The 58,134-nt window shown below is 42.8% G+C and overlaps 5 protein-coding genes across 8 annotated transcripts in view; 3 read left to right on the forward strand and 2 right to left on the reverse strand.

Moving 5' to 3' along the window:
* Positions 1 to 18,163: 18,163 nt before the first annotated feature.
* LOC143334232 (prostaglandin E2 receptor EP1 subtype-like) lies at positions 18,164 to 22,719 on the forward strand. Its single transcript, XM_076752908.1, has 3 exons — positions 18,164 to 18,415; positions 19,719 to 20,626; positions 21,683 to 22,719. The coding sequence occupies exons 2-3, from the start codon at positions 19,766 to 19,768 to the stop codon at positions 21,956 to 21,958; spliced, it is 1,137 nt and encodes a 378-aa protein (XP_076609023.1). The 5' UTR covers positions 18,164 to 18,415; positions 19,719 to 19,765; the 3' UTR covers positions 21,959 to 22,719.
* Positions 22,720 to 23,459: 740 nt separating this feature from the next.
* Positions 23,460 to 36,045, forward strand: ilf3b (interleukin enhancer binding factor 3b). 3 transcript variants are annotated; one of them, XM_076751871.1, is made up of 18 exons: positions 23,460 to 23,525; positions 24,901 to 24,991; positions 25,859 to 26,082; positions 26,211 to 26,385; positions 26,613 to 26,757; positions 28,177 to 28,268; positions 29,398 to 29,493; positions 29,876 to 29,987; positions 30,113 to 30,210; positions 30,295 to 30,406; positions 30,519 to 30,632; positions 30,787 to 30,992; positions 31,119 to 31,298; positions 31,389 to 31,670; positions 32,598 to 32,730; positions 32,849 to 32,896; positions 34,526 to 34,945; positions 35,312 to 36,045. In XM_076751871.1, the coding sequence occupies exons 2-18, from the start codon at positions 24,989 to 24,991 to the stop codon at positions 35,449 to 35,451; spliced, it is 2,580 nt and encodes an 859-aa protein (XP_076607986.1). In that variant the 5' UTR covers positions 23,460 to 23,525; positions 24,901 to 24,988; the 3' UTR covers positions 35,452 to 36,045. The 3 variants fall into 3 exon arrangements, with proteins under 3 accessions (XP_076607986.1, XP_076607988.1, XP_076607987.1); XM_076751873.1 differs by lacking the exon at positions 28,177 to 28,268 and having other exon boundaries at positions 23,469 to 23,525; XM_076751872.1 differs by lacking the exons at positions 34,526 to 34,945; positions 35,312 to 36,045 and adding an exon at positions 33,529 to 34,374 and having other exon boundaries at positions 23,469 to 23,525.
* Positions 36,046 to 37,932: 1,887 nt separating this feature from the next.
* On the forward strand, positions 37,933 to 44,520 carry farsa (phenylalanyl-tRNA synthetase subunit alpha). Its single transcript, XM_076753668.1, has 13 exons — positions 37,933 to 38,106; positions 38,350 to 38,487; positions 39,106 to 39,204; positions 39,301 to 39,419; positions 40,339 to 40,431; positions 41,283 to 41,411; positions 41,501 to 41,616; positions 41,702 to 41,786; positions 41,873 to 41,972; positions 42,309 to 42,477; positions 42,736 to 42,813; positions 43,316 to 43,430; positions 44,021 to 44,520. Exons 1-13 carry the CDS (start codon positions 37,960 to 37,962, stop codon positions 44,124 to 44,126), a joined length of 1,494 nt encoding a protein of 497 aa, XP_076609783.1. The 5' UTR covers positions 37,933 to 37,959; the 3' UTR covers positions 44,127 to 44,520.
* A 1,839-nt stretch (positions 44,521 to 46,359) lies between these two features.
* Positions 46,360 to 49,042, reverse strand: LOC143334314 (uncharacterized). 2 transcript variants are annotated; one of them, XM_076753061.1, is made up of 3 exons: positions 48,904 to 49,042; positions 48,447 to 48,807; positions 46,360 to 47,174 (listed from the first exon to the last, which is right to left on the reverse strand). In XM_076753061.1, exons 2-3 carry the CDS (start codon positions 48,673 to 48,675, stop codon positions 46,867 to 46,869), a joined length of 537 nt encoding a protein of 178 aa, XP_076609176.1. In that variant the 5' UTR covers positions 48,676 to 48,807; positions 48,904 to 49,042; the 3' UTR covers positions 46,360 to 46,866. The 2 variants fall into 2 exon arrangements, with proteins under 2 accessions (XP_076609176.1, XP_076609177.1); XM_076753062.1 differs by lacking the exon at positions 48,904 to 49,042 and having other exon boundaries at positions 48,447 to 48,890.
* Positions 49,043 to 52,761: 3,719 nt separating this feature from the next.
* Positions 52,762 to 58,134, reverse strand: part of LOC143334651 (glutaryl-CoA dehydrogenase, mitochondrial-like) — a 5,796-nt gene continuing 423 nt past the window's right edge. The window contains exons 2-12 of the mRNA XM_076753532.1: positions 57,724 to 57,839; positions 57,000 to 57,032; positions 56,768 to 56,908; positions 56,453 to 56,515; positions 55,948 to 56,118; positions 55,682 to 55,811; positions 54,807 to 55,023; positions 54,531 to 54,634; positions 54,229 to 54,354; positions 53,652 to 53,812; positions 52,762 to 53,503 (exon numbers count right to left, since the gene is read on the reverse strand). Coding sequence (XP_076609647.1) covers positions 53,430 to 53,503; positions 53,652 to 53,812; positions 54,229 to 54,354; positions 54,531 to 54,634; positions 54,807 to 55,023; positions 55,682 to 55,811; positions 55,948 to 56,118; positions 56,453 to 56,515; positions 56,768 to 56,908; positions 57,000 to 57,032; positions 57,724 to 57,826 — 1,323 coding nt within the window. The 5' untranslated portion in view covers positions 57,827 to 57,839 and the 3' untranslated portion in view covers positions 52,762 to 53,429. The remainder of the gene's footprint in view (positions 53,504 to 53,651; positions 53,813 to 54,228; positions 54,355 to 54,530; positions 54,635 to 54,806; positions 55,024 to 55,681; positions 55,812 to 55,947; positions 56,119 to 56,452; positions 56,516 to 56,767; positions 56,909 to 56,999; positions 57,033 to 57,723; positions 57,840 to 58,134) is intronic.

Consider the following 58,134-nt stretch of genomic DNA (forward strand, 5'->3'; position numbering starts at 1 on the left):
GTTAGTATATTTAGCCTAAGCCAGTGGCTTAGATGTCTTGTTTGTCAAAGTGTGTAAGCTAAACAGGGATATGTTAGAGTGGAATGACAGTATGGTGAGGTTTTTCTTCATTATAATGGGAGGACTAGCAAACCTGGTGATCAGCTGGTGAGGATTCTGACCTTTAGCCTGGGACATGCAGCTTTAGCCTCAATCTTATATCATGTACATAGCAATTAAATTAACAGTATCAACAGTAACAAAGGGGGGTGTCAGAGATGCAGCAGAGATGCTCCGCTTTCATCCGAGCATCTTTGCCGCATCCGCCGATTGATTGTCTGAAAGTCGAAAGCTTGTGGTATCTCATCAAAGGGCTGAATGGGAGATACATGGAAGTTTGAAATTAAAATCTACTCAGTATTTGTACACAAACCAACCTGTTTATCTCTGTAAGGTAACGTTATGGAGCATTAAAGCAGGAGACCAGAGAGATCTTTCCACCACCAAACATGGCCTGATTTATCCCTCCAAAAAAATGCCCTGCTGGCGTCTCATCAGGGAAAGTCTTGGACAGACTGACTTTGATTTCTTGCCCAGTTGTGTGCCGTCCACTGCTTTCCTGTTTATCGTACTCCAGCTCATGAGAACCCATTTTTTTTTCTGCGATTAGGCGTCAATCTGTAGATTGTCTTTCAAATGTACCGTAACTGAGGTTTATTTACTCTATTCTGTTTTAATTGTGCCAAATGAGATTTTAGCAGCTATAGGGTTGCTGAGTGCATTTTAAGTATTTCTTTCTAGTCACTGCTCTCTCTGTGGTTTATTTTGTATATATTCTTCCCTGAACTGTTACTATAGTTACCTTTAAGTGCAATTCAACACAATGTCTAATGACTGTGCTCGCTAAAATGTGTCATCCTCTGTTTGAAAGCAGCAGCACTCAGTGTAGGAACAAGAAGGAAATATGATTCTAATAAATTCCCTCCTGCGTTCCTCGCCTCTCACTCACAGGCTCCATTTCTTTTACTGCCTATTGATTTTCACATGTTAACTCTTATTTATGTATTTATTTTTAAGTCATCAATGGCCGGTTACAGGAAAAAATGTCTGCGTGCCACGTGAAAGCACAGGTGTCGGTAAATAACATGGCGGCTGGTTTGCCATCCAGCTCGGTTAAACATTGTTTGAAAAGAATTATATTCTGACTTTACGTTCATGTCAGCGTCTGAGGTTTCTGGTATGTGTTGTGCTGGTATGCGTCCTGTTTAATGCTGTGATCTTTAATTGTTTGATTGCAGCACAGTCAAATCTGCTGGAGCAACGAGCAGCGCAACATGTTTTTCACTCCTCGGCCAACACATCTCTGATCAATAAAAGCACTGAGGGAGTGATGCCGGAGTGTGCTGGGCTGCTGAGTCATCACGCTGGAATCATTTGTGATTTGTGTGCGCGAACGTTTTCTTTCTCCTCATTTTCTTTTCCAAATTCCACGCCGTAAATTATGAGAAAGGCATCATCATCCTCATCAAGATGTTATCAGACAGTTGACATCATGTCTGATTGAGGGCTATTTTTTTCAAACTTTATTTAGATGCGATTCCAGCTTCCAGATGTTTGTGTGTTTTGTCAGTGAGAGTAGTGAGTCATGCTCTCAGGGTTTCTGAACTCCCCTTCCCGCACTGCAGCTCCCTCCAGACCCCTTCAAAGATTGGCGAGCTGTTAGGCCTCTTTAGGAAGTCGTCTTTTAGGCACTCCTTACACCTCCGCTAACCTTTCAGTAGGAAGGGAGGATATAACCAGTCCTTCCTTAAACAAAAGGATGTTTAATTTTAATCACAATTGGAGTCTGGGGCAATTTTGATACACGTTATGGTGACAAAATGTCCTGAGATGTGAAGAAAATTAAACATCCTATCCTCATATGGCAGACTCAGAATAAGAATTAGCTTTTTTAAGAATTTAATGATGAGTTTAAAGCCAGTATTTTCAGAATGCGCTGCGTTTAGCCTGTCTGCTATCCTTGCTTGACCTGCACTTTTTTCCTCTCAGAGCGGAAGGGATGAACAGAGGCAAGATTGTGAAGATTGCTGGGAATAACAAATTACATAAACTAATGGCTCCGTAATGGGTCCTTTCTACGTTGCAGTGAGAGACATAGCGGATGCCATAGATGTGATTTTGAACAGGACTGTTCACTTTTAAACACCGAGGGAGGCAAAGAGTAAAAATAACAGCAGCTGAAGTGGGGATGCTGCAAGTGTCAGACTATATTTTGGGGTTGTTTATATTTTTTGCAGCTGTATAATGCCACAAACATCTATCACACCCACTCTCTGTTCTTCGAAACTGTTACTTAATATCAGGGAATCAGAACTTTCTAAATGATAAATCAAGGGGCTCATCAAACGTTTATGACCAACAGCAACGCAATAGGGCTGAAATAATGTAGCAAAAAGCATCACATAGAGAACTACTGTAGGGATTATTGTGCAGTTTATTTTCCAGGCTTTTTATTCTGACTGATGAGATCTGAAAGGCAGATATTGTCCATTTGCTGGTAATTTATCAGAGCTGTATGATAATGAATAGTTCACTGAATTTGTGGACAGTGCTTAGTCTTGACTGGTTTGGTTTTCACCGTGTGTAAGTGTGTGTGTGTGTGTCATCATGGTAAAATGTGATCCTGGAACCACCTATTGTAGCAGCAAATACCACAGCAAGATACAGCCATGAAACTGTCCAGGTGTGTAGTTCAGATCAAAATGAAGCCTGAGTTTGAAGATGGGTGGTGCCCGCCCCATGAGTACTGAGTACTCATGTGATAATGTAGTGAGTACTGAGTACTAAACCAAACCTACCTGCAGTCTACCCGACCAGTTGTTGAGCAGTATGAGAAACATGGCAAGGTGCGCACTGTAGACGCCTCTCGTTCTATTGATGAGGTGTTTGCTGATGTGAAAGCCATCCCAGACAAAGAGGGTTGAGTTTCCCAGCTGCCTAGTTACTCTACATTTAAAGGTCGGTCCATTCCCAGGGGTGATGAAAAATGAGAGTAATCCAGGGCTGAGAGAGGCCATGAACATGCAAGGACTTATTATTATAATATTGTGTGCAAACCAGCGTCTGCTCTTGCGTCAAACTGATGCAGCTATTGTTAGCCTACATCAGTTACTTACACCTTATCTTTATTATTTCCTAAAGCTCCCTCTAAATGTTGCACTCATGATTCATGATGTATATTACACATGATGCAGAGAGAAAGTCAGGGGTCATTTGGCATCATCTTGTCTTGTACAAATACACAGGTGTGTACTTCTGTAGCTTAACAAAAAGACTTAAATGCTCAGTTTTTACGTTCAGATGGTCATTACTTTTCATTATCCTGTTATCTCTGACCCAGATCTTGCCTAAACTGTTATGGTGTGGTGAAAAGATACCCTCCAAAAAAGGGCAAAACAGGAAATATGTGACGCCAAGATCCAGTAATTGGCCTCTATCCTCGTTCCACCAAACCCTTTGTCCTTCACTCCATGACAGTTTTGATGTAGTAGAAGGAGGAGAAGAGGGGGCAGTCTTCAGTGAGGCTCCACAGCTGTGTGGATTAACACGAGGGCCGCAGCCTGACCACAAAAGGAAAAATACAGCACAGACTCACACAGTCACACAGTAAATTCAAGAGAGTGAGAGGGGAGATTATCACAGCTGAATGAAGTCAGGCCTCTATAATCAACACTGCAGCTGCATATGATCTGTACAACCAGTCACAGTTATACAAGGGCTGCAGGAATCATATCCTCATCACGTTTCATTCACACATGCTCCTCACACCAGGCTCAGGTGCATCACTTCACAGAACGTCTTTCCTCACATGCTCTCAGTTTGACTCATCATTGAAGAAAAAAGGGATGTTTAGCCACATCTTACCACAGAAAGCCATCATTGGGTTATTAAACATCTCTGCTAGTTTGGACTGACCAATGACCAATGAGTCGAATGAGAGAACTGATTTTCCTCCAAGCCTCACCACCTTGGTTATTAATGCTCCTGTCTAACTTTGTGTTCCCTGTGGAGTTTATAATGATAACAGTGCCAGGTGCAGCACTCCATATTAATTATTTTTGATGCAGTGGGGTCAGACAGATTTAGGCAAAAGCAGACTTCTGTCTGAAATGGCATCTGTCCCTGTCTGATTTAATTTAGGGTTATTTATTAATGCAACCCTTCTGCCGACCCTAATGTTAGTTGAGTTGGTTGAAAAAGCGGTGTCCATCTGACTTTTTTACTGTTTCAGGCTGACTGCGTGTAAAAGGAGATTCTTACGTAAGAGTCTTAAGTATGCATATGCTCCATACAGTACAGGATGGCGGACTGAAAGCTAAGCTAAATGTCCCAGGCAAAAAGTCAGCACAGCATCCTCACCAACGGATGATTCATGTGAAAGATACGGAAATAAATAAACAGCTTTCTTCTTTTATTCCAGTGTACAGCTAGTAAAAGTAACAACATCAATTCCGACTGCTATCTTTTGAAGTTTCTTTCAAACAGTATATTTTCACTTTTAACACTACGAGAGAAAAGGCTTTTAGGATAAGGGCCAACAAGCGTGTGTCAAATGTCACAGTGTCTCAGGTAGTGAACACTGAGTTCTGGAGTGAACTTGGTGCTCACTTGGCTGTAACTGGCCTGTCTTGAAACACGTACACCACGCTCTCATGCACACCCTGAGCCCGCTGAAGCAGCAGCCCACCAGGATTTGTCCCAGAATGTCAGATGAAGCAATGCTTGGTCACAGCTGTAAGTATTAAGCTAGTTAGCCGGACATGCCTGCAGCTTATGTTCGAGCAGATACATGTATCTGCATAATCAGTCCCTGACACTGCTTTAAATAGATAATCCTCATTGTATTGTAGCCTCATTTTTCCCCTTCAAATTCCTCTCTTTGCACACGTCTAACCTCACTGTGATGCTTGGCCTGAGGCTGTGGAGCATGCATCCCTCATCTGGCTCCACAGTGGCCGAAGAAAATAGGTGTCGAGTGACAGCTCAGACCCTCCCTTGTTTATCTCTGTGCATATCTGGGAGTGAGGCTCCCACTAGAAGTCCTGTTATGAAGTCTGAGCTATTGTGCTGCAAAAAGAAAAAGAAAACCATGAAGTGAGCTGGCAACGCAAGCACAGCATGGAGTTCGCTGTTGATCTGAAGTGTTTATTGTCCTCACATAATGAAGCATAAATCTGCCTCTGTTATCTGCTTCCTCTGGCTTTATAAAATGTGGTTATACAACTTAAGAATGTACAGCGCGTCCTTGATGTAACATGCAACATTTCTACATTTAAATGTCTAAAAACAACCTGACCTATGTTATATATTTGGTTGAGTTGTGCACATTTACATTATCCCAACTGTTTCCAACTAGCGTTCAGACAGATATGTAGCTTTGTTCCAGGTAACGGCGCATTTCATTTGGTCACCTTTACTCCTCCTGCTTGCTATAACTTATGGAAATATGGGAAACACCATTTGTTACGTCAGAACGTGAAGAAGCAAGTCGGCGAACGGGACCAAACGTAGTGTGAATAAAAATTTCGAGCTGTTGAAATCAGAATAGCTCAAAGCAACTGGAGCAGCGAGACTCACCCTCTACTCAGAATCATGACAGAACAAGACGCCTGGCTAAAAAAAAAAGAGATCAGTACGACTGAACATGAAAAAAAGAGCCATATTTCAAGCTTTCGGCTCAGCGTAATCCTGCTCAGCATTTGCCTTTGTTTAGATTCCAATGTGTAAAGAGCAGGATGGATGGAAACCTCCCCTCCACAGCCCCCGAGTGTGAGGGATTCCTCTGGAGTGTCTTTTACAAGTCAAGTCATGTTTATGCTTCCAGTTGAACTGTGATTTAGAGATTTGTTGTGTGTTATTTTTCCTCCAGGTTACACTCCTTCACACTTCTCTCTGTCTGGCTTCTAGACAAGAGCTCACTGTTTAGGAAAACATCCTGCTGTCATTAACTGAAAATAATTTCTCACATTTGACCCTGAGCTCTTTTTCTTCCGATCTTTTGCATTATCGCAGCAGTCCTCTCTGAAAAACCATTTGCTTGATCGATAGATCATGATTCCCTCTGGTGTGTAATGATGTGGCAGGTTGAATCGGTTAGCATTACCTCATCTGAAAGACATTGGGCAAAGTACCTCATTCACACCCTGATAGCCTCTGCCAGCTGGTAAACAAGTGGATGTGCTCATTTGCCAGTAAACACCCAAATATCTGAAGGCTTCTTCTCCGCTGGGACTGGAAGCAGCTCATACCATGACATGTGTTTTTCAGATTGAGTTTGTCGCGGTTCACTGAAAGTCCACATTTCCAACTGAAAGTGAATGACATAACATGTTTTTACTCTGGGAGCCAGTTTCACCGGCATCTGGAAGCCTCAATCTGAGTGTCTCAAAAGAGGTAGATTTTAAAAGGGCTCATGTTTTAGCCATGCTAGCTGCACGGCTCTGTGGACGGCAGTGTTAGTCAGTCCACCGCATTCCCTCCAACTGAGATATATCAACAACTATTGGTTGTATTGCCATGGATCTTTGTCCACTCATGGTCACCAGAGGATGACCGTTATCAGAAATCAAGTCATGTCACCAGCAGCTGAAATGTCTCAATGGCTGTGGATTGGATGGATTGACATCAAATTCGGAGTTCAAACCTATAGCTTAGCAAAAGGGAAACAAACAGGGAAGCTTATCAGTGGGTGGAACGTGATTACGCTCCATCATATTTGCCAGTTAACAGATGATGATGTACTGTTTCATCTCTTTCAAGTCCAACCATTTGCTTTCGACCTTACACACATCACGCTGCCCGGTGTTGTCATTCACATCTGTGCTGCAGGGTTCAAAAGCTTCAGACATGATGAGTGACAAATCAAGCCCCTGCAGCTGCTGACGACCTTGTTTTCAGCAGCATCCTAAACTGGAACTCAGTCTGTGAGTGTCGAAGCTGTGGGCTCCTCGTGATGCTGCCTTATCAACAGATGTGAACACATCGACAGCACTGTCTGTCTTCTTCTTGTCCATCTTCTTCACATCATTTTAAAAGGGTTTTCAGTGTGTACGTGTCATTTATGCTCCTCCATGGTGTTACTGTACACAAGTAAGTGTGTTCTTGGTCTTCTGTGAATAAACTATGCAAATAGGACATCCTGGAAGTGTCCCAATTTGTTGAGTGGACCATTGTGCTTCAGTACTACAGCACTCAGGGCCCATTATATTTGGAGGTCAAGAGGAAATTGCAGCAGGTGATTGGTTGAATGCTACAGAAATGGGAATGATTGCAAATCAAACTGTTTGACATTTCAAGGAAGGTGAGATGAACAAGTATAGTGAAAGATAGTATCTTTCAATAGTGTCATTGTTTTATTTTTCTGTCTGGAGGGGCTCTGTGCCAGATATGCACAAAGACTGACCTCACATTCCAGGAGACTGCAGCTATATGTCATGTGCGTTTCTGCATTAACTGGCCTTCATAATTCACCCAATGTCAAACATTTAATAAATGTGAGAAATTACTGCCATAATTCTTAAAATAAATCATTTCTTATGTACAAATATATGCACTGCAGCTTATATAGTCTATGATTTATGAGCGCAGGCCTGTGTTGGCATATTTGCTGTGCAGTGCATTACTTATTGTGGTTTAAGATTTGTGGTCAACTCATGCAGGAGGCTGAGGAGAAGTTGAATCCTTCAAAAAAATATTTCAGTATATCTGTTACTGTTATTACCAGCTGCAAGGTAAGGTTTGTTGATGGGATTGACACAGTGAGATCACACCCTACCTGAAAATATGGGTCAAAAATGTTCAAAATAACTTGCCACGACAGGCCCGTCAGGCTTTGGATTTCTGCACGTTGAACATAATATGAAAAATGTTCCATATAATTAATGTGGAAGCTGGTGGGGTTTTTTTTAGCTTTACCAAAACCAAAAACACAAGAGCAAATGTGTAGTGTTTGTCCTCTCTGATGTAAGCTGCAAAAGTTAGCATGTCCAGCTAACTGACTTATCATCTACAGTAGTAATTTAACCCAGCGTCCCCTCCGAGGCCGAGAGGCTGTTATGCTACCTATGTTGTGGAGTAAAACAATATCACACATTGTGTTACATTCACCAAACACACACTGATAATCATAAAGTAAAATGCTGTCTTGCTTGTCCAAGTAGCTTTGTACACTAAGCAAACAGTCAGCAGCTGATAAAAGCTGTAATTTGAACAAAATCAAAGATCCTCCTCCTTCTATATTTAGCTGAAATCAAGTAACCATTGTTTTGAAAATGACTTAAAATTTCAAGTGTGTGTGATTGCTGTGCAATCCGAGTGTACTCCTGGTGACTACAACAGGGAGTAACAGGAGAGATAGCAGGAGGTGTTTGGCTGATGTGCTGCAGCATCTGGTCTCAATTGAGGAGGCCACAGGCAGGAGAGGCCATTACGCCTTGGCTGGCACTTTGTGAATGAGGCCTTTATGAGAGGTTTGGACACGACTCTGTGAACCAAAAACAGCCAGTTCAAACCACACTGACTTTTAAATTAGGTCCTGGCCATGAGCATGTCAGGCTGCCACACATACACAAACATTTAGGTAGGTGAGTGAGTGCGGCTCACAAGACAACATTCCAGTACATATTTAATGAAGAGGCTGCCATTCTTGCCTCACAGGGATAATCTCTGTAAAATGAACATGGTCTCACCAGTAAACATGGAGAGTCAGCCCAGGATGTTACTGTTTTGCTTTAAAATGTAGCATAAAAACACGTTTCTTTTGAGCAGAGTGGCACTAAATCCCTCCTGAACGATGCGTGATTATACAGTCTTTGAGTATGAGCCTTCCTGTTTTCTTCTCACACCCCCTGCTGTTTCAGCTCAGACTGCTGGCTGAATGTGAACTTTTCCTACGACCTCGCTGTCTGACGGTGCGTGCAAAAATATTTATGTTGAAGACGATCCCTTTCTAAATCACAGCTGTGAGATGATTGAAAATGACCATGTTGTACTGACATAATTATGAAATCATTTGAAAGGTTGCTTATTTTAGGTCGTAATTACAAGAAATTAAGTCAAACTTTTGACTCTGAGGTCATACTTATGAGAAACTAAGTAAAGAAATTTGAGCTATTTGGAGTTATTTAACACTATGTCATAATTAGGACTTTTTAGGTTATAATTATGAGAAATTAAGTCAAACCTTTTAATTCACAGAGTTGAGTTATTTATTTATAATACTATTATGACGCAGTAATTCTGAATTTTGACTTTGTAGGTCAGGATCATGCTATACTTATGGATGATAATTCACAATGTTGGCTTGTTGAAGTCATAGGTATGGGGAATTATGTCAAAACTTTAAGTTATAAGGTTAAAATTATTTAATTCTAAGTCATAATAATGAGATAAACGGTTCACAATTTTTAGTTTTTAGTTCATTCATCATAGTTCATTAGTTTCTAATTTGGATATTTTGGGGTCATAAAGTTGAAGTCAGCATTATGATTTATTTACTAATTCATCCATTGTGATGTATGTTGTCATGATTGTGTCTGAAAAGTTTTTGACTTATCTCATGATTTTGACTTTGATGATTTCTCACAATGTGACTCATTAGTAATGTTTCTATTTCTGTCATTCCACACATTTCATCTTTTCTTATCTTTTCCAGGCAGAGCTGGCACATGGTGCTATCATTTCAATGAGAAATTCTCTCTCACTCTGGTTGTTTGAGAAGTCTGATCAGCAGCTTTTGTCCCAGGAAAGCCTGCATATCCTGCTTTGTGAGACTGACCCAAAGTTCAGGGGAAAAGCTGCTCCCTGAGTTACTGCATTTTCCTTCAGGATAAACAGTTCACAGAGACGTGATTGGTTGAAAACTACTTTATCGTTTCAATGAAGACACCAACACCTCACAATATCCATGTAAAATGAAAGCACTGGGTTTGACACTGTGGTGCCTGAGGTGTGCCTGACAGTCACAGGATATTCCACATGTAATGGCAGGACAGCAAAAACAAGCTAATAACATGGAATTTATAGACTAACTGTCAAGTAAGTGATCACACAGAATTGACTAATTGACATTAGCTTGATCTATGGTGTGGACAAAGGGCGGTATTGGAGAAATGAACAGTCCTTTGCTGCAGTGAGATGTTTGAGCTGTACCCTGCCAGCACAGGAAAACTGGAGGTGAACAGGGATCATCTTCCTTCCTGTTCATCCTTCTCTTGTTCCCTTGTTGTCTTCTCTCAAGTCTTCTAGTTCATCCAGATCAAACCAACATGTGGCTCAGATGGTGCTGGACATGAGCTGGAATAAGTGGGCGGGAAGATGGATTGATTCTAAATATTTTAGTTTCCTTCCTACAAATCACTTATATAAATTACGTTACTGTTACTGTTGTACAAATAATGCTGCACATTTTTGAACCGTGTTTCTCCTGACTTCCAGGAAGCAATTGCGGTATGAAAATCAACTTGAAAATCCAAAGGTTCACTTTTATAGCATGCTCAAGTGAACAGAAACCAAGGACAACCTAGAAGGCATAGCAGGAAGCTTTTTCAAATATCCAAAACAGTGATATGTTTGGAAAATGGTTGGCAGGGTTGTTAACTATATGTGATTTGTGGGGACTGACCTATAAACATCCAAAAACACTGGAAATTTCCATTAAATAGACAGAAATCGTCCTGGTGAACAAACTCAGACAGAAAACATACGGTTCATCATCTTGTGAATCAAAGATTTGAACTCAATTTATGACACAAACAGTGTGCGCGTGTTGTCGTGAAAGGAGTCTATAAATTCGTAAATCTGCCTATTAAGTGTAATAATGTGGTGCAAAGAGGAGGCACTTCTCATTTCTGCACTTTCCCAGCAGTTCTGATGTTTAGTCAAAACAAACTATTTAAGAGTTGAGGGCTGCAGAACAAGCACTGCAAAAGCTCTGCCACTTAACAAGGGGTGTGTGTGAGCCCCAGTGTGCCCCCTCACTGGGTGAGGTTTACTGTAGGGGACAAGCTAAGTGTGTTTCCATCAAACATGAAAGAGCAGATTGATCTCAAGGCCAAAATCCTACAAAGGGACCTTTTGCTCTCTGCTGAGCACCGAGAACACGTCGTCCAGTTCAGTGCAGTTTTCACAACTGAACAGGCGCTCACACTGTTACACAGTTTTACAGTAACACAACGTCAAGATACCAAAATATGAGAAAAATGTATTTTCACCAAAATGCCTTTTCTGAAACAAGATTTCTGATTCAGCCTTATGAAATCACTTCCAACTCTGGGTAGCACAAGACCAATAATAATAATAAAAAAAAAAAACAGATAAAAAATGTCCTGTTTTGTGCTCTTTTCTTAAGGCCCATAAGACTCTGTGAGGTTACACTTGTTAATGCTAATGTAAATGCTAACATCACAATGGCTTTGAAGATATCTGTTCAGAAACCAAATTACTGGACAAACTGAATGAAAATGAAGCCAAAGGCATTGACGTCTGCCAAATCTGATGGCAATCCGTTAGATAGATGTTGAGATTTTTCACTCAAAACTAAACATTTATTGCAACCAAACTACCTCTCCTGAGACACAATTATCCTTCTCCATAGCAGTGGAGTGGCCTGCGATCGTGTTTTATATGGAGCTGACTAAGCTCAATCATCTTAGTCAGCTGCATATGCTCCAATTGCTGGAAGGAAAGGATCCATGTTAGGCTTTGTATTGAAGCAACATTTGTGTGTTGAAGAAGGAATCTGACTGAACTTGAGCCAATGCAAAATAAAGTGTATTCAGACTAGCAGCCATTTTGCATTTATATATTCTGAACTTGAGGGGGCAACAAAGCATTTCACTGCACAATGAAAAATTCTGTTAAAGGCAATGAATGGCCATATCTATATCACCACAGAAGATATTTGAGTCTTACATAATGTAACACCTGATTCAGTGCAACCTGATTACTGAACTTTCCCCTGCAAGTCTTTGCCAGGTCTTTCTGGTTAGCGGTCCTTAATGGTTTGCTGTTATGTTTGACTTGTGTTGACAAGCTATGGCGTTCTGCACACCAGGACTCCAGCAAGTGACTTGACTCTGTGGAAAAAGTGAGGGCAGAGAAAAAAATGATGATTGCACAGGAGAGAGAATTTGGACGTTACACGAGTGAAAGTCTTCCAGTCATTCCCCCAGAGGTCTCTTTTCAGCCGTTATGATAAGTCTAATGAGAAATGCCAGAATAATTAGTGGAGATGTATAAGCTGATGTACAGTATATTGCTTGTTGTTTTGTAATGTGTTTTCCCCTTTTTAGATGACACAACACTTTTAAGGAATCGAATACATAAACAGGAAGGCAAAGAGTAATTTCCAAAAAAAAAAAGGGTGTGTTTGGCAAGAGAGCTCCGTCATCTTGTTGCTCTGACTCCAAGTGATCAAAATTAAAAGCCAAATTAAATGTAGCTTCAACAAATTTGTAAGATTCTAGAGAATTAATTGATTTTAATGTATCTTTGCTGTGATCTTCCACGTAATTGAGATGATAAAACAACAAAAACAAATCAGTATAACAAATACAGCATGCATTGCAAAAACATTTCAGCACATTTATCCAGAAATCCCCAAGTAATCAACCAAACAAGTTGTGATGTCCTATGATTTCACTGATTATAGAAGAAGCTCTGGTAATTAAAAGTTGTTTTTCTGTTGCAGTTGACCTCCACTCATACCAGAGGAGACGCTGTGATAAGTCAAACACCATCCCACGCCTACCATTAGGAACAATGTGAAGACAGTTATTGGCAAGGACAAGTAGGAGTAAGATTAATGTCACATCCTCGAGCAAAGTCTGAGGATGGGAGACCAGCAGTCAAGTTTAAAATAGCTTAGACTCACCACATGTCAGTGCGCTTTAGAATGGGAAAAGAAGCTGCGAGAAAACTCAGTGTTTCCCTACTCTGAGGGAACGATGTGTCTGTAAAGTGAGTGAAAATACAGATGAATATGAGTAAGTTTGTTTTCAATCAGTGAACAGTGACGGTTTATTCAGTAAACTTGAACTTTGTGTGAGCAGGAGAGAATCACTGCAGCGAACACATCAACTGGGTCTTCATGATGCACATACAGGTTCACAATTACATAAAGACATAAGTCACATCACCAGCCTCCCAAACCAACATTATTTTCACCACCATAACTGCAGAAGGCAGCGCTGAAATCAGACAGGCTTATGCATTAAGAGGAGTTATGCATCATCATGCATCCTCAGTAATGATGACTCTCTTTCTCTTTTCTGACCTTTACAGACTGATGCAGTCTCTCACACACCGAAGAGAGCCTGCTTTCTCACATTCATATTCACTAATGGAGTTTTCATTTGATTTATGCAGCAAATGAATGATACGCGACCTCTGCTCTTGTGCTGCAGCTATTTCACACTTCGGCGACTGAAGGAAGTGCCCATTCATTACCTACGCGTGGTGAAAGACAGGAATGATAATGTGAGCAGCCCAGTGATTACTGTTCATCCAAGCAGTGGAGATGATAAAGCCATAGCCAGGCATTCGCCATGGAACAAAAGTCATATAAATGTGTTTCAATATGGTAAGTGCGGCACCATGCAGTGAGTAATGCAATGATCATGGCAATGATGCTAAACTAACCCTAAAATAAAACCTGTACTCCTTTATCAGCCAATGACTGAGCAGAAATGAATGTGCTAAACTGGACAACTGGTATACTCTCCTTTCAGCTCTGTTTTCAGTCTCCAACGACCCCTGAATAAAATAGCTGCCTCTTTAGCTGCTAAATGCTATGTTAACGAGCTAGTTGATAACTTTGTCTCTTCTGTTCATCTGCTGTTTGGTACTGGACAGGTAGTGCAGCTGATTTTAAAGCTCTTCACTAATGACTGACTGTGATGTGAGTGAACCAAAACAGGGAAGTTACAAGCAGGAAAACCAAAAAAAAAGAGTCAAAAGATGCTAAAAGCTAGAGGCTCTGTGGGTGAAGCTACAGTGAGCTTATCACTACAAGCTAACCCTTCATATTACACACAGTCATACGTGGTTGATATAAAAAATGCTTACTGCAGCTTTAAGCTCGAAAAACTCATTGTATTTCACAATGACCGTATAAATTCTGTATATCTGTATACCCATAATGAGCGTCAGCATGCTCACCTGAACTTTATTTGGGTTTTTAATTCATTATTCAACATTAGCGCAAGGTTTGGGATGTAATTACAAACACACCCGAGGCTGCAGGCCTGCATGTGTGTGTATGAGATACAGTATATACTTGTATATCAGTGTTTCCCAACCTTTTTCAGCCATGGCACATATTTTACATTAGAAAAATCACAAGGCACACCATCAAACAAAAATGTCACAAAAAGTATATTTATTGAAATATAATGAAAATCTAGTGTCAATTTACTCAATTTACTTACTCAGTGTGAAACCAGGGCCTGTTTAGTTGAACACAAAGCTGATATTCTTGCAAGAAATGAAGACAGACACCCAGGAAGATTTCACCTGATTGGTGCTCTAAGCCTTAGAGCACCAGTCGGGTGAAATTGGATAATCATCCATGGCACACCTGATGATTTCTGTGGTTGGGAAACACTGTTGTATATGAACACATCATGTGCAGGGGAAGTTCCCATGCTCCTGGGAGAAACAGTAGCAAGGAAGCTGTGGTTCACTGTCAACTCTCTGGAGTATCCCATGTGTTTGAATCAGCTCCCCGGGTGCCTGAACAGGCTATCTTCATTTTCACAGCGGTTTTCTCTCAAGCCTACCGCCCCCTGGGTCCAATTTCATTTATGAGTGAAATAGCAAAATGTGTGTATTGGTGACTAATATTATTGTTACAAACTAGATTCAGCCCCACCTCCCCAACACAGTAAGTTTTGAACAGTCTGTTGTTAACCAACAGACGTTTTTGTCATTAATTTTGTTTTAGTGACCTTAAAACGTATGAGACAAACAGTATATCAGAAAAATCAATGAGACAGCTTGACCCCAAAACATTATCAAGTGACGTGCAGGCTGAATGTTAGTTTTAGTAAGCTACCAAAGACTGATATTCACTGCTGATATACCACAAAAGGACAAAATACAAGAGAAGGGATGTTTTAAAAACTACAAGGCACAAGTTGTTGCACAAGCTGTGGCCACACACAGTTGTTCTGTCGACTTAAAGCACGTATCCTTTGCTTATAAAATGTTCCTCAGAAACATTAAATTCCCTAACTTCTCTACTCTCCCAAGACCCCACAACCACACTCCCAGCCAGGACAAACAGATGGACATGCTTTGACCACGTGTGGTCAGATGAGGGCTGATCAGGGTGAGCCTTTGCAGGACTGTGTAGGCAGAGGGAGTGGGAGCATTATTTGAATACGTTACTTTATGTGTCTAACCCTGCTTTACATAAAGTATCCACATCCAAATGAAAGAGCAAGATCTTTCTGAGACACACAAGTATTGAAATCATTATAGGAATCCAGCTGTAAAGATAGATAATTTATGACAACATGCCAGACACTTTGCAACAAAGGGAAATAACAATCACCTCAAGCCACCATCAAGACGAGCACCTACTTGATCAAAATGCACTTTCACTTAGATGGTGAACAATTGATTGTGTATGAAAACAAGGAGCACAACATGCATAATTGCGCAAAAATGCCTGGACTAACAGCATGGTCATTATGAGGTTTCAAACAAATAAATCCTGGAATTTTTTGCGGCTGTGTTTTTTACAGAAATGCAGAGAATGGTGTGACAAACTAACTGCAGCCAACCGTATCTGCCCAGGCTGCCGTGTTCTTCTGCTGCTGTCAATTGTTTGAAACTGTGTCGCAGAGGAAGGCCTATCACATAGAGGGGTTACATTGGACAAACAGTTGGACGCTGTGGAGTGAAAAGTGTGAAAGTGAGGGCACTGGCCTTCAGATCGACGCCGAAAAAGTTGAAATTAAGCAGATCATGGTGACTCACAGCAACACACGGTCAGTGTTTCTGTAAAACCCTGGATGTTTTTACTGGGCAGAGCCATTCAGCCAGCAGATTCCTGTGTAGTGAAGTGAGGCATTCAGAGTCCAAAGCACAACCCTGGACAAATTGGTTCTCCTCATATTTGAGGCCTCTCAGTCAGGTACGGGTGGGTTTCAGAAGGTTAGATTTGTTATCGACTTGATGTATTCTGTTGTCCAGTGCCAAACATAAGACATATTTACAGCTGTCTTGGCATGTGCTTTCCTGTTTTACTGCATGCCCCTTCGGTGCAAATAAAATGTGCAATCGACTTGGAGACGCAAGTAAAAAGCATCCATGTGGAATTAAGACACAACAGCAAAGACTGCAAATCTCCAAAGAACACTTTTTTTCTCTGCCACGCTGAGAAGCCATTGAGTGAGGTGATGATCATCTTTCCATGATTATGTCTACACACAATGGCACACACCGAGGTGGAAAAAGTTCCTCAAAGCCAAGTGAATCAGACGTTTTGTGGCAGACGTTATAAACTCTTTACTGAACATTTTTTTCACCTTTTTTACTTTGATTGAAACAACTTTGTTTGGTACTCTTGTGGAAACTGTCTAAAAATACTGTATAATGTGGTTTAAACCTGAATGTGGTCATATAAAACTGATTTTTCTTTGTGTGCTACTGTAAATACAGGGAGTTATTCAGAAAGCTCCAGGAGGCACATCTGTTGTTGCAGCTTTTTGTGTTTCTACCAAAGAAAGTAAGTATTGTTTTGCTCCTTTCGCCTCAGCTCTGTTCATATAAAATGGCCCACGATCGGCCTGCCCTTTGTTTTGCTTCTTTTGCAGAGTAGACCTGCCTCCTAATTCCAATGGCCTGTCCTGTCAGCAGATCACGTTCCTGTCTCTTCTCTTGGGCTCTGTTCCCGTCATTAACACTGAGTTATTCCATTTGGCCAACTCAGGTGTTAATCCTAACTGTCTCCAGGTTTTATAGCACAGCAGATAGACAAGAATGCGTTAACCCCAGCTGCTACTGCTGCAGCTGCACCTGTCTTTAATGGCATGCTGTCTGTCTCTTTGACAGGCCTTACATACCTGTAAGTACATGCAGACATGCACAGGCAATGTGCGATTTAAATGAGCCTTTAAAATACATTATTACAACATTGTTTTAATGGCACATATGTTCCAGTCCTTGCCTCACTGCACTGCCAGGCAAAGAAGTTCTTCACACAGCTGCAGTGTGTGTATGAACAGAGAACCACATTGTGTACGTTAGCACGTGATTTTTTTGAGTTTCTACTGTTTGACGTAAGGTGACAGTGAAATAAGAGGACCTCTCACTGGAGGAGGAAGCTCCAGATTCTATCATTTGGCACTGCAGCCTTTCCAACGTGCATGTCACAAAATAATACAAAGATTTTCCCCAATTTGAAATTTGCAGTGTGCTCTTCCTCCCTGAGGGGAGGCCTGGAGCATTACACCCTAATTTCCCCGGCAGCAGTCTGGCCAGTCTTCTGGAGAGCTGGAAAAATCATTTGCAGTCGCAGCTGCAGCTACAGACTGTGACAGAGATGTTTGTAGTGGCGGGAGCACAGCTGGTTTACATTGATGAGAGCTGACCACAAGGCTGTTGAGCTGGTTCAGATGAGGCTCAGTGGAGCAGGGCAGTGTTTTAATTTCTGCAGAATTAACAAGGGACAAGCAGTAAAAGCATGTAGGTTCAACTAAGTCCAGTCTGCCAGCACTTACTTTGAAGAGTCTGATCTGGTATTAATCAGTATAGTGTAACTAATTTCTGCTTAAGCTGCTGTGATATGAGGTCATGCTTATTTTAGTGAAAAACTACATCACTGCTTGTAAAAGTAAAAGTAGCTGTTTGCCGTTGCCTCAGGCGGATCTGCTTGTAGATTTTCAATTCAGCTTAATATTTAAGCCTCTATATCTCATAATCGTTTGTTGAGGTGGAGTCGGGGGTGAGGCAGCTGCATTTTAAATATTCATATTCCACTTGGGGACTTCTCTGAGTGACATATTCATTCTGTCCACTCCAGGGAGTCACTGCTGGGACTGGGAGGAAATTACTGGTTTTCACCGACTGAGACACCCAGAGGACATGCAAGCACAGTGCAGCTCCGCCATATAAAAGCAGCCAGCCGCAGCCAGAGTTACGGAGGACATGCTCGTGCAATGTCACAGGGAGGCTGCTTGTTCTGAAACAAGAGTTTCAACATAGCAACACAATGAGGAAATACTGCAGGTGAAGACTGGCTCTTACTTTGGAAGAACACAAGAGGACACCAAGAGCAGTCTGGATTACTTTATTTGAAGTAGCTTCAGTTATGAGTAATTGTCAAAATCCAAGTGATCCTGATCCTCTCCATGGATTTCTCATCTCAAAGGTAAGGCTGAACGTCTTTCATGTAAAGGTAAATACTAGTAAGGCCTGAGGCTATCATACTAATCCATTTCTGTGTCCAGTTAAAATGTTAACTTTTGTTAAAAAAAAAATAATAATAAAAAATAAAAAATTCCAACGTTTTACACCAGCATTTACAGCCCACAAATTTGGAGAGCACTCTGATATCAACTCTGAAAATGTGAGTGTTTTAGGGAAGCACTTCTTTCCTTTGTATGGAGCTTCAGAGGTAATATTTGGCTGTTATCATTATGCGTGTGTCGTTATGTACTATTGTCAGTATGTGGCTTCATCAAGTTTTTATCATGCTTATAACAATATATTAATTAGTTTATTCATTATTAAACAATACATAAAATGCACGTAACATCTAAAAATCATGCTTGGGCAAATAAAGAAAATAAATGAAATAAATACATAAATAGAAGTCTTCATAATTCTATCGTTTTGCTGGATCAGTGGTTCTTGGCTGTTAGAGGAAGCCCAAGATGTTTGTCTGTACTGATGATAATGAACACAATCGATATTGACCATCTGTATGTAAATGAATGTTGAAATGTTTCCCAAGGCCTTGCATGTTTGCATGCAAGACTTGTGACCGCTTTCATTGCTGCTGGTGCCTGTTAACATCGCTTTTAGAGGAATGTGTGCAGCAGTGTTCGCTGTCAACAGAAACTGTCAGAACTTGTTCAGACTTCCCTCGTGTTGCCTCGTGTGAAGAGCAAATTGAGGCTCTTTGCACCTCCGCCTCACAGAGGGCTAATTTGTTGTGTTTTAAGGTTGAGCCACTTTCTCTTGAGCAGCTTCGTCTGCGTGTAGAGCCGATAGTGATTCAATTTCTTATTTGAAGTTGGTGTTTGGGACTGAATGAAAGCTATTAGGTGGAGGAAGGGGGGACATAGAAGGGGGAGGGTATCATAAATTTTCCTCTGTCTGAAGGCAGGGTAGTTTAATTGGTCTGTGAGAGTGCGATAGGAGAGGGGGTTGAGTCTTGGGGCACTTCCATTTTTTCATTTGATGTTTTTCCATTTAGATGACTAACAATTAGATAAATAGCTGTGACAGGGTTATGTAGTCATTGTCTCGGTTCTCTGACAGACAATGAGGCGTACAACTCACCTTATACATAACTTACAATGCCATCTGATTTTATAAGGAGAGGGTCCAAAAGAAAACAAAATAATAAAAAGTAAAACAAAAGATTCAACCCCCCTGCTCACCCCAGTCACTTTCATACAGTCCCTTACCAGTCAGCATGCTGATCCAGTCTTGTTTTTCTTTTTCAGTATCTTGTCAACTGGAGAAACCACATCAGGCCCAGAGCCCGGCGGTGATGCTGGAGATGCAGCACTACAACTCCTCGGGCATCATTGGCCCCTTTCCCCTGTCTAACCAAACCGCCATGGTGCAGGAGCCTGAGGTTGAGACGCATAATGCCACCCGTCCAGTGAACACCCCCACAGCTGCCGGCCTCACCATGACTCTGGGCATCCTGTTCAACGTGGTGGCCCTGATCATCCTCGCCAAGGCTTACAACCGCTTCCGCCGGCGGTCAAAGGCCACTTTTCTACTCTTTGCCAGCTCTCTAGTGGCAACAGACCTGGCTGGACATGTTATCCCTGGAGCCCTTGTACTGAGGAGATACTCAGCAAGCACTGGGTCTGATGCCTCCAGCTTTCGAGGCGACCCTGCGAATCCGGATGCCTCTTGTCTGTTTCTAGGAGGTTGCATGGTGTTTTTTGGCCTGTGCCCTCTATTCCTGGGCTGTGCCATGGCTGCTGAGCGTTGCCTGGGCGTCACCAAGCCTTTGCTGCATGCTCATCTGGTGACCACAGCACGGACAAAGATGGCATTGGCCCTGATCTGGCTACTGGCTTTATGCGTGGCCTTTCTACCCTTCTTCAGACTGGGTGCCTACACTTACCAGTACCCCGGGACGTGGTGCTTTATCAGGGTGATGGAGGGCACAAAAGCGACAGATCTGGCCTTTGTGATGCTCTTCTCTGGACTGGCCTTGAGCTCTCTGGCCCTGGCCTTTGTATGCAACACCATCAGTGGGATCACGCTAGTGAGAGCACGGCTAAGGAAGAGGTCCTGCTCCCAGCGCCGCTCGGCCAGGTCCCACGACACTGAGATGGTGGTCCAGCTGGTTGGCATCATGGTCACCTCCTGCATATGCTGGAGCCCTCTGCTGGTGAGTGTCGGGTAAATCATCCAAGAGATATCACATTTTTAAATGGTTTAATATGATAAAATGTCATTACATTGGCATTTGAATTGTGTCTGATTTCTCAAGCCATAGATGCTCTCAACTTTGTATCACATCACGATGTTCAACACAGCAGGAAACTTTGAAATTCACAGTAATTCCTGCCAACATAAGTCACACCACTGATTTTTAAAGTGCTGTCACTTCAGAAAATGAACTGATTTTGATGCACATTACTGAGCGCTGACTGGATGTTCTGTCCATGACATTAACATTAGGAGTCTGTTGCTTTCGTAAGATTTGACCTTGCTGGTTTAGCAGGTGCCAAACAATATTTTAAAACCTCTTGACATGCTGTTTTCCCTTTCTGATTCCTATCTTCAAGGTCAGAAAAGTCATCTTATGATCTGTCTCATGTTCATATATTCACTATCTTATTGTTTCAGCTCGTTATTGGAGCTACATGATGTTTACATGGCGTGAAATGTTCAAACCAAAGACCCTGTTATTACTATGGCTGCCCCATTCTATCAAATAGAAATATTCTGCATGTCATATACACACGTTATCAAATTTAGGACTGACATATTTGGTGTCTTTGGGAACTTATGGATTTCCACCACAATTTGAAACAAAGTTCTGTGGGTTTGAACATGTCAGGCTGCACATCATGAGTTTGTATTAACTAGATCAGTGAAGTTTAATGGGTTAAACAGTAGCTATTATTGTGTTTTGGCACATGTAAGCAAACTTTTTTGCACACAAAGGAAAAGAAGGGACACTTTAAGATTCCTAGTTAACTGCATAGATACAACAACATTTGTTTTTCCATTATTTTGTCCTATGTTTTGAGCTCTGTAGTGCATTTGTAATGCAATTATAACATATCTGTTGTGAGTTATTTGCAGTAAAGTACAACCAAAACAGAACCATCTCTTTATTTCATGAAATAATAACTAAGTCAACAGTTTACTTGTATATTTGTTAGTATGGTTTTAATGGATTGTACAGAATGAGCCTAATGTTGTTTCCCTCTTTCAGGTCTTTGGGCTGATGACAGCCTCACGGTCCTACAGCGGCACCCTGAGCAGTGACAGAAACACTTACAGGGGGCTGATGGTGACGGGTGTCAGGATGGCAACCTGTAACCAGATCCTGGACCCGTGGGTCTACATCCTGCTGCGGCGCGCCATCCTCAGGAAGATCTACCGCATCACCAAAAAGCAGGCCAGTTTCAAGGGAAGCACGTTCCGCTCCGTTCGCTGGGATGTCAACTCCTTTCAGAACTCTGAGAAAAACAGTGTCAATAAGATTTAATGGGACTTAGAGAGGAAGAAACTGGACATGTCCGCTGTCACTTTTTAAGAATCGCCTGCCAGCGGGATCATGACTGAGCCCAGCAGTGTGTCATCTGGATTATAATTCAGTGTTGTAAGGTCCCAGTGAAAGAGTTTTCTCTCTTGGCTGGTTGGTGTGTATGAAGTATTATGTGTCAAGATCCAAAGTGGTTAAAAAAAGATTTGAAATATCACTGACCAGCTAATGATAACATTTGGGTTGTTGTATGTATGAGTATGGACTCATTATAAACTGCTCATAGTGTTTATCAGAATGCAACATAGCCCATGTTGCATTCTAGACTTGTTTGCACAGAACGTGTTTGCATGACAGTCTGTCCTCTATGAGAGCAGATGTAATAAAAAATGATTTTGTCAGTAGGTGTATGATGTGTAAGCTTTTTTGAAGACTGTATCTAGTCTTAAAACAGACATCTCAACTCGAAAGTATGGTCTGCAAATGTGTTGTTTTTGTTGTCTGACATAATGTAAAAGTCAATGACTTGTGTAAATGCTCACATAAGAGAGCAAAAGAAAAGGCTGTGCTTTTACCTCAGCTTGAAGATGTGAAAAACACTCTGTGTGTGTCCAATGTAGCGCTGTGAAACGAATGTGAACGTGTGTCTTTATCTTGCATTTGTGAATGTATCTACAGTATTTTCCTGGGGACCGATGTGAAGCTATGTGTTGCAAAAGGGAATGCGAGATTGCATAGGCTAATAAATGGTTATCTGTTCATGATTCATATGATTCTGGTTTATAATTGATGTCATACTTTTATAACCTTTCCAAGATAATGATTCAGCTAACTGAGAAAGGAAAGGCACTCTTGTATCTAGTCTGTCACAGCTTGGGGACACAGCTGGCCTGGCCCTGTCCAAAGGCAATAAAATCCACCGATCAACATCTCTAAATCTCACTAATTAAAAAGTTATATCTGGTTTGATTCCATCACAAAACAAAAGTGTAGATTTTGGGTCAACACACACACAAAAATGACTTGCTGTCTTGATGCAAAGTCTCATTCAGTGATGTCTGTGTTAGTTTCCTAACAAGACACAACACACCTAGATTTTAAGCTGCCGGTGAGTCTCCATACAAGATTTTCAGAGCTTCTGAAGCAAGTGATCACTCCACTGTGGTTAAAATATGCAGTATCATTATTGTAGAGAGGTCAAATGAGAGCATTCCCAGAGTAGCTCTCAACACATGTTAGGAAATAAGAATAGCCTGATGCAGCATAATGGTTATAGCTACTAGTGTCATGATGGTGCTTTAATCGATATTATTCTCGAGGCGAGACACAATGAACAGTGAATCAATCAGCCAGCTGTTGATGGGAGACAGTTCCAATTCAAAGGCACCATTATTAGCCACGCCCCGTCTCAGGAACCCGTTTTCTCCGATTGGCTGCAATTACCGTCACATGTAACTTCTGTCCAATGAGCATAATGGTTTTTCATATCGTGGGCGTTTCCGTTAGCACTCCTGCTGCCGAGACCCGGAGCTAGCGTGCAGTACCGTCCGCTTGCACGGAGGATACAACGGTGAGTAAGAAAAATGTATCATTTCATCCCTTAACAGAAACGGCAGTACGTATTAGGTGGCCGCTTGACGTCAAGAGAAATAACAAAGCGTGTTTGTTTATTCAAGCGTGTTTATTTGTATGTGTTTTGAGAAATAAGTCCATTTGGCTTTGTTTGGCTAAGCTAACCGGCTACGTGCTAACTGTGGCTGAGCATTCAATGGGGTCTCGGTCTTGTCTCCTCGACCATTTTGGTGTCTGATGGCAACACACCAACATCCAAATACAAACACACATTTTCCGTGAAGTGTTTCCAGTCTGTTTAGATATTCAGTTGACAAGCATGATGGGTAGGTGTTGCCTTTTGTGTTTTGAGGCTCCGTGAGCATGTTGGCACGGCGCAGCGTTAAACGATGGGTGATCCGTTTTTTTGTGGAGGTTAGCTAACTGTTAGCCAGTCAGGCACCGCACTGAATTAAAATGGCGTCTGTTTTTAAATTCCCCTGATGGAGCTGTGGGGTTTGGGTCCCACAGCTGTGGCTGGGCTACTTCTTCACAACTCCCCCATCCTCTGGAAATAAAGTTTTGATTTTTTGTAAATGCAAGTTTAACAGGTGCAGCACAAGTTTGTAGCTCTTTGATTGGTGCCTCATTTCAGTAACCTGTTGACCACTGACGAAGGAGCGCAGCTCGTTATAGTTTCGCATCATTTGCCTCTAGAGCAGCTGAAGTCGACACCACTGCTGTAATGCTGTGAATGATCTTAAAAAGTTTGCACTGGAGTATGCGAGCACAGTGGGCGTGTCACCATAAATGAATGCGATGTGCTGCCTGGCCGCTCAGCCTCACCATTTCACCCTGATCACATCATTTCGATGTAGTTACACAGTAGCAGTCATACTCAGATCATTTAAAGCATCACGGATGAACAGCCACTCATCCGTGAAGGAACTTGGGTTAACATCTTCTCAGAGATCAACCATTTCTAGAAGCGCTGCTCTCACTTATCTGTGTGTTCTGGAACAAAATGCATTTCAAGGTCATGCTTTTGCCTACTAGTTAGATACCTGCTGCATGTGAAAGCAGGCGTTGCGTTTAGTCCCTGAGACATTTGCTGCTGTGCTAACAATGCTCCTCTGTTGCTGCAGCTGGTGACCCTGACACTGACAGTGTTTTACCCTCTTCAGTGGTATCAGCCTCAGGAAAACTTACCAAACGGTTTTCGTATCATCAGGCACCTGTTAAAGTCAGATATGTGTGCCTTCCCTCCACCCTTTGTGCAACGAGTTTAGTATTCAGTGGACTGCAGATAAGCACAACATGGTTTGAATTGGATCATTTGAATGCTGTCTTACTGTAAAGTTGTGTCAATGTGTGCATGTCCTCCCCCCTTATAGAGACGGACTGCAACGTTGCTGCAGAGAAGCCCTTTTTTAACACTGTCATTCACTGGATATAGGAGTCACCACGGCCTCGAGAATAACAATGGTAATGATTTCATTTCAGTCTCTATTTGAAGTTATGCATCTCCGCGTTGTGTGTTTTCATGTCTGACAACCAGTAGGCAGCCAAAGCACAGAACACACTGGCCTTTTTGTTAAATGTCACTGTTAACAGGACAAATTAATGTGTCACATCTAATTTAAGTCACAGGACTGGTGCCAGCTTTTTGTTACTCCAGTCTGCCTGGGGCTTTAGGAACACATGCTGCAGCTTCCACATCACCGCTCGCCTCTAAATTGGCTCTGGCTGCCTGTGCATACACTGGGCTTGTGTAATCGCTGGTGTTAGAAGCTTGGCCTAGACATGAGGCCTTGTTGTTCAGTTTTTTAATTAATCAAAGACTAGAGAGTGACAAAGAAAGTAGATCTTTTAATCTTGATAAATGCTTGTTCCAGGCCTGACCCATAAAGCAGGATTAATGAAGTTGGTTGAATAACTGATCTGAATCAAGCCTGGAACATTTTCAAACCTGCAGCACGAACCGAAGTTCAAAGAGCTGCTCTGGGTTTTGTTCGGTCCAGTGATCGAGTTAACTCAGTAACCCTGCTTCTTGCGCCCTTCGTCTGTTCTATAAATAGTGATGATCTGTTGTTTTAATTCTCCCTGCTTAACTCACCATGAGGTGTTGATGCATTGTCAAAAGTTGATTTGAAAGTCAGGTTTTGCTGTGCCCCATAACTGAGTTCATAACATCCATCCTGGATGTTTCTGTCATTCACTAAGACCCCAATTTCACAATATAAAGTATATTTTGAGGTATAACTTGTTTGTTCCTACCTACAATGAATTATTCAGCGTGAACGTCCCCGCTATTTGTTCTTAATTAACAATCTTGCATATTTTCACCCCTAGCCTCCCCCCATGCGCCACCGCTCCATGCGCGTCTTCATGAACGATGACCGCCATGTCATGGCCAAACACTCAGTAATCTACCCAACTCAGGAGGAACTGGAGAGTGTACAGAACATGGTATCTCACACAGAGCGGGCCCTCAAGGCTGTCTCCGACTGGCTGGATAAACAGGAGAAGGGAACCTCCAAGTCCGACTCTGATAGCACAGACGCTGATAAAGACAGGTGAGGCCGCGTCGTGTTCAAGCTGGTACGAAACTAGTCAGTTTATAAGAAATGGTTTTATTTTGAACCACCTTTCACTTAATGCATTTCTCATACTTCTCCCATTTTTGTGCTGTGTCTGGTGATAGTGAGCACAAAGATCAGGCCACCCGCTCCCTGCGTGGTGTAATGAGGGTGGGTCTGGTTGCGAAGGGCCTGCTACTGAAGGGGGACCTCGACCTGGAGCTGGTGCTCCTCTGCAAGGACAAACCTACCATCAGTCTGCTGAAGAAAGTGTCTGAAAACCTCGTCACGCAGCTCAAGGTGAGAATGTGGCTCAGCTAATTCAGTGCACTGAACAATGTGAGAACATTGTCGTCAGAGCACAACTGATGCTGGTTTATTAGGCGATACAGATACTGATATTAAGTTTGTGATATTCACAGTTTTTATTACAACAGGTTGTCGGCCAAACAGTTGATTCATTGAGAAAATAATCTTCAGCAGTGACTGTGTCTGTGTCAAATCTTAAACACTTTGCTTACCCTCAGGCAACAGAAGACAAGTATGTGGTGACCCAGCACATCCGTGAAGCCAGTATTGTCATCAAGAACACCAAGGAACCCCCTCTCACCCTCACCATTCACCTGACATCCCCTTTGGTTCGTGAGGAGATGGAGAGGGCTGCTGCTGGAGGTAAGCTCTTACACAGGGGGCTCGAATGTTTTTCAGTGGCGCCTCCTCTCCAGCAGGGAGGCCAGGCAGGCAACCAGGCTAGAGAGATATTGTTTATTGGGCCTTCAATGGAGCTAGGGGACAAGAAGGCACTGTCACATAATGAAACTGCGCTATGCTTATAGCTCTCTAGACTCTCTCGTAGTTCCATGTAATGTAATTGTACATTTTTGATGGCCCAATATACAGTATAGGGCAGGTAGTTTACTGACTTCTGAAGACATGGCTTTCTCTTCCCCCTTAATGATCAAGGTCAGCAACGAAATGAAGGCTTACTGAGAATTTAACCAAATACAAAAACAGAGACCACTTTGTTTGCATGTGTTTTATCATTGATGATGAACGGTTTGCATTGCAGCAAAAATGAGTAGCAAAACATGTGGTGAAACTCTTGTTGACCCAACAGTGGGCTATTGACTGTCTCTCATGTTCCTAAACGGGGAAGGCTCGGCCCAACAGATAACGACAAGTGACACTTGGATTCTGCATGTTTGTCTAACTACGCTCAGAATCCGGGGCACCCGCCCCCAGCTGTTAGGTAGCGATAGACCAAAGCATCCTGAAATGTGTTTGTAGTCATTAAGCTTACTTGTAGTGATACAAGGACGAAGTGAGAATTCCAGTAGTGGACGTTCTTTGAGAGCACTCAACAGGAGCGAGGCTGTCTGTTTCAGCAGGTGTTGAACCTTGACCTTATCTGTAGCCCCGTGCTCACAGTGATGCCCAGTTTGGGTCTCTCTCTCTCTTTTTTTTTTAAACTTTATTTAAATTTTTTTTAAAGCCATCAGTTTTGCTGCAGTGTGGACTTGTTTTGATACCCACTTTTTGTGCATCTGATAACTTCTGCCTGTGGTTCCAATTCTGATTCTCTCTGTCAAGCCTTCTAGTTTGTCAATTTTTAGGGACGCTGGACCTTTGACCAACTGGCCGCTCTCTGTCTCGGAAGGGGCAAAGTGCAGTGTACCCAGTATAGGGGCAAAGGGGAGGGGCTCTACCTCCTGTTAAGGCCACAAAAAAGAAAAGCAGACCTTTTCTAAGCACTGAAGCATCCATTAAGGCAACCATGCATAGACAACCTCCCATTTGATTCAACCAATTTTTATGTCAGGGCTTTTTTTAAATGAATGTTATTTTTTACTAAAATCCACTTCACAATGCTGTCGTTCTGGCGGGTTTTAAGTGTAATCACGTGTGCCGGGCCATGCAAAAGCATATGACCTGGGAGGTTGAGAGCGTTTGGTGGTTCTGCAGCGGAGGGGTCCCCCTCCCCTTCCCCCTCCTGCCTGTGGTTTGGGAAGGCTGCCTGTGTTCCCCCTGGCCGGCTGACAGAACTCCCCTTGGTCAAACTGTACCTTGTCTTCTTATTCCACCTGCCAATAGAATCGCTTTCAGTCAACGATCCCCCGGATGTTCTGGACAGGCAGAAATGCCTAACTGCCTTGGCGTCTCTCCGCCACGCTAAGTGGTTCCAGGTTTGGATCTTGTCTTTATTTGTCTCTAAAACAGAAGTAGTTTTGAGTTCTGCTGTTTGTTCTTTCGTCTTTTATTTGGGCGTTCCATGTGTTTTTTCTTTATTTACTCTTTTTGAAGTGTACTTCCTGTAGTAATACTTGATGATCTGGATGTTTGTTTCTTAGGAAACCTTTGTCATTACACTGTTGTAGAGTTGCTTTGCTCACTTAACAGGTTCTACTGCAGTGCCATTTTTAAAAGAAGTCCAATGCTGCTTTTTAGTCCCCGAATTCCTTACTCTCCCTCACAGCTGCTTAACTCAATCAGCAAACCAAATTTGGGACTAATACACCATGTATCCAGGTGCAATATTTCTATAACGTCAGTGTTGGTGTGAGTGAGTTGTTGTTGTTTTCACATTTATGCTACTTGCAGAGCACTTTCTGCTGCCCCATTCTGTAGTTTTGAAGAGAAAATGTTTTTTGTAGTGAACCATGTTAATAATTCATTACAGTATTGTGGCCTGTGTCATCTTCGGCTTCCACACTATAACAATCAGTGCTCCATCTCTGCAGCTTTTGTAGAGTATGTGGCCTCAACTTTTCCTGCTCTCTGGCTGTTACTGTTACTCTGTGTGCCACAAAACCGACAGGAATATTGCACCTTTTAGTTCTTTTTTTCACTCTCACTCACCATTACTCTATTCTACGACAATGCACATCCTGTTTTAAATCGTTTAAGTAGTTCACTGTTCTCACATTAGAGCTGGTATTAACTTCAACGTAGCTTTACTTACACGTTTCTTCCTGAACTTAATTCATATGCATGTCTTTCCCCACAAACAGAAATGCTTTATGTCTGATAACGACACCATCTATCATGTTGGCTATTGACTTACCACCATGAATGTGAATGATCATACGCAGCCTCTTCCAACAAAGTGATCAAACATTATTCTATCATCCGGTATTTCCTGACATTTCCATAATGACAAAGCTAAGCTGTTATAGTCTGTGTGGCTTCGTTTTTATTTCCTTTCATTTATTTGGACGTTTATGTTGCTTTAGGCCTCACGTAGTCTTCTTCTTTGACTAAGGCTGCTTGTCCCCCTCATGCCCCTCCCACCCCCCTCCCCGCTTGTGTCCCCAGGCCAGAGCCAACGGGCTGCGCTCCTGTGTCATCGTCATCCGGATCCTACGGGACCTGTGTGCCCGGGTCCCCACGTGGGCCCCTCTCCGTGGCTGGGTGAGTGAGAGCCCCCATGAAACTAGGGATATTCCCACGATTAACCTGAGGACTAGTCAAACGATTGAACATGAGTGCTGGAGCCTCGGCTGCAATGTATTCCCTGCGGGCGTTCGCGCTCCGTCAAATTACATCCACTGACAGCGTTTGCATTTGTTACTGACAGTATACCAAAGTATTTTTTAAGCTCCAATGATGTGTGTGTCCTCTGACAACTGTTATATATGTAGGAAGTAGCCTTTATGCCAACGATTAGAAAGGCACCGGCATCACAGTTGTTAAATTGCAGAGATACTAAGGCGGTGACCTACAATCTCTGTGCGAGCGACTGAGCTTATAAATAGCATCCTCAGACAGTCTCCCTCTCTCTCCTGCTCTGCAGCCGCTGGAGCTGATCTGTGAGAAAGCCATTGGCACAGGGAACCGGCCCATGGGGGCAGGAGAAGCTCTGCGCAGAGTTTTAGAGTGTCTGGCTTCAGGAATCCTCATGGCAGGTATGTATGTGGGCACTCTTCTCCAAATGCTGTTTAACTGAGTGTCATCTGTACTTCATTTAAGAGTTCAGCTTGTTTCCTGATCTCTGAAGTGAATCTGAAACTGTTGTACCTGTGTATTGTAGATGGTGCTGGAATCTCTGATCCATGTGAGAAGGAGGCCACAGATGCTATTGGTCATTTGGACCACCAGCAGAGAGAAGACATCACAACAAGTGCACAAGTGAGTAGGATAAATCTGTGTGTGTGTGTGTGTATTCACAGTGAAGTGAAAGTGAAATTGACACCCCCTCTGTTCTCTGTGCAGCATGCCTTAAGACTGTCAGCCTTTGGACAGCTTCACAAAGTGCTTGGGATGGACCCCCTTCCCTCTAAGATGCCCAAGAAACCTCGTAGCGAGACTCCTATTGATTACACAGGTAAGCCAGGCGAGCTCACCTGTGAGATTCAGTCCACACTTGTCACTGTAAATACACACTAAGGTGCCTTGTATGCTCCTGTGGCAAATTTTTATCTGTGTCTGTGGTGCAGTACAAATCCCACCCAGTACGGCGTACGCCCCACCAATGAAAAGGCCCATTGAGGAAGAGGAGGGAACAGATGACAAGAGTCCAAATAAGAAGAAGAAAAAGCTGCAGAAGAAATGTAAGTGTTCTTTTAGTGTGTGTATTTCTTGAAACTTATTTAAAGTGCTGGCAATCTGCAAAGAGTAGACAATTAATAACCTGTAGAAGATAAATCAATAGATGAATTGATATTTGCATGATATTTGATATTTGATATTTGTGCTGTTCACCAGCTCCAGAGGAGAAGGCTGAGCCCCCCCAGGCTATGAACGCTCTGATGAGGCTCAATCAGCTGAAGCCAGGTCTCCAGTACAAACTAGTGTCTCAGACTGGCCCAGTTCACGTCCCGGTCTTCACGATGGCCGTAGAAGTGGACGGAACGACCTTCGAGGCTTCTGGTCCATCCAAACGCACTGCCAAGCTGCATGTAGCTGTAAAGGTGAGCACAGCATTCACAGGTAGATAATCCATTTTGATGTCACCCCAACTGTGCAGTCTTTCCCTGTGATTGAATTTTTAGTTGACGTTTCCCTAAACCACAATGAATCTGTGTGGGCAACTGCAGGTCCTCCAGGACATGGGCCTGCCTACAGGAGTAGAAGTAAAGACTGCCGAGCCGGTAAAATCAGAAGAGGCGGTAGCAGCTGCCACCGTGGAAGAATTGAAGCCAGTCGTCACACCCGTTGAAACCACCACCACTGCTGCCACAGGAACAGCCACTGCAGACGCCACTGATGCTGTAGAGGTAGGAAGCTGCTCTCTGTGTGACGATTATGTGCAAGAAGCTGAGTTGTTTTTTTTTTTTTTTTTGAACTAACAATCTCTTTCTTCTCAGACTGCTCGCCAACAGGGACCAATCCTGACTAAGCATGGCAAGAACCCCGTGATGGAGCTGAATGAGAAGCGGCGTGGCTTGAAGTATGAGCTCATCTCAGAGACCGGCGGCAGCCACGACAAACGCTTCGTCATGGAGGTGGAGATCGACGGCCAGAAATTTCAGGGGACGGGATCAAATAAGAAGGTGGCGAAGGCCTACGCTGCCCTGGCTGCTTTGGAATGGCTCTTCCGTGAGGGCTCTGTGGCCGAGGCCACGAAAAAGAAGAAGGGACCACCAATGGTGAGCACTCAGTGACGCTGAATGAAAGGTGGCTTTGTTTAAAGTCCAGGGCCAAATCAGAGTTAGATTAAAGTGTGTGAGTGTGATTAAAGTGGTCATTTTGAAAGGTTTGTATCAAACATGACACAGTAGGTAATCTTTCTGTAAATCCATAAATGATCATCATTCTTCATTTCATGTTTTCAATCTTTTGTAGTCATACACTGATTAGATTATGTAAAGGTGTAATATGTAAGACTTTTTTTTTTTTAATGTTCCAAAATGAGCAAAAATGATCAACAGAATGGGAATCAATAACAGTTCTTACATTATGTCAAAGACGTGTATGTATTGTGGTGCACTTACATACTGTCGTTAGCATGCTAACCAGCCAGACCCAGCCCGTCCTGTCTCAAAATAAACTCAGAAAATGACAAGAAAGGAAATATTCTTGCACCTATTTTCTTTATTACACAGAAAAATGCAGCCGCCTGAATTCAAATTTCTCTAAGATGAGCTTAATTGCCAAGTTGACTCATCGTGAAATGCACTTCAAACTCGACAGAAACAAACAAAAAATATACTCACTCAAACCCCCTGTGTCTTTCCAGTGTTATAACAGCCACCGTCTCTGGTTTGCTCGAAATAAACTCTTGATTCACTCAGTCAGATGGGAAAATATTCCGGCTCTAGATGCTGCTCTTTCATGCTGCTCATGGCCCTTTGAGTAGAAAACTGTACTACACATGGAAATGAGAAATAAGTAAACAGTGCCTTCGCCTGTGTAAATAGATCATATGTGACATTAGTGCGGACAGTGTGATCCTATTGTGGTATATAACACAATATACAGTCATTTAATCACAAATTCTCTGATAGTTATTTGTTGTGCCAGGCTGAAATCAGTGTGGACGAGAAGAACAAATAACACGTTTGTTTCCTCTTCAGCACACTCCGGGCTTTGGCATGATGGGAGCCTCTGGAGTCGGAGACGCAGCTACACCCAGGGGCAGAGGGAGAGGAGGGCGAGGGCGAGGAAGGGGCAGGGGCTTCAATAATGGTGGAGGCTACGGCCAAGGAGGTAAACACACACTTCGACTTCAGCAGACACGCTGTGTGTGCTGGTAAAAAGTAGATATGCTTAACCTGATTGGCAGGGTGTCCAATCATCTTATTCGATGTGTGTCACCCCCCCGCAGGTGGATTTGGAACATATGGTTACGGGAACAGCGCTAACTCTGGATACAGTGAGTATTCATTTGACTTATTCTAGTCCCAGTTTGAGTGGACACTTAGTCTTCGTCTGGGCTGCAGTTAAGCTTTCATTTATCATGTGAGAAAACCAAACTGTGTGAGCATAGATGTGTCCTGGAGCAGGAAGGTGCATCAGGCCAGGACTGTGGAAAAAAAAACAAAAAAACAAAACACTTCTTACCTGTGTGATAACTACCTAACCAGGAAATGTAGCCCGCTATAGAAAACTGTTTAATTCCAGAGCAAACAACAAACAAGACCTCATGATAAAACATGTTGGGATGTTCCCAGTTCAACGATTTTACATTTCTCTGCTTTAAGCCACAGGATTCAATCTGTTTTTGACAAGCCCCCCCCCCCCCTTCTTATGAGAACCCCTTCTCTTCCCTCTGGCAGCCTGTTCTGAGGACTGACCTACCTGAGCGTGACAGGAGCAGAGAAATCTAAAAAAAAAAAACCAAAAAAAAAAAAAAAACCCAACAACTCAATTTAACCACGATCTGACCAAATGAGTCGTTCAGCTGCCACATTTATGGCAGTAAACGAAAAAAAAAAAAAATCAATCCAAATAAATAAATCTAATTTTGATATTTTTTTCCCTTCTCTGCCCTGTCTCACTCTTTAGGTGACTTTGTCTCAGACTGCTATGGCTACCACGAGTTTGCGACATAGATCTTCCCCAGTCTTAGAAAATCAAAAACAGTCCTGTAGAGAGGATAAAAGTGGACAAAATACACAATAGTGTTCCAGCAGCATCATGAACTCCCTTCGCCACCAAGTCCACAACCCTGGGAATACAGTGACAACAACCCCTCCGCCCTGTCTTGCCAATCCACTTGTCATGTCCTGACACCTCGGGGAGACGATCTGCCACTGCATGCATGTAGCCATAAGTCACCTTCTGTTCTCTCTGCTTGCCGTGGATGTACCTGCACACATGGACCTCCCCGAACCGCAGGGCCGATTTACTGTAGATTGCCTCCATGTGTCGGACCGGGGGGACGGGGCTTCGTTTCTGTTCATTTGGATCGTGGTTGAGCGAAGGCCTGTGGGAACCTGGACAGCAGACTTCCTGTTGGACTGTTGTCAAGACTGCAAACAGCCTGGTCTTGTTCTCAGTCTCCATACTGTTTACTTAGATGGCAATACCAAGAAAACACTCTCATTCTAATGCCTTTCTGTCACTTCCAATCATGATGAAGCTGTTTTTTTTTTTTATTTCCTGTTTTGCTTTTGAAAAATGGTCGCCTTGTTTATGTGAAGCTGCTGTTTCTGTGTCATATCAGCAACACTGTTAAGTCTTGGCTACACTGAATGCATGATGGTCTTACTTTTATTTGGTACTTGCAGTATTCCATGTGTAACAGCATTAGGCGTTGATGAACTGAGGCTGTTGGCAGAAAATCTGATGTATGTTTGGGAAGGGAAGACTTCTTGCTCTGGCTGTTTTTTTTATATGTTTTTGTTTTTTTTAATAAATGTGACATCACCATTCATTACTGTGTTACTCCAAGGTCTGAATTAATGTCTGAGTACACGATGAGAATGTGTTGCACAGAGCCCCCTGTTAAATATATGAAGGTCTGCCCATTTTAAGACTGTGCCATGCTGTTATTCCCCAGATTACTACAACAATGGTGGTACAAATGGAGGAGCCGGGGCGGCGAGCAGCCCATCAGGTGGCCCTCCAGCCAGCACAGCACCAGGATCAGCACAGGGCTCCTATGGATCATACTACCAGAATGATGGAGCCTACACTGCCACTTCTGCAGCCAAACCCCCCAAAAAGAAACCCCCCATGCACAAGGGAGGGAAGCCACCCTTTCCCGGTCCCCCCGGGGCAAACACTGGATCTGCAGGGGGGTACCAATCCAGCAGCCCCACGGGGCAGGCCTCCTATAACCAGTACGGCCAGGGCTACGGGCAGGGAAAGAAGAGCTTCAGCCAGAACCAGGGGGGGACGGGCGGATACTCGTACAGCACTGCCTACCCGAGCCAGGTGACGGGGGGTGCCGGAGGTAGCCAAGACTACAGTTATGAAGGTGAGTTAAGGGGAGTTTCTTCATTTCTGAAGTCATTTTGATTGACATGTGGCACTGGCCTGTATGGTGAGGGAGGACAGACCAGTCTTCACTGCTGATAGGCTGAGCATATGACTGTGCTTTGGTGCTGATGAGAACAAGAGGCTGCTAAACTAAATACTTATCTGACTTGTGCTTATTGCTCGCACTATCAGGAGGTGTTTTGTGGGAGAGATTTTGTAAGAAAACTCAGCCAACAAGTTCTCAGTGTCAACCTATGTGTCAATGTTGTTTTCACAGCTTGTTCCTGCTGCAAGTGGCAAAAAAAAATTAAGATTTATACCTTTTTGGAAGTTTGTTTCACTAATTATCACACTTTCCTTGTAGGCTTCAACAATCAGTCCAACTACAACTCGCAGGGAGGAGGTGGAGGAGGCTCCCAGGGCTTTGGCACCAACCACTCTCAGTATCACAACCCAGTGGGTTACGGCAGGGGAGACGGCAGCATGAATTACCAGTACAGATAGACTGTGTCGCTCCGTCTGTGAGTCGTTGGCACCAAGCACCCCGCATCAGTGTCTCAAGCCAAAGAAAGTGATAGACGGCTTGCCTGTGCTCTCTGCCTTCTCCATGTTTGCTTCTAATGTGCTTTTGGGTTTCTATGTGGCACACGTGGGCACAAAACAAGATGTCTGGACTTTGTCTGTGTCAGAGCAGAGTTTTGGCTGAATTTAGTGATGAGTCTCAGTGGTCTGTTCATTGCTTGGTCTTGTGTTTTTAGGTTTTTCTTCTTTTTTTTTTTTTTTTCATCTCTATCAGTCTTCATCTCCATCACTAAATATTGAAGGCTGATGCTACAAATTACTCACTCACTAGCTCTGACTTGGTTTCCTTTCTTATAAAGAGTTGTGTGGTGACAGCGTTTTTTTTTTTCTTTCTTTTTTTTTTTCTTCTCATGTGAAAATAGTAAAATCTTGTAGTTTAAACTACAAAGGTTGTTGTATTTTTTGTATCAGTTCCATAGACCGGAATAGCCTATTCTTTTGAGCATTGCTTGTAATTTTGGCTTATTTTGTAATAGTGTAATAGTTATTTTAATAAATGTTTTTTGAGATTACTGGAAGATACACTTCTGATGTTATATCCACGTCTCTGCTCAATGTAGCTTTTTGAATGGGTGGGATTTGTTCCTGTTAATGTAAACAGATGTTTTTATTAATAAATTATTTCTATTTTGAGTAGAGGTATTAATTACAGTTTCTGGTTGACTTTAAGTACTGGCAACCCAAAACTTGTTCTTGTTAATGGCTTACAACTGATCTATAAAGCTTTGGTAAATTATTTTTAAATTAAACATCTCTGGTCTCTGTATATTTGTGGATACAGTTAAAAATAGGGAGGAGCTGCATTTGACAGCATTTGGTTTCATACAGAAATCAGTTAAATTTACTGTTTGAACTAAAATTAGGCTTTCCAGAGGATGAACATAACTAAGTTATGAACTCAAGTACAATTTTAAGGTACTTGAGGTCACTGTACTATTTCTACTCTATGTAGGAGGCAAATATTGTCCTTTTCACTCCATTGCATTTAGCTAACAGCTGCACAGTATATACCATATACCAGTATGTGTCGTTAAAATTAGCCCCATATCCACCAGCTGCAACGCTAATGGTGTCTGAATATTAGTGAATCAATAATCATCATCCAATGATAGAATATTCTGAAATGGCCATTTTGCACAACAAGTGATTTTTGGTACTTTTTCGACACTTTCTGTGTTACTTTTGTGTAACAGGCTCCTGCAGATCACTCTCTACTGGCCAGTGCTGTGTTGCAGGGGTGGTGGCATCGGGGCTGCTGAGGAAGGCCAGCTCTGAGGTTGTGCTGGAACTGGACAACCTGGAGTCAGCGATGGAGAGGAGGATGAAGGACAAGATCAAAGCCATCCTGGAAAACCCCTTCGACAACGAGCTGTGACAGACGGGCGACTCATTCAGACACCGGATCATCCCACCAGGAGCAAAACGGACCACTTCAGGCACCTGTTTGTACCTGCTGCCATCAGACTGTACTGCAGCAGCAGAGACCACAGTCTATAGCAGCACACACACCCATACACCCATTTCCCCCACAGTGTTTGGTTCACCAGAGACAATCACTCCACTCCATTGTCTCTCTTGGAATGATTATACACTTTGTATTATACATGCTGATATATTTTGTTATATATTACGCTAAACTATACCCAAACTATAACATATTTAGTAGCATGGTCTATTTTTATATTATATTGCTGCATTATACTTTAGATCATGTTTAGTATACATTGTTATACCATATACTGTGTTATATACTATAGGACCACACTTGACCTGATACTAAATCTCATATCCTATACTATATCATTATGTACCATAAAATACTATACCATGCTATTGTTATATTGACCTGATTTATATTCTGTAGTATCACATCTCAGTATTAATACAGACAAAAACTAGGCTCAATTACTTAATCGTATGTATTAGCCTGGATGTGCTATTTATATAGATTTGTTGACTTTGCAGCTATTAATCACACAAATGTCACTTTACCTGCAATTTTTTCACCAAATGCTCATGTAAAGTTTCTATTTTGTATTCTTATGTTAGTTTTATATATCTCTTATTTATTGCTCTTACTTTCTATACTTATCTGTACTTATTTCTGTCATTGTACTGCTGTAACAGCTGAATTTTTCCTATGGGGATGAATAAAGGTTTATCGTAAGTATTTTTTGATGCTAATACTGTACTTTTACTGAAGTAAAATTTTGAATGCAGAACTTTTACTTGTAACACAGTTTTTCTACCCTGTACTTCAGTAAAATATCTGAATAATTCTTCCACCACTGCATATTTCAAAAGTAAAGTCGACAACAGTATTTACGGTACTCCATTTCCTCATTTCTGACGTCACGCTACTATAATTCGCTCGGCCTTTCGGGGCGCGACGTCACATCCGGTCTCTTTCGGGCTTAGCAGGGCTTCAGCATGGCGGACACCGGTGTGGTGGAGACGCTCCTACGGCGAATTGAGAAGGTGGACGATGGCGTGGACAGTGTGGAAGTGGCGAACAGCCTCGAGTTGGACCATCAGGTCATCGTCGGAGCCGTGAAGAGTCTGCAGGCTGTCGGCGACGTGAGTTTCCCGTGCAGCGGGTCGGCGGAAGTCAGGCTGTCACCGTCAGAACTCTTCGTTTAGTGTGACTGATGCAATAAGGACGTCAAGTTTAAAGAGACGATAACCGCGGACAGACAAACACTGAGCGGGCTGCTTTGTCAGCTCGTGGTTGTGTGACAGCCATTAAAGTAGCACGCAGTCCATTGAGCCGGTTAGGATGAATATTTACACTGACAGCCGTGTTTGTTTCCTGCCGTCCAGGTAATCTCAGCCGAGCTGCGCTCCTCCAAACACTGGGAGCTGACGGAGGAGGGCACGGAGATAGCCGAGCAGGGCAGCCATGAAGCCCGGGTCTTCAGCTCCATCCCGCTGGAGGGTCTGGCACAGAGTGAGCTCATGGTGAGTGGACCAGGTGGACATCAGTGGGTGTGTTACATGACCCACAGGAACATTCAGCCTGGTTTGAGTTCAGGTGTAAACACAAGAGAGGAGGGATGGCTGCTCTTAAAAGTTCAAGTGTTTAGCGGGTTTCTTATGAAGCCCAGTGAAGGATGGCAGCGTGAAGGTCGAAGATAAACTGTCAGGATAGTCTTCCACTGTTTACCTCTAAATTCTGCACTTTAGGAAGCTTTCCCAAACTTGCATCTCAATGGGGGAATAATGTCATACATGATAGAAAACTGAGACTCTTTTAATTTTGGACATTAAAAGTTGTCACCTTGGTCTGTGGGAAATTAGGCATTTTCCCTGTTTTGCCTGCCAATTTCAAGGTAATTTAATGTCCACAACAAAGGGAAAATCCTAAGAGGAGATGTGGGGATCATTCATGGACTTTCAGAAAATTATATCTGTTTGTTTAATAGTAAATAATGAATTAAGTTAAGTATGTACATCAATATTATACATTACATTTTTTGAACTCTTAATATATGCTGTTGGAGTGCAGAGTGGAAGGCACATACTGTTCTGTGTTATCTTAAGTGACACCATTGTCCCTCTGCATTTGTCCCTGTGCAGAAACTGTCCTTTGGGAAGATCGGCTTCAGCAAGGCCATGTCCAACAAGTGGATCAGAGTGGACAAGACACACGAGGGCGGCCCCCGGATATTCAGAACCGTACGTGTTAAGTGTCGCATCAACCTGTCACCGTGGCTCTCTGCGATCGGCTGTCCCTGATATTTAAATGCGTTGTGTATGTGTGTTGGTCCCCAGGTGGAGAGCATAGAAGACCAGGTCAGAGAGAAGCTGCTACTGGTGAAGAAAGGCAACATGACTCAGCTGGAGGAGAAAGAAAAGAATGAGCTGAAGAAGAGAAAACTGCTCTCTGAAGTGTAAGAACTCTACCCTTCACACACAAGTGGGGGTTGTGTATCTTTGTCTGCCAGTAGGTGGCAGGAGAAGCTTTGTTGTGGCTCAGTGGTTGGCTTCCACAGGTCAGCATGTGGTTAGGATTATATTTGAAACAGCAGTTTCATTGAATAGTCTGGTGGGAACAGATTGAAATTGTTTTGATATCTGCTGTTGCCAGAATTTGTTATGTAAATCTTTGAGTTTTCTAGAAATATGGGATTGTGTCGTGGCTCCTGTGTGTGCTGTGACCCGCATGCTGACACATGCTCCTTACATTTTTTAGCACAGTCGTGTTTTCTGCGTAAATGCTTGAATTGTTCCAGTACAGCCAGTAGATAAACTGGGATGCTGCAGAGAGGAAGATGATGAACTGGAGAGATGTTGTTTAATGCTAGAATGAATGTGTTATGGCTACATGTGATGTGCTGCTGTCACCCACAAACCTCCAGGAATGGATGTAGGTTTCGGGATATCGAGATGTTCACAGTGTATTTGTATTAATTTGACTGTACCTCAGTGGTAAATCTGGTGGTCCTGTAGACGTAAAAGCTAACAAAGAGCCTTACATTTGGAACATTTTGGATTTTGGTGTTAACATGCTAAAATATACTCTGGACTGATACCAATGTGCAGATTCTTCCAAAATCCTCTTACTCAGACAGCAGTCTGTCATAAACTGGTGGCTAGACTACAGATGCACTAAGCTGATCTGACTGAGGGAAGACATCATCAGGAAATATTGACCACTGAGCATAAAAACCATGGCTGAGTGAGTGAGGCTCACTGAGTGACCAAACACGTCACAGTGTGTTTTTTCAGTGTGTAAACCCTCTCCACACATGCACAGAGGATCACCTCTGACCTTGAGCCGCTCATAGTGTCTTTGTTTCCTGTGTTTAGGACGGTGAAGTCATACTGGATCACAAAGGGCAACTCCTTCAGCACCACCATCACCAAACAGGAGACAGAGCTCACCCCTGAGATGATTGCTAAGTGAGTACAGCTGCAGCTTATTTAGCCTCATTCAAGATGTGTTTTCATGTCCTCTGCTTAACACAAGTGGAAAACGTGTCCTGTCTGCCCTCCTCTGTCTGTCGGTGACGGGGTGCAGGGACTCAGACAAAGGACACAGAGAAAGCTCTGCCCATAAAAGGGGACGAGTCCAAAGATGAGGACTTTGTCCTAAAGGCAGGGCAGGACAAAATGACCGAAAAACGGACTGAACGGACAGACATTATAGAAGCAAAGGACTCATTTGGTGTTACATGTTGGACACATAAGGTGGAGTTGGACAAGATGAGAAGTCATGCAAGCCAACAGTCGCTTTTAATTTCTAATAGTTGTCTTTGACAAAGCTAAAATTGCCATTCAAAGCTCAAAAAGATCATGTTTATGAAACTTTTTCGGCACCCTGTATTAGTCACTGTTTGCATGAGATACACTGAAATGAGAATAAATGAATAAAAATGACATCCTGTTTTCATGCTGAGGATGAGGCATTAAAATGCTGTCAGAATGTATAAAAAGCTGTGGTAAGCATGAAATCATATCATAGAGGGGGTTTACCTAAAAGCAGCGTCCAGACGTTCCATCTTCCTCTGCCCAAAATTCAGATTGATGCTGCTTTTACCTCTCAGGTCACCATAGATGTGACGGTCTCAGTCGTCTCTGCTGCAGATTAATCAAATGAATTGAGAGAAATATGATTATGGATTATGGAAAACCTACAGACCACAAAGAAGCAGGGACGCTGTAGGTCATTGAAACAGCAGTCAGTCCTTTCCTTCCTCAGACTCTTCTTCTCTTTGCAGCTCGACGTAACTCTTGCTTGTGTTGTGTTTCAGTGGCAGCTGGAAAGAGAAGAAATTTAAGCCCTACAACTTTGAGGCCCTGGGCGTGGCCCCTGACTGTGGCCACCTGCACCCACTGATGAAGGTGCGAACCCAGTTCAGGCAGATCTTCCTGGAGATGGGGTGAGTGGCTGTAAACATCACAGCGAAAGAAGCCGTATCGCACACACACACATGAAAAACACACAAAATCAACTCTCTGCTCTCCGTAGCTTCACAGAGATGCCGACCAACAACTTCATAGAGAGCTCTTTCTGGAACTTTGACTCCCTGTTCCAGCCTCAGCAGCACCCGGCCAGAGACCAGCACGACACCTTCTTCCTGTCTGGTGCGTGTCAGTCGTTTCTCTCCCTGAGTCCCGTCGCTCTGAGTCGTATCCAGTCAGTTCATTTATTTCAAACATCATTTTTCAGACCCGGCACTGGCTCACGAGTTCCCTCAGGACTACCTGGAGAGGGTGAAGAGGGTCCACTCAGAGGGAGGCTTTGGTTCACAGGGGTGAGACATAATCACTCACTCTCATAACAAGTAATGTTAATCAACTCTCAGTGAAGCCAGTGACATTATTATGTGATATCCTGCAGGTACAAGTATGACTGGAAGATAGAGGAGGCTCAGAAGAACATCCTCCGCACGCACACTACAGCAGTCAGCGCACGCATGCTGTATAAGCTTGCACAGCAGGTGAGTTGCACATACTCACACTCACAAGGTTGCTTTTTTTTGTAGTAATGTTTGAAGGTTTCACCCAGTTTTTTCTGCAAAGAGTTCATCGTTTGGTTCCTGAATGTATCTTAAATCTTAGCGCTTAAGCACACCACTGTGTTTTTTGGACCCACCTTTGGGATGAACAGCAGTGCAGACTGTGAGCCAGGCCATATGCGCCACCTCACTAATGCTCCTGAGGCTGAAAGGAGCAAATCCTGCAGCCGCGTTCCAGACTTGTGTGGAAAGCCTTTACATCAGTGTGTACGTAGTTTTGGACTGACCCACATGTCAAACCATCCGCTCGTCCACCAGGAGAAGTTCACCCCCGTCAAGTATTTCTCCATCGACCGGGTGTTCAGGAACGAGACCTTGGATGCCACCCACCTGGCCGAGTTCCACCAGATAGAGGGCGTGGTGGCCGACTACGGACTCACGCTGGGAGACCTCATGGGTGTCCTGCACCAGTTCTTCACCAAACTAGGTCAGCAGGGCTCCATGACACTGAATATGACTTGATGAATAACTGTTGGGAACTCGGGTACATGGTCTTTAGACCCAAAGAGGTCAGATGCTCCTGAGGGGTGACTGTAAATACATTAAGAGAAAACTCAGCAGTCTTGAACAGTCGGCTACCATTTACCTGCATATTATGGGATGTAAATTGTTTTACCAATGGCTTGTAACACAAGTTTTGCTGATTCAGGGGATTGCTGAAATCCGGCTTTTGTTTCTTTTCTAGGAATTACCAAACTCCGCTTCAAGCCTGCCTACAACCCATACACAGAGCCCAGCATGGAAGTGTTCAGCTACCACGAAGGTAGAGTGCAACTCCTCAATGTTTGTTGTATGAAAGATTAAAAAATAATAATTAGTCTGTATTACAAAAGCAAAAAGCAGCAACTACATATTTGGTCGTACATGAACAAAGACCTGAATCTGACTTTTTGACATCTGTATCAAGTGAAAGCTACAGTTAGCTGCCATCTTAGCTTTTGACGGACTTTGAATGGATTAAATGGAACATGCATGTGTTATATTGAAATATAAAACTTTATAGTAGTAAATATAATATAATAATATAATAGTAAACCGATAGAAAGAAGGCTGGTAGAAGAGAACGACATTGGATCCCCATAAGCTGTGGACTGTGAACAATGAAAATAGTTATTTTGTAAACAAACTCTTTAAAATGGAAGAAAGTAAGTACTTTCTAGGTTCTATTTCACTGATTTTGGGGTTGAATAATCAGCCTAAAAAGAGATGAAATCAAAGGTATTGCCACCTTTTTATCCGTCTATAACTTCTCTCCATACGTGCAGGACTGAAAAAATGGGTGGAAGTGGGGAACTCGGGGGTCTTCAGGCCAGAGATGCTGCTGCCCATGGGTCTGCCTGAGGACGTGTCAGTAATCGCCTGGGGGCTGTCTCTGGAAAGGTGAACACACACACACGGAGCTCATATTCCACACAGCGTTCAATGACTCGGTGAATCTGAGAGATCAGAAGTGACCTGCGCTTCATCTTACTGCTGTGTCCTTTTGAAACTGCTCTGTGGAAACTCTGTGCTGTTGATTATCTCTCTGTCTCATTTGTGTTTTGGACTGTGAGTCAGTCCATCCACAGATCTTCAGTCCTGTAGCCACTGAGCTCACATCTGACGCATATTTCACATATTTAGGTTTTTTTGTCTGAAGAGGATAATTCCTCTCTTTAACTGTGCTAGTTCCATTATTTATTGCACTTATTTCAATTATGAACTGTGTGTCACTGTAGACACTGTTGGCTTATTACAGCTAATCAAACTCCTGGTGTTATATTAGCATTTTAACTGAGGACAGCCGTCATGTCTAGTACCTATGGAGCGAGCGAGTAAGCTTTAATCCACGCTGAGTAATCCTCCCTCTTATCTCAGCCCTCCGTTGTTTTTGCTCTGACCCGTCAGACCTGGAATTAGACACAACACAAACACTTTGGCCTCTGCTCTGGCTGCATGTTGCTCACTCAGCCCTCTCCTCTGACCCGCAGGCCCACCATGATTAAATACGGCATCAACAACATCCGAGAGCTGGTGGGACACAAGGTGAACCTACAGATGGTCTACGACAGCCCGATCTGTCGACTGGAGTCCTGAGGAACACCCAGCCTTTATCACAATTGTTATTCTTTTGGACGGACCCGACTTACCTTTACCGCCTCGTTTCTGCCTCTCCCTTGAGGAAGCCCTCGGCCAGTAAAACCAGTTGGCCTGAAAGTGACTGTAGCAGAAAGAGGGTCTGTTTTTCTCCATCAACACTTCAGACAGACCACACTTAACTGTTATTTAAAGGGCTTTCAGGCACAGGAGCAGCCTCTGTGAACTTAATACTGTGCTGCCATTCAAAACACCAGTGGGAGTCTTGACTTTGTTACATAATATGAACAGGGTTGTTTTCTACGTCACTTTGCCCCTTTCACTACAGGAATCGACTTCTTCTTTTGGAATGTGACTAAGGTACAATAAAACAAGCTTTTTCCAAATACCAGTACAGCCTGACTCGTGTGTTTGTTGTTGTAATCACGGCATATTGTGATCTTAGAGTTCTCAGAAGTTTATTTTTATTTCTATGCAATAATGGCTCCACATCCTTGACAAGAACGACGGGCAATAAAATTCTGCCTCTGAAACCTCACGTACAGAGGTTACAGCTCGGTGAAAAGTGTGTTCACAGCAGCCATTTTGACATGCCACAGCTTGAAAAGCACAGGTGTATTTAATATGAATGATGGCTGCATTCCACTAAGAGGATGTCCAGGTGTTGTGCATGCTGACTAATGGAGCCATGTTAAAGTTACTGATTCCACCTGAGCATTTTCCTCCTATAAGTCAAAATGTCTGCAGTGAAAAAGATGTGTTGTAAATGAGAGTGATGACAGCAGTGAAGGTTAAAGCATGACTATGGTTTCTATCTGCTGGTTGAGGAACTTTAGTGCTCTGTTGCTATCTTTGTGTCTGTTTGTAATAACTTGCAGCAGAACTCGACATGAATTGTCTTATCAGTGCTCAATCTTTGACCATGTTTTCGGTCAGAGCACATTGCTCAATTATATAACAAATACATGATAAATCCCTTCAGTAATGCATCTGTCCTCTACAGGCCAACGCATTAATAATTCCAATCAAGTCAGATGGTTCTGATATATTAAAAGTATGAAATGATATATTTCGAATATCTTTAAGGTGTGTTTTATGTTATTTGTCAGTTTTGCTGTTTAGGATGTGAAACCTTTGAACCTCAGCAGCTAAAAACCACCCAGATACAAACTTATAATTCCAAAATTTGATGTTGTGGGAGATTTTTGATTGTGCCAATTCACGAATTTCTATCCAGCAGGTTTGCTGTGTGTGATGAAAAAGAAGGCCGGTGTTTGGATGTGATTTAACCGTTTGGCTATGTTTGTAATCCCAAGGATTTGGGATTAGAGTTGACTTTCACAACTTCTTAAACAACCTAATGTCCTTACTCAGTGACTGCGTCTGTGTCTGCCCACACGAGAAACAAACAAAAACAGTTAAAATCTGCTTGACAGATATTTCTAAGAATGTTTGAATCCATCCTGGGATGGTGATAATGCTGAATTACAGATTTTTTTAGTTGAATTTCATCCTCATGTAATCCTTTATCCCATGTAATTACTTTTTTTTTTTTTTCTTGCAGTGATATCCAATCAAAGAGCCCTGTGCTGTTTGCTCCAGACTCAAGGTCAGAGAAAGTTCAGCTGCCCAAGTTAATTTACTTAAGTTTTGCATTTAACATGTTTTCGGCCAATCATGAGCTTCAAAAACAGTCAAATTTGAATCTAATCTAAAATTTAAATCAATTAAAACAGCAAAACAAGCTGTGATTTCAAACTTTCTTCACCCCTTGTTGACGTCTCAGACTAGAAACTGCTGTGAGCTGGCATTAAAAGACAAATTAGCTCACTTTCCCAGCATGCAACATACTGTGTTCTTTGGTGCTATAAGCTGCACAGACAGGGGGATCCATGAGTGCGTGCAGCACCTGCCATAAAGGCAGCAGGATTAAGTCGTGCTGTGTACATGTTGAATTGCTGGAACTCCGTTAAGTCTTCCTCTTAAGATAATCCCTCGGTGTCTCGAAATAACATTTTACTGAAGTGTGTGAGACAGCCAGCTGGTTGGTTTACAGGTCGGGAGCAGCTTTGTTGATGCAAGGACTATGGATAACATAGTAACCTCTACCCAGATTCTGAAGGCAGGAGCGATGACACAAGTGTGACAGAGATACCACAAATTAAGCTCCACACATGACAATCTCTATACTGAGAGCTCCACACTTATGTTGTCCTACAGCCACGAGCCAGGCTTTGATGAGAAAAACCTTTATTTCAACCACAAAGAAATAAGACGGTAGGTATGTCATACTGCAGCCCAGACGGCGTTCACCAACATGGAGCGTCTATCTATCAAAATGAATCTAACATGTCAAACAACTTCTGTCTGAAGCTCAGGCACACAGAGACAATATCCAGTGATCTTCTCCAGTAATCCCTTTTGTCCTTGGCTTCCCCCTTTTTTGTTGAATCGATGCGTGAGAAAGACAAGAGTTTTGAATCATACTGCATAATTATGAGAAATCATTGAAAATGTAAAAGAGGAGGACACAGTGTGGCCATTACAGGCGATTTCCCCCTGTACATCTGCTGGCAAAGGAGGTGAACACGAGACGGGGTGTTTACACATTGCACATGACAACAGTCTCTTACCAGCCACGTCAGACACATCAAAGTCGTATCTGAGTGTGTCTTGCATGTGCTGGGGTTCCAACACTTGGTTGCCAGTCGTCAAGGCTGTCCAATTTCACTGTACAGAATCAGATCTCCCTCGGGATGCTGACGTCTCTGGTTGGTCCGGGGCTGGCGGAGAATGTCATCGAGCTGTGACTTGTTGGGCTGTGTGTGATTGGGAAGAAAGAGGGGATGTAGGGGATGGCAGCCAGCAGCAGCGGGCTGGACTGGGGGCTCTCTTCGTGGGGCAGAGGGATGACCACATCGTCCTGGTCCCACACATGGAAGGCGTTGTGGGCAAATGGATGCCCTGTGGGAGGATGGCTGGAAGCCAGGCGCTGTGGGTTGTTGTCGTTGTCCTTGTCTTCGTCACCAGCCGGACCCAACACACACTCTAAACAAGGGAGAAAGGGGATGAAGACTGAACACCACCAATAATAAAAGAATTTGTGGTCAGTGGCTGCTGAGGCTTAGTATGCTTGATTACAGTCAAGATAATGGCCTTAAATCAGTGATTCCCAACCACAGTAATTTAACATTACATGTCCCCACAGAGCTCAGTTAATTAAAATATATCTATCATTCTATTTATATGTATATGTATACGTGTGTGTGTGTGTGTGTGTGTGTGTGTGTATACACACTCATGTATATGAATATATAATGGTTTGATTAAAAATATACAGTATATGCTGACATATTAAGTGAGCTGTGACACCTGAGCACCACGTCACCACTGACAGTGCCTGAAAACAATTAGCTTAGCAAGCGAGCTAATTGAGTCTAAAATCTTACTAGTTAGCTACTGTGAAAGAAGTACATTGGTTGAAATAGCTCACAGTAAACGTTTGAAATACCGTAGTTAACAACAAGAAATGAATAAATGGACAATAGTTAATATTACACAGTTGACATATTTAGCTACAAGCGTCTCATAAATGATGAAATAATGTTAACGTTAGCTAAAAGTCGTGGGTGAACAATTCTAGTGAGGTCGTTAGTGAACCTAAATTAAATGGATAAACAGCTTGAAGTATTAATTGTGAATGGTGAAATAGCTCCAATTAAACTGTGGAAATAATTACCTAAAAGTAATGAACAAACAGTTCAGACACTGCAGTCAGCTAAAAGTATTGGATAAATGGTAAAATAACATTAATGAGTGAACAATGCTAAATTAAATGTTAGCATCGCTAACAGTAATGGATTAATGGGTGAAATGTCCGACTTCTCCACCAACAGTACGAATTCAAAAGGTGACCAAACCAAGCCAAACACTGACAGTTGTCAACTTTTAACATAGTTAACACTGTTAGATAACTTCCATTGTAAAATCAAAAGGACATATACGGAACATGATGCAGGTGAAAGGGTGTCTACTTTAGTTAAGCAGCTGGGGCTCGGGGGGTTTACCAATGGAAGAAATAAAGGAAAAGACTGGGAACCACCGATCACCTTCAGTATAGCCAGTCCCCTCTTGGATTATTACGCAGCCAGATGTTCCGTATTTGTCTCACAGGCCACTGACAACTAAATTAACGTGAAGCTGCTGAAGCTCTGTATGAGAAGTCAGATTGATGGTCCATCCGGTTCACTCTGAACTGTCTGCGGGTTGACTCAAATCAAGCTGTAACTTCGTCATATCGTATAATTCAGAAGGCTCTACCTGTTATGTCAATGGCCAGATCCTTGATGAGATGTCCAACAATGGCATAAGCGACTCCAACCACTACCAGGGCAGCCATGAGCAGATACACCACAGCCTTCGGCAGAGCGATGAGGTCCTTCACTGGCGGCTTGTACTGCTTGTAGAGAGGGTCATCTAAAGACGCAGAGTACGGGTACGCCTGTGCTTCACCAGTGGAGTTCAAGCCGGTGAAATTATAGCCATTCATGATTAGATACTTCTTATTCCAGCCGAGAGTGACTTCCTCTCCTTTCTCACTGAAGACTGCACCGTCCTCCAGACATCAGAGGGATATTCCTCACATGAAGCAGACCCGAGCAAACTGAGCAACTCTCAAACTCTGCAAACAAGACAAGACAAGCTGGTATGAGGGGAAAGCGAATCTGAATGGCAGCATTTGTCACTTGCATTTCATTTCCAGCCTTTTCAACCTTACTTTGAAGCCCCAAACCCATCCAAACGCTTCAGTGGACAATGGTCCTGAGCTGAGTGGCTGCAGCCTCCCTCTCTGTCCTTGGTGCTGAAATGAAGCGCACCCTCTGCCAGCAGCTGTGATCTTACAGGTCCGCCCACATCTACCCCCCCCCCCACAACAGATCTGTCCACATGCCTCCAACACAGGCTTATATACCGCTGCTGTCCTGCCCTTAATTCCATCAACTTACCGAGAAGTCGTCTGGTAGGAAATCAATCAAGAGCTACTTGATTGAGTTTCCCTGATGTCAAGGCTGCTGGAGTGTGCATGAGCACAGTTTTAAAGGGATCAGACTACGTTGTAATGCAGACCAGAATAACCACAGCACAAACTATAGGGCGGCCTCCATGCCTTGCTACGTTTGCTGATGTGTCACCATCAGCAACTATGGGCAGAACGGCATAAAAACAATAGCAGGATGTAAAATCATGGCGCCTTAGTACCTGTGCATGTGTACAATTCAAAATAAATGGGGACCCACTTGTAAAAACATTGCTTCATAGCACTTCTAGTGGTCAAAACCTCCACAGGGTACCTTTAAGTTTCCACTTTGATGCAGTGACATAACTGTGTCACTTTCGAGGTACTCAGCCCACCAGCGGGGGCAGTGTGTGCCTCCGACACTGGAGGCAGGACCTGCTGGTTCCGCAGGTGGTGAGGTGGAGGCCTCATCGCTTGCATGGCTCAAGCTAAAAGTTTCCTCGCTTCCTGTTTCAGTGTTGTGTGGTCCACTGCACATGCACATGGATGTCTCTCACTGTATCTGTCACACTTAAAAATCACTTTTCAAGTCTTTGGGAAAGTTTTGCAAACATGACACCTTCACACATTAAAAATCATATTACTTGCACAAAATATGATAATTGGCCTTGTTTGCCGTTGGTGGTGTCCCATCAAAAGGTTGATACGCATCACTTTTGAAATGATGATCCATGGGGAAATTGCTTTTTGGGCTGAAGGGGATTGTTTGCACCCGTGGATCAGACCCACCACTGGAGGCAGGTCGGACCCTCAGCTACATCCTGCCTCGCACCACATTTGGCAGGTCTGGGACCACAACTGAGGGCGGACCTACTGATGGTTTTGTTGTCAAAACTGTGGTCAGATCTGCAGGTGGGGGCTGGCAGATGGCAGGTGTTGTGCTAAAGATCATCCTCACAACATCTGGGCAGGTGAAGATTAGTCAAAGGCCTTCTAGGTCAATTTATAGTCTCCATATGTCCCTGAAGACATGCTTCAATTGAGATTCTACATCTGGTCACCAAGTCTACAGGCAGGTTTAAACCCTACCCCATCCAGCTAATGCTTTACTTTGAGAAACATTTCCCAGCATGGTTGATATCCTGAAGAAACTAACAGGGCTAACAGACGACTACATTCACATAATTCAGTTTCTCATTTACGTTGCATGTCTTTGGACTGTCGGAGGACCAGGAAGATCCCAGAACCTTCCTGCTGTGAGGCTGATCCTGCCACCACATCCAGGATCAAGACAAACCAGAAAGTTACATTTACGTCTAAATCATCAGCACCCTTCAAGCCCTCAATTTAAACTCAAGACACGCCTTAACCTATCCCACAAAGGTCGGCCCACTCCTATCCACAAATCCCAAATCATAAATCATAATCTTGTGTTTCGGTGCAGTCAGGGGATTAGCGTGTTTGTCCCTGTTAAATGCTTTAAGAGATTGTCAGCTGAGAGTATAAAGTCCAATCATGAGAAATGTCTGATTTTGACAGCGCTTCTAACTCACTGAGGTTATAATCCAGATGATTATTTGAGATGAAAAGCTTCCTAATTATCAGAGTATTAGACTGTCATAGCTGCTGCTAATGTGTGGATGAGCGAAGAGGGGACAGCGAGAGAGACACCAGGAGACCGTCATGCCAGCCTCCGACAGACAGGACAGTCCACACACAGCCCATTCAGGGTCCAATTAGTCACAGTGAGTCACATCTACATATGGCTAAAAGATGAAAGGCCATTGGTCCAAAAAAGAAAAAAAGCAGTTTCCTTATGTAAGCGCCATGTAGAACATGGCTGGGCATCATGTACGGCCTGGGATTTGCCGGTTCTTTAATTCCCCCCCACTTCAAAGTGGCAGTGGCAGGCATGCAATGAAGCTGGAGAGGATGGACGTCTTTATCTGTCCAGCGTTACTGTCCACCCCCACATCCCCCGAGCCCTGATGGATTTAAAGAGGAAAAACAAAACAGATTATCTGCTAAGCACAGAGTGGGGTTCACTGCTACAAAATTGTCCATGACTTTGAAGATGACGTCCTCAAATGTCTTGTTTTGTCCACAACCCAAAGTACAGTCCATTGACACACTACACACAGAGGATCTCCATTTAACTAATTAACTGATTTGTAAACGGGATGATTTGTGCTCTTTTAAAATGAATACTTATACAAACATGTGCCTCGTGTTTTATATGCATTCACCGTGACTTTGCACTATGTTTCTTAAAACAAATAAAAGCAAAAGCAGCTGACTGAAACAGACTTTGAACTCACAAAACTCCCCTGAGACTGGAGCTGAGTTTTCTGAAGCCAGTGGGCTGTGGTGCTGCTTTGTGTCGTGTCCTCTTGATGGACAGGATGCTGTGGACCTGAGGATCCCAGGGGGTAGACACTTTGACATTTGTGACCCCTGATGGCAGCCCTGAGCAGCACAGGTGCAGGATTGTGTCATGTCAAAGTAAAGTGCATTCATGTGTCACCCGGTACGTGCAGTTTGGCAGATTAAGCCCATGTGCTCTGGCCACATTTATCTACAGCACGTCCTGCAGTTCCATTTCTATAGTGTTTTATCCTGTTTGACTGACTTTTGCACACACTCATTTCATTGTTCATTGTTCACATGTCAGCTCTAAACACACCTGTCAGTATTTGCGTCCCTTTTGTTTTCCTCTCAGATAAGCCTTGATCACCATTTCTCTATTGAATTTACGATAATGTCCTGAGTTAACATGAACAGCAGAGATTAAAAGGAAAGTCCTCACCAAATCACCACAGGGCAGCTGATGAAGACATGAAGAAGAGACACTGACTGGGGTTACAAGGTAGTGTGTCCTCAAAGACTGAAAGTATTGATCTTCATTTACAGTAAAGGCAGTGCTGGAGAGTAACTAAATACATTTACTTCTGTACAGTGTTACTTGCACTTGAGTATTTCCATTGTATGCTGCTTTATAATTCTACTTCGTGCATTTCAGAGGGAAATACTGTGCTGATCTATATTCATCACAAACATAGTTACTTTCCAGTCTCAGACTGTACATATACACAGTTGATAAGCTTATCAAATACAGTAAGTTGTTAAAGATTAACCAGGTGGTTCCCAACCTGTTTGACTTATGACTTCCTACAAAAACAGCAGTGTCTATCTGAGGCTCTGTGTCACATTTCACATGTCTGTTAGCAATTTCACATCAGAGATTTCTTTTTATGTAACTACAGTATTTGATGGCCAATGAAGTCTAATTATCCAACGTGATTAGATGATTAAAGATTAAAGTCCAAAAAATGAAAGCAGAACTTTGCTTTTTCTTCTCTTCCATTAATCATCTCGTGATGATGACCCCTGGGTTGAGAACCACTGGACTAACTGTATGTACTTAGATTTTTTCCTGCAGAGATTATGGCACTTGTCTTTAGTATTTGTATTTGTACCAGCTTTTGCACTTTTAATGAAGTAAAATGTGAATTGAACTTTAACTTGTATACTGGAGTACTCTGACAGTGTTGCATCGGTACACACAGTATGATCCAAGTACAAACCCACAGTCATTTATTCCCTTGCAGACATTTGGAATACTTAAATCATTTTTCTTTATTAAAGCTCTGATCAACATCCTTCATCTCTGACAAACCATGCAAAGTTATGACAAGTTGAACACAGAGCCAGGAAAGTGCTAAAGGAAGGTTATCACCATCAACAGTAACTGATCTTGTCCTCTTTTCAAGATTACCTCTTAGACCAATTATACAATGATAACATCTGCATAACTGGCTCAAATTTAAAAAAAAAAGCTTGACAGGTAAACAAGCTGTGGCCATTTATGCTTCGTGGTTTTATAATTACAGTATTAGCATTGCACAAATCATCAAGTCTCGTTCAGTTTCATTAAAACTTCACTACAGTGGTGTCTATGACAGTCTATAAAAAGAATATGACATTGTCGATACAATTTGGAATTAGGGAGCTGAAAACAAATCTCTGCTATGGTGTTGTGATTGACAGTAGAAAAATAGAGCTCTTTAAGTTGAAAAATCGACTTTTGATTAAAGTACACAGCAGTCCACACGCTCAGCAACAGACTTAAAACGTGACTGCTTCGTTTACTCAAAATAAAAAACTCAAATATATGTTCGACAGGTGAGAATTTGTTAATACTCTGAAAACTGCTGCAAAGCTGACAAGTGGGTTACATTTCTAACAGCTGGCTGCTGTTGTTTGGGAGCAGCTGTGAGAGGTGGGGTCTATTTGCCCACAGTGAAGGACTGCAGCCCCGTGATGGCTCTGCCCAGGATCAGAGCGTGGATATCATGAGTGCCTGGAGGAGGAGACAACACAGAATCAGCAGGTGCAACTCAGGTGTGGGTGAGACGCAGACGACTATCAGATCAATATAATCTACTGTGTGTGCATTCATACAGCATATCATGTGCAACTAGTCAACTTTAAACTTTCTCCCTCCTTACCTTCATAAGTGTTGACAGACTCCAGGTTCAAGACATGGCGGATGACGTGGTACTCGTCTGAGATGCCGTTTCCTCCCAGCATGTCTCTGGCCTGCCTGGCGATGTCGAGGGCTTTACCGCAGCTGTTTCTCTTCAGCAGGGAGATCATCTCTGGGGCTGCTCTGTTAAGAAAGCACCACATTTGTTTTGCGTTAGTTTTATGGATGCCAATGTCCTTAGAAAGTTTAGAAAGTCACGGTCCTCAGAGGATGAATTTGAAAAACTGTGGTGATCCCTTAGCTTTTCATCTAGCACCATCATCAATTCTAATTTTTAATTTGTCGAGTACTTTGCTTAATGACCAAATACCAACAAAATGTATCCCATCAGCCTCAGCTGTACTTTGTATTTAGTGCTAATTACCTAAGTTACAAATGATGTCAGGACTTAAAATCACTTTTACTATCAGGAGAAGACTTTTCATCCTGACAGAAAGAGGTCAGAGTGACCGTGTGCTTTGATGGAGAGAAACAGCAGTGCCAATACCATGTCGCATCCCATCGAACACTCTTCAGTTAGAGCATAAAGTCGTCTTTACTTTTTCGCATCGATGAGCCTTCCAAGCCGCAGACAGGACTGCAGGCCAATGGTGATCTCCATCAACATGTCGGCCATTTTCTTCTGCATCAGCTGATTCCTTGCCAGTGGCACACCAAACTGGACTCTGGTGCAGGAAACAACAACCTTGTGTTATCCTCACTATGACCTACTGAACCCGTCAAACCTAATGCATCACAAAACACCAAACCAAATTTTCATCTCATTCCAAACACGTCTGACAACACAAATTTGGTAATGTTGACAAAAGAAAACATTCCACAAACAGTTGGGGCATCTGACCTGTCAAGCGTGTACTGTCGAGCTGCATGGAAACAGAACTCTGCAGCACCCAGAGCGCCCCACGCAATACCATAACGAGCGTTGTTCAAGCAGCCAAAAGGACCCTGGAGGCAGCAAAAGGAGTGTGATGAGGAGTTACTGCCGTGTGTCCTGTGAAATTTCCTGAGCAACACTATTAGATACTGTAAAATAACGTCTGTGAGTCACCAATTTTATTTTCTGGGTAACAGAGCAACGGTGCACATGACTGTATCTACAACATTTCTCTCCACTCACCCCGAGGCCGGAGGCATTAGGCAGCAGGTTCTCCTCAGGAACCTCCACCTCGTCCATGACAATCATACCAGTGATGGAGGCTCTCAGGGAGAACTTTCCCTCGATCTTCGGTGTCGAGAGGCCCTTCATGCCTCTCTCCAAGATGAAGCCTCGGACCTTCTCATCATCACATTTGGCCCAGACTACAGCAATGTCTGCCACTGGGGAGTTTGTGATCCTGAAGGTGGAAACAAAGAGAGTGTTAGGGGGATGTCTTTGAGTCTGTGAAGTCATACATTTATTAACCAAGTACAGAAAATATGCAGGAATCTGTTCTGCATGTTATCTTCATAAATTTGCACTGCTGTGAACATTTCTTCAAATATCACTTTGGTCTTAGATCTACAGCATGACAGACTTTTTCTTTGTGTGAGGTGAAGTTCTAAAATGATCATAAAATAAGTACCGCCTTTGATTCACCAGATGTGACGTTTGTAAACCACAGAAAAAAACAAGTCTGGAGTCTCACGAAGCACTTCAACTGTGAAGAGCTCCACCATGTGGACAACTACTGACATTGAGCCCTGCGCCACAACAAGAAACTGTATCTTGAAAACATGAATGTTACACAAAATTTAAAAGAACATATTACATGACAACAAAAAAACAAATCAAAACATAAAACCAAACATCAGAAAGTGAGTGTCTGCTAATCTTCCAGAAAGCAAATCTGAGTTGTTAAGGCGATGTAAAAAGTTAAACCACAAAGTACAAACCCTGCAATGATACAATGTGTCTTCTATTGCAGCTGACAAGTTTACTTAAAATTCTGACTCGAGGTCTTGACATTAGAGTGAAACATCTTTGACATTATCTTGCACGTCCCCACTACTCACCAGGACTTCGAGCCGGTGAGAGTGTATGTGCGGCTGGATGGATTGTATTTGGCTCTGGTTTCCATTCCGCTGGGGTCACTGCCATGGTTGGGCTCTGTCAAGCCAAAGCAACCCAGAATCTCTCCGCGAGCTGGGAGTGAAAGAGAGGAATAACCACAGCTCATTCACTCATCGCTGGGTTTCTATGATTAATGAATAACACCTGACAACAGATTCATTTTCACCCATCTGGTGTTGACAGATGGAATGTTGTTGTTGCTTCTTACCCAGCTTGGGGAGGTACTTCTGTTTCTGCTCCTCTGTACCATAGGCATTAATGGGGTGCATGACCAGTGACGACTGCACACTCATGACTGAGCGATAGCCGCTGTCCACTCTCTCTATTTCTCTGGCAATCAAACCATATGCGACGTAGCTTGTCCCAGCACAGCCGTAACCTTTACATCAAACACAGGAAGAGGAGTTATTGTCAGTGTTATTAAATATTGAACACAAAGCATTAATGAGTGGAAGTTAAGACATGAGTAGGTTTAATGGGCTAAAACTTTCAGAGATGCTCTAAGAGATTTCTCAAAATAAACAACATACACAGGTCCAGCATGCACATGGCCAAAGTCCATTTCAGGCAGTCATTTTTTTTTATTTTACAGTTCACAATAAAATGCTACAAGGAACATCTGTGGTGCATTCTGTGTGGGTCAACAAAGTGTAAAGGGTATATACTGTATGTGGGACTACCACTGTAAATTAAGCAGACTAGTTTAGACTCACCTTTAATGGTTGGGCCCAGGATACCCATCTCTCCCATCTCAGACACAATTTCTCTGTGGAACACTAAAAAAAAAAAATAATTATATATATATATATATATATATATATATGCACACAACCAGCTGTCACATGAGGTTCAGTTACAGCAAGTCATCAAACTGACAAAGTGGTAAGATGGCAGCATATATGGCATATTGAGATGCCTTTGTTTTGCATAAGCACTGACAGACACCTAAACTGGATATTATGCATGCGAGGGCAACACGGGGACCCAATGAGGCTGACTGAAAATCAAGTGATTAATGAAGGACTCACCTTCATTTCTGTTTGCCATAAGGATGCGAGGCATGAGTTTCTCTTGGCAGTAGGTCCGGAAGGAGTCTCTGATCATGATCTCATCCTCCATCAGCTGGCCCTCCAGGTCCAGGGGATCAAGCCAGTTGAACTGGACCTTAGCTGTCACAAGAGGAACAATATAAAAATATGTGAGAGCTTCAGAGTCAAAACATGAACTACACTTCAAAAATAAGGAGTTATTAACACCTACGTGCTTTAGACTTCTGCTCAGTCTTCTGTGCATCTGTGGAATTTCAAATCAGAAAAATGATCAATACTGTGTATTTATGTTAGGATTTAATTTGTGGCTAACTTTTTCAAAATGTAATAAAATACATAGTAAGAAGGTAAAACACTGTTTTCCCTGAAAATCTAGAAAAGGTAAATCCGTCACTTTTTGTGATTACAGCACATTTACAGCTGTCCAGGGTATATTTAGTTACACTGCCTTTTTATTTAAAAAAAATTACATACATTTGTAAACTCAAATTACAGACTGCCTTGTGTCTAGCACAGCTTCGAATGAAATGCTACCATGGGTCTCTCTGTGGATGGGTGTGAATCCTATATTTTCTTTTCTTTTTTTGGATAATTTACGAAGCATGTAAATGTGGTCAAATTACAATGCAGAATTTCAATGAGCACTTATGTTTGAATATAACAACACCAATCAAGACACATCAGCAGGTCAAGACGAATGTGCTCTGCCACTGTTAGCCAGCTAATGTTGCCTTGGATGCAGTGATAGAAAATTGGCCAGTTTTTAAATGAAAATGTGATGTGGGAGACTACCCTACGCAGTAAAAGCTCCAGAGTATGTGGTAAGGAAATATGACCCTGAATACATTAAATCTGGATTCATAATGTCAGGCAGTGATGCTGAGCCGAAAAGCACATTGTGTTAAATGTGGCGTGCATGCTGTCACAGCACTTACCTGATCTGGCAGGGGCTGCAGTTCCCTGGGCTCTGCAAGCTGAGATGATGGCACATCTCTGAGGGTTGACCAAAAGACGGCACAGAGCGCCTCTCAATGCCATGATAAAGACTGGTCTGTAAGATAAACATTATCAACATCTGATCCACATTCATTAAACAGGTAACTCAAAGTGCAACCATGCACCGTGCATTGAAAGTAATAAAAGTAAATAAATCTTCCACAACTGTCTTCCTAAACTGAAAATTAAGAGCAGCAGGAGCTGAACTGATGATGCCATGATAAGAAGTTGATCATTAACCCTGAATGACTGAGTGACCCTAGCTGACTCCACAGCCCATAAACGTTTGATGCAGTTTACTATGAGCGTCGGGCTTCCAGACATAATAAAAGCCGCTAACTGTCAGTGTA

This window comes from Chaetodon auriga, chromosome 16 (assembly GCF_051107435.1).
Source record: "Chaetodon auriga isolate fChaAug3 chromosome 16, fChaAug3.hap1, whole genome shotgun sequence".
Lineage (NCBI taxonomy): Eukaryota > Metazoa > Chordata > Actinopteri > Chaetodontiformes > Chaetodontidae > Chaetodon > Chaetodon auriga.

Bases quoted from the DNA above. Each gene is read 5' to 3' on its own strand.
- LOC143334232 (XM_076752908.1), top strand. From the start codon at position 19,766: ATGCTGGAGATGCAGCACTACAACTCCTCGGGCATCATTGGCCCCTTT. The intron at 20,627-21,682 runs GTGAGTGTCGGG...TCCCTCTTTCAG, and splicing joins TATGCTGGAGCCCTCTGCTG to GTCTTTGGGCTGATGACAGC.
- LOC143334314 (XM_076753061.1), bottom strand. From the start codon at position 48,675: ATGAATGGCTATAATTTCACCGGCTTGAACTCCACTGGTGAAGCACAG. The intron at 47,175-48,446 runs GTAGAGCCTTCT...TCCCTTGTTTAG, and splicing joins TCTGGCCATTGACATAACAG to AGTGTGTGTTGGGTCCGGCT.
- farsa (XM_076753668.1), top strand. From the start codon at position 37,960: ATGGCGGACACCGGTGTGGTGGAGACGCTCCTACGGCGAATTGAGAAG. The intron at 40,432-41,282 runs GTGAGTACAGCT...GTTGTGTTTCAG, and splicing joins ACCCCTGAGATGATTGCTAA to TGGCAGCTGGAAAGAGAAGA. The intron at 43,431-44,020 runs GTGAACACACAC...TCTGACCCGCAG, and splicing joins TGGGGGCTGTCTCTGGAAAG to GCCCACCATGATTAAATACG.
- ilf3b (XM_076751871.1), top strand. The intron at 26,386-26,612 runs GTGAGAATGTGG...GCTTACCCTCAG, and splicing joins ACCTCGTCACGCAGCTCAAG to GCAACAGAAGACAAGTATGT. The intron at 31,299-31,388 runs GTAGGAAGCTGC...CTTTCTTCTCAG, and splicing joins ACGCCACTGATGCTGTAGAG to ACTGCTCGCCAACAGGGACC.